The sequence below is a fragment of the Drosophila guanche genome, unplaced genomic scaffold (genome assembly GCF_900245975.1).
Source record: "Drosophila guanche unplaced genomic scaffold, DGUA_6, whole genome shotgun sequence".
NCBI lineage: Eukaryota > Metazoa > Arthropoda > Insecta > Diptera > Drosophilidae > Drosophila > Drosophila guanche.
Window position 1 is genome coordinate 13191759 of NW_022995743.1, and position 65976 is coordinate 13257734.

The 65976-nt window shown below is 46.5% G+C and overlaps 13 protein-coding genes across 21 annotated transcripts; 6 read left to right on the forward strand and 7 right to left on the reverse strand.

The window, feature by feature from the left end:
* The first annotated feature begins 3092 nt into the window (after positions 1-3092).
* LOC117578755 (protein apterous) lies at positions 3093-19172 on the forward strand. Of its 3 annotated transcripts, none has more exons than XM_034264443.1 (8): positions 3093-4414; positions 7509-7717; positions 7780-7996; positions 8271-8410; positions 17011-17184; positions 17241-17497; positions 17758-17954; positions 18067-19172. In XM_034264443.1, exons 1-8 carry the CDS (start codon positions 4376-4378, stop codon positions 18238-18240), a joined length of 1407 nt encoding a protein of 468 aa, XP_034120334.1. In that variant the 5' UTR covers positions 3093-4375; the 3' UTR covers positions 18241-19172. The 3 variants fall into 3 exon arrangements, with proteins under 3 accessions (XP_034120334.1, XP_034120335.1, XP_034120332.1); XM_034264441.1 differs by having other exon boundaries at positions 3097-4414; positions 7506-7717; XM_034264444.1 differs by lacking the exons at positions 7509-7717; positions 7780-7996; positions 8271-8410.
* Positions 19173-19583: 411 nt separating this feature from the next.
* LOC117578748 lies at positions 19584-23729 on the reverse strand. Of its 3 annotated transcripts, XM_034264431.1 has the most exons (6): positions 23580-23703; positions 22530-22658; positions 21032-22308; positions 20870-20966; positions 20650-20804; positions 19584-20591 (listed from the first exon to the last, which is right to left on the reverse strand). In XM_034264431.1, exons 2-6 carry the CDS (start codon positions 22597-22599, stop codon positions 20280-20282), a joined length of 1911 nt encoding a protein of 636 aa, XP_034120322.1. In that variant the 5' UTR covers positions 22600-22658; positions 23580-23703; the 3' UTR covers positions 19584-20279. The 3 variants fall into 3 exon arrangements, with proteins under 3 accessions (XP_034120322.1, XP_034120323.1, XP_034120324.1); XM_034264432.1 differs by lacking the exon at positions 22530-22658 and having other exon boundaries at positions 19585-20591; positions 23580-23729; XM_034264433.1 differs by lacking the exons at positions 22530-22658; positions 23580-23703 and adding an exon at positions 23385-23529 and having other exon boundaries at positions 19585-20591.
* Positions 23730-23932: 203 nt separating this feature from the next.
* LOC117578754 (U3 small nucleolar RNA-interacting protein 2) lies at positions 23933-25873 on the reverse strand. The gene is made up of 5 exons (XM_034264440.1): positions 25668-25873; positions 24784-25616; positions 24530-24727; positions 24336-24472; positions 23933-24275 (listed from the first exon to the last, which is right to left on the reverse strand). The coding sequence occupies exons 1-5, from the start codon at positions 25719-25721 to the stop codon at positions 24037-24039; spliced, it is 1461 nt and encodes a 486-aa protein (XP_034120331.1). The 5' UTR covers positions 25722-25873; the 3' UTR covers positions 23933-24036.
* A 413-nt stretch (positions 25874-26286) lies between these two features.
* On the reverse strand, positions 26287-36483 carry LOC117578746. 4 transcript variants are annotated; one of them, XM_034264429.1, is made up of 12 exons: positions 36337-36483; positions 35607-35878; positions 34403-34528; positions 34105-34320; positions 33706-34029; positions 32899-33643; positions 30649-30874; positions 30453-30573; positions 30292-30361; positions 27873-30227; positions 27336-27809; positions 26287-27272 (listed from the first exon to the last, which is right to left on the reverse strand). In XM_034264429.1, the coding sequence occupies exons 2-12, from the start codon at positions 35787-35789 to the stop codon at positions 26491-26493; spliced, it is 5622 nt and encodes a 1873-aa protein (XP_034120320.1). In that variant the 5' UTR covers positions 35790-35878; positions 36337-36483; the 3' UTR covers positions 26287-26490. The 4 variants fall into 4 exon arrangements, with proteins under 4 accessions (XP_034120320.1, XP_034120319.1, XP_034120318.1 ...); XM_034264428.1 differs by having other exon boundaries at positions 30649-30889; XM_034264427.1 differs by having other exon boundaries at positions 30649-31228.
* A 520-nt stretch (positions 36484-37003) lies between these two features.
* On the forward strand, positions 37004-38659 carry LOC117578753 (WASH complex subunit 1). Its single transcript, XM_034264439.1, has one exon. The coding sequence runs from the start codon at positions 37019-37021 to the stop codon at positions 38486-38488; it is 1470 nt and encodes a 489-aa protein (XP_034120330.1). The 5' UTR covers positions 37004-37018; the 3' UTR covers positions 38489-38659.
* Positions 38660-39004: 345 nt separating this feature from the next.
* On the forward strand, positions 39005-39570 carry LOC117578757 (protein LTO1 homolog). Its single transcript, XM_034264447.1, has one exon. It carries the CDS (start codon positions 39122-39124, stop codon positions 39536-39538), a length of 417 nt encoding a protein of 138 aa, XP_034120338.1. The 5' UTR covers positions 39005-39121; the 3' UTR covers positions 39539-39570.
* LOC117578752 (methyltransferase-like protein 25) lies at positions 39508-42214 on the forward strand. Its single transcript, XM_034264438.1, has 3 exons — positions 39508-39921; positions 39981-40178; positions 40826-42214. The coding sequence occupies exons 1-3, from the start codon at positions 39544-39546 to the stop codon at positions 41741-41743; spliced, it is 1494 nt and encodes a 497-aa protein (XP_034120329.1). The 5' UTR covers positions 39508-39543; the 3' UTR covers positions 41744-42214.
* On the reverse strand, positions 40186-40650 carry LOC117578758 (small nuclear ribonucleoprotein F). The gene has a single exon (XM_034264448.1). The coding sequence runs from the start codon at positions 40540-40542 to the stop codon at positions 40276-40278; it is 267 nt and encodes an 88-aa protein (XP_034120339.1). The 5' UTR covers positions 40543-40650; the 3' UTR covers positions 40186-40275.
* Positions 42153-44583, forward strand: LOC117578749 (cytochrome P450 6g1). The gene is made up of 4 exons (XM_034264435.1): positions 42153-42271; positions 42659-43130; positions 43189-43989; positions 44064-44583. The coding sequence occupies exons 2-4, from the start codon at positions 42666-42668 to the stop codon at positions 44370-44372; spliced, it is 1575 nt and encodes a 524-aa protein (XP_034120326.1). The 5' UTR covers positions 42153-42271; positions 42659-42665; the 3' UTR covers positions 44373-44583.
* A 142-nt stretch (positions 44584-44725) lies between these two features.
* LOC117578750 (probable cytochrome P450 6g2) lies at positions 44726-46696 on the reverse strand. Its single transcript, XM_034264436.1, has 2 exons — positions 45391-46696; positions 44726-45332 (listed from the first exon to the last, which is right to left on the reverse strand). The coding sequence occupies exons 1-2, from the start codon at positions 46660-46662 to the stop codon at positions 45045-45047; spliced, it is 1560 nt and encodes a 519-aa protein (XP_034120327.1). The 5' UTR covers positions 46663-46696; the 3' UTR covers positions 44726-45044.
* A 254-nt stretch (positions 46697-46950) lies between these two features.
* Positions 46951-48612, forward strand: LOC117578751 (probable cytochrome P450 6t3). The gene is made up of 2 exons (XM_034264437.1): positions 46951-48204; positions 48269-48612. Exons 1-2 carry the CDS (start codon positions 46978-46980, stop codon positions 48548-48550), a joined length of 1509 nt encoding a protein of 502 aa, XP_034120328.1. The 5' UTR covers positions 46951-46977; the 3' UTR covers positions 48551-48612.
* A 76-nt stretch (positions 48613-48688) lies between these two features.
* Positions 48689-55356, reverse strand: LOC117578747 (proteasome-associated protein ECM29 homolog). The gene is made up of 9 exons (XM_034264430.1): positions 55276-55356; positions 55012-55142; positions 54010-54890; positions 53454-53930; positions 52919-53385; positions 52496-52858; positions 51792-52433; positions 50481-51727; positions 48689-50413 (listed from the first exon to the last, which is right to left on the reverse strand). Exons 1-9 carry the CDS (start codon positions 55301-55303, stop codon positions 48971-48973), a joined length of 5679 nt encoding a protein of 1892 aa, XP_034120321.1. The 5' UTR covers positions 55304-55356; the 3' UTR covers positions 48689-48970.
* Positions 55357-56843: 1487 nt separating this feature from the next.
* LOC117578756 (40S ribosomal protein S11) lies at positions 56844-58178 on the reverse strand. Of its 2 annotated transcripts, none has more exons than XM_034264445.1 (4): positions 58130-58178; positions 57533-57658; positions 57263-57468; positions 56844-57050 (listed from the first exon to the last, which is right to left on the reverse strand). In XM_034264445.1, exons 1-4 carry the CDS (start codon positions 58139-58141, stop codon positions 56927-56929), a joined length of 468 nt encoding a protein of 155 aa, XP_034120336.1. In that variant the 5' UTR covers positions 58142-58178; the 3' UTR covers positions 56844-56926. The 2 variants fall into 2 exon arrangements, with proteins under 2 accessions (XP_034120336.1, XP_034120337.1); XM_034264446.1 differs by lacking the exon at positions 57533-57658 and adding an exon at positions 57786-57908 and having other exon boundaries at positions 58130-58156.
* Between the last annotated feature and the right edge of the window lie 7798 nt (positions 58179-65976).

A 65976-nucleotide genomic window follows, 5' to 3' on the forward strand; every position in this document is an offset into this window, starting at 1 on the left:
GTGTGTGTCTGTGTGGGAGGAAGGCGATGGGAGAGGATGGTTGTGGGTTCATCCAGCTGCCACACCCAATACAAAACGGGCCAGGAAGCTGCTGCTACTGAATGCCAGAATGCCAGAAGCTCGTTCGCCAAAAAGAAATAAAAGCTTGACATGAGAACACTCGACTGTTTGATATCCTGTTTTTGGTCGGACTAAAAGAGACTTTAAAGATTAAGCTTTAAAAATTCAAAAAGTTCAAATTATATCGAAAACTCATAAGAAAGTTCGATTTTTAATTGTTAGATATATCCAATATAGAGTTGATCTCTTCTCTGAATACCCTGCAACTCAGGGGGTGTGGGGCAATAAAAAATGCAGACTTCATGTACAGCAGCAGCGCGGCACAGAAAATATTGAAGAGCGTGTCCCGGGGCCAGCCAGTCAGCAATGGCGACGGCGGAGGAGAGGATGAATGCCGGAATGGATGGGGATGTGGATGTGGATGGATGTGCATGTGGATGTGCAAGGCGAAGGGCCGGACGGGGCAACGTCGCCGACAACACCACCTTTGTATCTTTCCGCAGACTTTCAACACTTTTAAGCTGCAAGAAAAATGTAAAAAGCAACTGCGAGTAAGAGTACGAGTACTAGTACGAGTATCTGAAAGAAAAGGAAACCTGAGGGAGAGGGAGAGCCAGCAGCAAAAGGATTTCAGCACATTGTTTTTGTAGGATGTGTTTGTTGTTGTACTCGACAATTGCCGGAATGGATGTACCTGAACCAGAGCGCGGCAGGGGCGATCTGAAAGTTCCCCAAATACATTTGTACATATGTATTTGTTTATGTAAATATGTACATATATGCATAGACATATTTGATTGCTCAGTACTTGGATACCAAATACCTACAGCGAAATTTAGAACAATTTCCATACACAATATCACTCTCGAGTTACAGTTTATACATATAAAATATGTATAAAAATCTTAATTTGAATATTTGCATACATGTTCATAAATATTCCGCAAAAAACAGAGTGAAACGTTCATATTGTGGCTGCGAAACTTCCATTTAAATTGAAAGATTATTTTGTGTTCCCTTTCAGATCTTGCTCTCAATCTACAATGTTACCTGCATATCAAAGAAATGTTCTTCTTTAGATTATTTCCTAATAGTACCTAAATAAATATCGATGAAAATGGAGTGGAGTTTTCATCTGTGGCTTCTAATTTTAACTTTCAAACGTAAATATGTACTTCCATACATATTTACATACATACATACATACATCCATACATATGTCATACACACGAGCCAGGTGCTCCCTTCCCTTGTCAAATCATTCCACCATGCCGCGAGGCATCTTCAGCACACATCCACAATACACATCAAGCACTCTACTTTTGAATTTTTATTCTGAAATGCGAAACTCAATGACATCCATCGAGAACGATGCCAGAAGAAGCCGAGGCGCAGCATCCACATCCATCCCCCCAGCGACAACTCAAGCTTTCGATCCAGCGGTGCCATTGTAGCATAAAAATCACATTGTCAACTTGAAAGCATCTATCGACTCGTTTAATTGATCCTTCTTCCTTTTGTTTCTTTCTCGAAAAGACAGCGACGGGGACAGTGACGTTCCCAGGCCAGATGCATGTATTCTATTTCACATAGAAATATGAAATATGAAGAGCACACTCGGCTCCATACACACAATTAGTGTATAATTTAATCATTTTAACGTTGTTTGTGATAGAAAAGTTCCATTCATCACACAGAGTAAATCGCTTACCCACAGCCAAAACAAAGTTTACAAAAATTAAAAGAGCCAATGCACATGCCTCCTCCCCAAACCCTTCCAATCGACCCTCGACTCTTTGGAGCTGTTTTTCGTTAGCCTTTAAGGCAACGACAATGAAGAAGAGTCAGCAAGAAACGACTTTAAGGCCGAAAAGAAAAATAAATAAACAAGTACAAACAATAAAAAAATCAAAAGCAAAAGCGCTCACAAAAAATCTAAATAAATAAGACCTGCTCGATTTTCTTAAAACTTTTTGCAGCGTTTACAGCGATGGCAGGGGGAGAAATAGGAAGGTGGGGGACCGCTACCCAAACGCACACACACACAGCCCCAACAACAACAACAGCAGAAGAAACAGCAGCTTATACAAACATACATACATAAATATAAAATATTTGTATGCATGAGTGTGTGTGTTTGGATGTAGCAGGCGAAGGAACATCTTTTGCGAGCGCAAAATTGCTGTCATGGGTCCCCGATCCCGGTCCAAGTCGAGGTCCAACCAAGTGATGCCGCTGCCGATGCCTTCAGCCTTTAGCATGCCACTGGCACCGACACACGGTGGGGTGTTTTCTATCCCAAAACCATAAAACTTACATGTTTAATTTTTGTAATTTTATTTTACTACACTTCCATTGACTTACAGTTTATTGTTACAATGATGAACTATGAAACATGATATAAATATGGAGATCGGTTCATTAACCTAACGTAAAATTATTGTAGCAATGAATGAGCAAATACAATATTTTCGAATTATTCGATATATTCGCTAAAAACAGTCCACTGTGCAACATCGCCACCGCCACCGTTGTTGCTTCTGCTTCAGCTTCTGCTGACTGCTGTTGCATTATTCATGTTTGGCAGCCAGCCATCGTGCCCCAAACACCGTCGCAGGCCCACTGCGCAGAGTGTGGGGGGCACGTTGACAACACACCACGCCCTCTCAGGCAGCGGCAAATCACAAATCAGCTGAGAGCGCCGCCATTTGCTGCAGAGAGAGCCGCTTCCGGCGAAGAATGAGTGCAAGCGAGCAGGCACTACTCGCACACAGGCCACCACACAAGCGCAAACTCACACACACACACACAGAGTCATGGGGAGGTTTTTGAAAAGCAGTTTTCCTGCTGTTTGAGTGTTCTGAACAAACATTCCCAGTTACGCAGCTCCGTTGACTGGTTGTATTTTTTATTCGCGCGAGTTAGCTGAGCGGTGCGGGTTCAGTGTTTAGTGTTCAGTGTTCAGTGTTCAGTGTGCTCGAGTCGAGTCTGATTCGATTCCGAGTCGAGTTTTATTTCGTCGCTCCGCGTAAGCGGCACCACACAGTGAAACTGTTCCGGCCGCGGAACGCGATTTTGTTTTTGATTTGAATTAATTTTGCGTCGAGTTTGCTTTGGGCCCAGCTGCACGAGACGGAGCCATCGGAATAGAGCCGCCGGGGCCGTACACTCAACTGGCAGACAGCTTCTTGTTTTCTTATCAATCTACAACAACAACAGCAGCAGCAGCAACAGAAACAGAAACACAAAAAGAGAAACAAAAGACAGAAAAAGAAGCTAACAAAAACTAACACTCGATCGGGGATTGCCCGGCAGTAAAGAGCAAAGCAGAGAAGCCGAACGAGCGCATCCGCCTCTCTAATGCCTTATCAGTAGCACGGATCTAGAACTGCCGTAGGAACACACAGGAGAAGGTCCGACCCCGGCCCCGACCCCAGCACAGACCCAAACCCCGAACCAGGCAAAAACCGACCACTACCACTCAATTTGGATTTGGAGTGCCATTCTCGCGCTGTCTCGTAAATTAATGTCATAAATTAATTTGGACCTCTGCCCGTCGTTGACATTGCAACCGGTGTCGCAGACGCAAACGCAAACGCAGCCGCAGTCCCCCGACTACGACTCCGGCCCGGTGTCGGCATCTCGTTGTCACTGTCACCGGCCCAACATCTACATTTCGGTTACGCCTGTGCGGTCAGGAACGCGTCCGTTTGGAAGCCATCGTCTGTCTCCCAATGATCCTACCTGCCGCAAAGTCAAGTGTGAGTGTGTTGCGCGTTGTGCGTGCTCGTGTGTGACCCTAATGTTCCTTAAATTACCTTGATGCTGAAAGAAAAAAAATAGATAAATTAAATAATAAAAATAAAATACGTATTTAATGTTATAAATTCGTCATAGTATATGCATACTCCTTGCTGACGACACGCTGATACGCCAGCGGCTTGCTCACAGATTTCAAGAATATGCTGAAAAGGTGTTTGTAGAATGTTCAACCTATGAGGGAAGGGAACAACGTTCAAAGTGTTCTTGGACTGCCAAACCAAACCGATCGCAAATCAAGTTCTATTTTTTGGCAACAACAATCGCCCACGCATTTGCGACAAGTGTCCAGTGTTCTATCAAGTTCATATCAATAAATACGCTCAGAGGATTACCACAGAGGACCAACATAGCACCGATACTTCCTCCGCCGGATAGCCACCGCTTCGACAGAGGGCAGAAGCCAGCGGAATACGAATATACAGGAGCAGCAACATACCACGCCAGACAGAAATCATCCTTGGAAATAGACCTCGTGTCATTCCAAAAGACGCACATGGGCGTCTGCACCGAGGAGCGCCCTGTGATGCATTGGGTAAGTTCACAGCTCAGTTCTCGGACTGCTGCAGGTTCAATGCGGTTCGGCGATAAGCCTGACAAATTTACGAAGCATTCCGCCTCAACTCATCTAAAGTTGGTTGGAAGCATTTACATCAGTCAGGGCTTGGGAGCGCTGATTAATTTTTGATTTATCTCGAATCGATCCCGGGTTACTAGGAGTTATCAATGCCAGACCAGACCGAAAGCTAGCCCGGCAGAGCCAGACGGCTGCAGAGACAACGGAAAACAGACAACAGCAAAGGCCACAGCTACAGCCGTTCTATGGCGATAACAAACCCCTTGTGCATTTCGCTTTAAAACATATGTATGTACACATGTACATACATTCATACATGCTTATGTACATATTTCACAGAATTCTCGATCTATGGGTAGTGTTGTGTTGCGAGATATGGGAGATCAGATCCGATGAGCTTTGGCTCGTAGGGTACACTTTGTTCGTCCAGCGTATGTTGCGATGCACTTTTCACGGTAACGAAGGGTTCACTTTTTTGGAATCTATTGATAATAAATAGATGTGCATACATATGTAGTTACATATAGTTATGGCATATATGGTACTAGTTTTCATTTCCATGTGCTCATATTTATCTCTTCTGATTATTTCAAAACGAACCCAAAGCTAACAATACTCGTTTTACATGGATTCCTTAATAGATTCCTTAGGCGAGTATATAGTTATTATTATAGGTGCATACTCTTTGGCCATAGTTATACATATGATACACATACTATGTTTAGCAATGTTTTATATAGTTTTCTGAAGAGGTAGTAGTTTTCATAGAGACATACACGCAAGGCGGACATCGATCTATTGACTTGATTGTGGATTATGGCTGCTTTCGGAAATGCTTCCATGTTGCATTATTCTTGTCAAAATCAAAATACCATCAGCATAAGAAACGAGAGAATATTAATTGTGACGCTTTCTCTCGGACTCTGATTTTATTTTTAGAGCGACGCATTGTCAATTTGATGATTTTGTGATTCATACGCGTTGACAGACTAGTCTTAAATTGGTTGGAATCTAACTGATATCGCCAGTTTAGAAATTAAACATTTCTTTTGATTGGTTACGTTTAATATCAGCTCAAGACTATACACGAATCGGTGCCCAGTCACATCCTCCAAACAGCTAAGAAATCAAATAGTTGTTATCTAACTAGTTTTTTGCTTAAAACTATATATGTTTTACCTTAACATATCTCAGGTGAATTAATATAAAAGTAAATTCCTGCCATATGGACACAATAATAGTTTCTGATCATATTTAAACACTGAAATATTATTGAGAGTTGCATTTATGTGGACTAAAATAGAGACATTCATACATACAATAGACCTGCAAGCAACCTGCAAGACCTCTTCCATATGCACATTTTGGTATACTTTTACCAACTTCAAGACATACTTTTTTGAAGGCCAATTTAATAATTTAATAATTATAAAGACACAGAAAGCTCCACTGCCTCCAAAAAAAGACCACAAGATAAACACTGGGCTCTAATCATGATTATAAATATAAACGACTCAGATTCTCCCACGATTTACATCAGAATGGAAACTGTCTTCTATGCCCGCAATAAAGAAAACAAAACAGAATCGAAGCCTCCGGCTGTTTAATATTATCACCTTGATATCGAAGATTCACAGCAGATCAGTAAAGCTTAAGGACATTTCTGGACAAAGTTTCCCTACAAAGCGTCACAAATATTGAAAAATCGGATTGAACTGGTGGAGAAATATCCATAACATACTGATTCTAGAAAGGAATATACATATACTCATTGGGAAGGAAGTGCTCACCCCCAAAGTACAAAGATTACCGTCCAAAAACTTTTATTCAAAATACTCAATTGAAATTAAATCATAGTCATAGTCAGTGCAGAATATTATGTTTTAAATTATGTTTCCACCAAGGTTGGATGCTGAGTAACAAATAATACAGAAAATAGATGGAATGGCAAACGCATCTTCCTAAAGGATCGAAAGATTTTTGTTACCTGTAAGGGAGTATTGCACATGTGTACAACTTTATAGCATGACCGTACAAGTGATAGTTTATTTTTGGGCAGTGATTATTTATCTTTATTACGTAATAGTTTGGGTTCCGAACATACGAGTCGGATTGGCAAAAAAATTTGAGCCAAAATGGCAATACGAAATGAGCACAACGAATGTGAGTTTTGGCATGGGCATCGTGTTCCCCTAAAGGTAACAACGTGTTCCTAAGCGAATACACAACAAAATGTTTGTACATTTTGAAAACAAATAAAAAATCGAGAGGGAAACGCGTCGGGGGTAAATGTGAGAGGCTTATGCTGAGAGACTGCAGGGAAACCTGTCATCCTTCTAACTCTCACTGCGGTGACACCAGCAGAGAGCAGCAGAGGGGCAGTGAAATAGGGGCGTACGGTCGCATCTATTTTCAACTAATTAATCAAAAATAAGTAAACTGGAGCATCGATGAGTCGTGGCGGGACCAGGCGAGTCGAGGCGATAAGAGGTGCGATGGGGCGGGACGTGAGCACAACAGAGTTTGCCTGTATGAAATCTTTTACTTTTACGCCAGAGTGCGACATGATGTCTGATGTCTGATGTCTGGCCTCCGCTCGCGCTCGGTACTTGAGAAATGTTGTATGTTTTTCAATGAAAGCACTGCTGCCATCACACTTTGTCGTCCTCAACGTTAGCTCAGGGAAGGGGTGGGAAGAGATGGCATGGAATGGGATGGGATGGGAAGGGATGGGATGGGATGTGAGCTGCTTTGTGACTTGGGCTTCCTCCCAAATGTGCCGCAACGTTTTCTGCGAATAAAGCGGAGAGTCTTTCTTTTTAATTGAAACGATCGTTGGCTTTGGCTTTGGCTTTGCCGCAGTTCCCATTGAAAATTAAATGCTTCATTTATAAGCCAGCACATCCTTTAATAATTATTTAGTATTTTAGAGCTTTGCATGTGCCATTCCATTCCCTGTGCTCCGTTCTGAATACGTTCTTTTTCCACTGTGCAGCAAACCCATTAACATGTGCATAAATGTGTGTTTTTATTTTCCTGCAAATTACAGCAGCAGAGCGCAAGATTTCTTGGGCCCGGCGCAAGGGAGAAAAGTCCAACACCACCTGTAGCACATCAGGGGAGCAATCAATGTGGCAGTGCTGCAGGTGCAAATAACAATCACCCATTGTTTCGCACATGCTCCTCATCCTCGTGTCCAGATATTTGTGATCACAGTACAAAGCCGTTTGGCAATGCATACGGCACTGAGTCATTTAGAAGGTAAGTTTCATTCAGCCATGGCCAAACCGTCCACACGTAGACTCTATAAACCTCTTTGCCAGCTATGAAACCGCCGATCGCGCTACCTTCGAGGACTCCACGGCCAAATTCTCGATTAGTCGCAGTCGCACGGACTGCACTGAGGTCAGCGATGAGACCACATCGGGCATTTCATTCAAAACGGAACCTTTCGGACCGCCAAGCAGTCCGGAGTCCACCAACGATAGCAAAAACACGCGCAATCTTGATGATTGCGCCGGCTGTGGGCGTCAAATACAGGTAAGATAACGGTGCCCCCTCCTTCAACTAAGCAAAGATACTGGACACTATATAGTCAAAATGTACGCCAATCTTCAATTTTATTTCAAAACTTGCTAATTATGCATTAATTCAGACAAACTGCACCACTATTCGGGAAACACTTGAGGATAAATATCCATTTGTAGTTTTAATTTATACCCGCCCATAACAACGCAACAAGAATGCATCATTTTATTCAAAATATGTCATTTATGGAATGTGCCTCTCTCTCTCTCTCTCTCTCTCTCTGTAGGATCGTTTCTACCTCTCCGCTGTGGAAAAACGCTGGCACGCCAGCTGCTTGCAGTGCTACGCCTGTCGGCAGCCGCTGGAACGGGAATCCTCATGTTACTCACGTGATGGCAACATTTATTGCAAAAACGATTATTATAGGTAAGTCGCTGGGCCAAAGCCCCATCCAACACCACATGCAGTGGCCGTTCAGTCCATTCAGAGAGTAGTGCTGGCTGGGCACAATTACTACGGGAGCAGCAGAAGCTCCTGGGAATCGAATCGCGGCTTGGAGCTGGTACTGGGACTGGGACTGGGGCTGGGGCTGGGCTAGGGCATGGGTCTGATGAATCAGATAACGCCCCGACTGCATGCCAAGACATTGACTAGAAAATGATTTCCAAACACGCGAATGAAGTATTTATGCATGCAGCTTTTCCAAAAGCCGCCAAGCCCGTCATTGTTTTGCTCCACTGTGCGAAGGCTGAGCGAGTGCCAACCCGAATGCGAACGCGAACGCGAACGTGAATTCGAATGCGAATGCGACTGCGAGAAGAAGCAGACCGCATCGGAGATCCGATACCAGCGGACCGACCGGGCTAGCGACTGGCTCCGCTCCTCCGCCTGACCTGGCTGGATGGATGGGTCTGCGTGTGTTCTGCTGCTTGCATTCCGCCGCATTCTCAAGAACGCTCGCTAACCTCGCTGCAGCGCACGCTAGCCTAATACCAAGACCACGACGAAGACGATGAAGACGAAGACGACGGCAACGGCGACGACAAAGACGTCTACGGTGGACGTGGATCGAGGTTGGTTGTGTTGACAATCTTCGCTTGGGTGGGTTCCGGTGTCCCCCTCCTTCGCACTGGGTGAAAAAGGAAGCTGCAGTTGTTCGGCGATTTCACGCGCCGCAACCATCACGCGAGAACGGTGCATGAGCAGCAACAAAATGAAACAGAAACAGGTTATAATTATTCCAAAAATCCACCTTTGTGCACTTTCATACATATTTATGTACATATATGTACGAGTTGTAAAAAGATTCTTCAATTGTGTGTTTTGTCAGACTGAGAGAGGCAGAGAGGAGACAACACCTGCTTGCCGCAGCGTAAATCAAAAAGTTGATCATTGACGCCGCCGCGGAGATGAGCAGTGAAAATGTTCAACTTTGCCTTCTCTCCTTCACAGGCGCACCATAAATCGAATGCAAGTCACGCTCGTCACTCGTATTTCCTCTCAAATGATTCTTGTGACATTTATTACCGCTCCATATTTCAAAATACCCAGCATGGCATGGTAGTCGGATTGGGAGGCACTGGCGGAGTCAGTGTCAGCGTCAGTGTCTGCAAGTGCGGCTGGTCTGGTCCCCACGGCAACGGGCACCGATGCTGCCGGGTCTGGGTCTGCTGGGCCTGGGTCTGGCTCTGGATCTAGGGTCGGGTCGGGTCCGCTGTGCTCATGTCCGGGTATTCGGATCTATGTCGGTATCGGTGTCTGGATGTCTCTGTATCTGTATCTGTATCTGTGTCTGAGTCTGCGGCCTGATCCCCCATTGCAATCAGCGTAACCGAACCGCCGCCTCGCTCCGCTGACACGCACACAGACACGGCACACATACCGATGCGGGTCGGATCTGTCAGCTTGTGTTTCGTGAATGCCGGGAGTGGGAGGATGGGGATGCGCTTGGCGGTCGCCATGTCATGTCGTACACAATCCATTCCGCCGTAATGTTTCATTTCGTTTCATTCCGGCGGCTTTTGCCGCCACTGCCGCTGCCACAGACTCACTCTGCCGTCGCTTCTGCTGCTGCTGCTGCTAGTCATTATCAATCAAATCGAATACCGCGCTCGTGGCCCCTCCCTTGCAATCTACGAGTGCACACTCGCCTCTTGATTTATACTTCAGATGTCAAATATGACAACGGCGGCTGCCTGATGGCGGGGGGAGTGCAGAGTGTATGAGCAGGGCGACAGAAGCGAATTTATGACCTATGCACCGTTAACTCTACGTAAATCTTGTGGGTGTTTGTGCTTCGGGTCGCGAGCCTGACGGGCTGTGAATCGAAACTCCAACGAAAACGAGATCCAACGCATCCAATAAAATAAATTCATGTTTTGTCAAATTGAAAAGCAAATATATTCCACCAAAAACATGGCGGCTGGAGGGGGAGAAAATAAAATATCCGGCACAAGCGCACATGTGTGCTTCCTTTCATAAAGATATACATAGGTACATAAGTATGTACCTCATATAAATTACATCTAGGGAACATCAATTGCCTTTTAACAAGTTGTTTACCTCATCGATTTGGCGCCTCTGAGTGTTTTTTAATTAGAGTTGATGAGATTTGTCCTTTGAAAATGACTTAGAATTCATTCCCATAAGGTCTTTGTCCCTATATATATTTACAGAAAAATATACAAAGCACATGGAGAACCGTGCATGGGGCAGACATTTCCATCCATCAATTTTGTGTTGTCCTCAAGGCAGTATATTTTCAATAGAATTAGTTGGCTTATGTTTTGTCAGTACTTGTAGTAAATTTAAAATCATTTAAAGTTTCAATGACTAAAAACATTCAGTCCATATTAATGTGTGTGTTCCTAACTATCCCGAGCCCATGCTCTGCTAATTAACTGAAACCTATCAATTTCACAAATTGAATTCCGATATGTAGATAAAAGAAGCAAGTAGACTTATATAAGGTTTAAATGTACATGTACGGATGTACATACATATACATACATATATACTTAATGTATCTAATGTATCTGCCTGTAAGTATGTACATATGTACATATGTAGATAGCTGTTAAATGTGAATGTGAATGGAAATTGAGCAGTGTCATCTTTCCACACCACATCACCTTATGCAAACTGAGAACTATCAGAAACTATCCTGAGCTGACTGCAAATAAATCTAAGCGTAGCTTGAAATATTGATTCATTTATCCGAATCGAAACAATGCAATCGTTAGTAATCGTTTGCACATTTATATCACATTGCAGATTTGCGAATTAACTTGGATTTTTCAATTCAATTCACGCCTCTCATACACGGTGCCAATTTTCGGAAAGGCCCCGGGTGTGGAGTTGCAAAAACATCCGATAAGCTGGAAACATATGTATGTTAACCAGCTAGCTACTGGTTGCTTAGAGTCTCCTTCAGCGACTACGCCAGATCATAGCAGCATAGAAAAGATACATATACATACTCGTACATGCAGACAAGTAACTAATGTTTTTTTATCTCACTAATCTCGTCATCAAAACACATGTTTGCGGTACCACTGGTACCGCCTCCTCCGCCGTCAGCACAGCAACTGCCGGCACTGGGACGGGGACGGGGATGGGATGGGATGGGATCGGATATAGTGACTGGGCTGGGCCTGAGAGCCGTTCATAATTCTGTTGCTTATGTTTTAAGCTCTTGAGCAAAGCAAATAATTGGATTGTTGTGCATTATACGACACCGTTGGCTTCTGATGCCGATGCTATTGCAGTTTCAACATTCCCTTTGCCGTTGCCGTTTCTGTTGCCTTGAATCTGTGCCCATGGTGGGTTTCACCATTGTCCCCGACGAGAGCCCCTTTCAGTGGTGACATTTTACAATCGGACAATGTACCTGTTTCGCTTGGCAGTTCTGGTTTTTCCGCCAGTCAGGAGAAGCGAGGCGAAGGAGTGCAAAATGTATGCTGTCACCTCATTTCTGCATATTTTTGGCCCTGGCTGTGGCTGCTGCGAGTGTCTATCGTGATAATGTTGTGCTGATGGTACAACGGATAAGACCAAGCGAGCAAGTGAGTGGAGGCTGTGATCAAGGCGACAGTATCAGATTGGGTCGCTTAGCTCAGGCAGGACCGGGAGGCTTCTTGGGCAGCCATAGGCAGTATTTCGGACCGGGTGTACACTGAACAGTGTCATAATTTTCATTTTATGTGGCCCCTCGGAGCACCGTACCCGGTCGGGGGAAGAGGAAAAACACTGGAATTGGCTTTGTTATCACTGAAAACGCTTTGCTCCAGTGCAATCTCATAGGAAAGGGAAATGTCTTAATCAGCGACCAGGGATGCGCCCTGCTCCGTCCACCCCACTGGTGCCAGTGGCTGGAGTTGACGGTGACGGCGGTGACGGCGGTGACGCTGACCACAAAAGTAGGCAAGTGGAAGAAAGAGTTTTGGCATAAAATGTTTACAGTTTTAAAAGTCAGCGAAGCGCAACCATTTAATTGTGGCCAGCGAGCAAGAGACTCGGCCACCGAATTTATGGCCCCTCTGAAATCGCGGGTTATGCAATAAAATAATTTCTTCTCCCCAGCTCTAGCTGCCAACTAGCCAGCCAGCCAGGCAGCTGGAGCTCCAAGCTAGAATCATAGAAAGTATAACGAATACATTAAACGAATAGCGTACCAGGGAAGCCTCAGAAAACAAAAGCATCTGCGTGATGGAAACTAAAATATAAAAAATAAAACACAAACACTCTAGACCAGAACCGGGCTGAGCAAAAGCAGCATTCAAGGGATTGTATTCAATCTCACGTTGGGTTTTTATGTTCTAGTCGCCGCCCCCAACGGTAGGCATCGCATCGGCCCTGCCCCAGTGTCTGTCTGTGTCTGTGACTGTGTCTGTGGCCTCATCAAAGAGTTGAGCAAAAGTTTAATTTGATGGTGGTGGAAAGAGCATGCACCCAGTTCAGGCCAAAAGAAAAGGCTGAGAAAAAGCGCAGTATTTATTTTTTATGAGCACTTGTCAGCGACCTCATGTAGCGCCACTCTGTCGTTTGGCAACCATAAAATAGTCACCGTGGGCAAACATGTGCAACTGTCCGATCGGATATGCCCTTAACGGTGAAGCTTGACAGCCTCATGGTATAAAGATATTCTTATATATAATCTCTTTATAAATAACATTTATATATGTAAGTGTATATGTTGATATACATAATCTGTAGATCATTAGCATTCATTCAGGTACTGTGCATCCATATGTATTTATGTAATTGGTAGATAGTAGTTTATTCCAGAATTTTGAAGTGAAATCTATATTTCGCCCACTGTGCAGTCGACTGATTCTGGAAGGTGCCTCTGCGCTCCTTCATGTCTGATCGGAGATCGCTCGCTCTGCTGCACAATGCTCTAAGTCTCAGTTACCGCCTGGACACTCGGTGTAAGGGGGTTTAGAAGAAGAGCAGATACAAACGTATATGTATTTATGTGTGTGTGTACAGGGGCAGCGCGATAATTAAAATGTTTAATAGGCATCTTAAAAAATCATTTTACGCCGAATTTATGCGATGGACAGCCAGACCCCAACAGACAAACCTTTGAGCAGTGACGGTGAGGGAGAGCAGCGGTCCGTTCCAGCGTCAGCCAACTAACAATGGGGCGCTAGTCTAATCTACTTGCCTATAAAATTATAGACAGAATGCCATTGAGCATGGGCTTGCGTTTCTTGGAAGCCGGAAAAGTCCTATTAAAGAACGCTTAGAAATGCAAATTCAAATGTAAATGTAAATGTTAATGAAACTATTAGGAGCGGCGTTGGAGTTGGGCCAAGTTGAGAGAGTTGAGACTTTGGGTTGAGTCTGGGCAAGGGGGGTTGTTGGTAATCGGTAGTGGCAACAGTATCACCATGTGGCATAAGCGGCAGTCGCGGCAGTACGCACAGTCGAATAGACAGCAATCCAAACTAATTTTCCAGCGCATTTAACACGTAAAAAACACAAATCTTCACCAGAAAACTCATCGATCGACTCATATCGACTGATGTGGTGTGGTGTGGAGTGGTGTGTAGTTGTAGTTGTAGTCACAACAAAAAACAAACCAAACCCCAAAATAAAAATAAAAATGCAAATACTTGTAATTATTGTATACGTTTAGGCAGACGCCGGACGAGGGCCTAGAATCGAATTATCACCATGGGACGTCATCGTCAGCAAAGCACCGAGGGAGAGGTAGAGGTAGAGGCAGGAGCAGGAGCAGCTTCGATGCGCTCTCACGAAACCCGCCAGCGAATATTTTCACAAATTCCGTGAACGGGGAAGGTTTGGTCGGGTTGATGTTGATGTTGCTCCTGAAGCTGGGTGGTGGCGTCTGGGAAATCCGCTGCGGCCTAGTTGTTTCTTTTATTGTTGTTTCGGTATACTCGAACATACACTCGTACACGTGTAATCGGAAGAGCCAAGCCCAGCGGGTGGCACTTGAGACTTCATCGCGCAATCCCGATCCCTCTGCGCGTTACAAATGCTCTCACGTTACAAAACGTGGCCAGGGGACGAGACGTGGACGGGGACAGGGACGGGAAGGAGGGCGTCCGTATCCCGGCCTTCTCTCAGCGTCCAGTCGGACCACACGTCGGTTTACACTTCGGTGTGCACAGCGCTCCTCTATGTGTGTGTATATGGATTTCCGCCCTCCAAACAGAGCTCGCCAGATCCGTCTCTTTAGGGTTTCAGCCAGCCCATCCATCGCTATCATGGGGTCGAGCCGTCAGGGCATCGAGTGGCCGCGAGTGGCACTGTGAGTGCAACGCTGCGCCACTTGGCCACGATTCCATTCAGCTGTTATCATGGCAGCCTCCAGTAGCCCATCTCCACCCTCCCTGCCTGGTTTAATCTATTTGTGTAATCAAAGGAAAGACTTGACTTTTTACTGTTTGCCGTGAAACAACATTAAATATGAGCCCCAGCAGCCAGCCAGCCAGCCAGCCAGCCAGCCAGCCAGCCAGAGCCTGGGTACGTGGCTATCGTGTTGTATCAGCGCTGATGATCAGCAGTTTCCTCACACGCACACATGGCCATGCTAGTACGAGGCAACACAAGTGGGGCTACGCCTTCTTTACACTGTTTTCTGGGCAGAGCAGAGCAGAGCGAAACAAGTGCAGTGTCGCCAGGATACGAATGATGCGATGCGATAACCGAGACATCGGTTATCTTAGAGGTTGGGACAGATGCAGTTGCAGAGGCAGATGCAGGGCCAGGTCTGGAAGGGGTTTGATGGGCGCCGTGTGGTGTGTATTGTGTACAGTAGTATAGTATTTTTGCCAGAAGCTGCAACGACTTGTCCGCATCAGAAAGCTGTCTTTGGATTTGAGGATCTGGCTATGGCCTTAGTTTTGCCTACTAGCTGGAATGGATGCTTTGAAAACTGGAACTGAGAACGATAGCGGGACCAGAGTGTTGTCCGCATCCAGAATGTGGCTGTGTGTGTGAGAGAGAGTATCAGATTTCGAGCCCTCGAAAACATAATCATATATTAGGCGTTGTCACTTTGACATTTCGCCTGCTCTTTTACATGGCAATAATCATAATTCATTTTTCTCTCTCGCTCCCGCTCCCGCTCCCGTTCCCGTTCCTCAGCCGGCCGGTCTCGGCTTTAGGGCGCAGGAGGGGCGTGTCAGGACGGTGGAGCCCATGAAATAAAGTGCTGTGGAATGAACTCTGCTGAAGCTGAAGCTGTGCGAGTAGTCTGAAACAGTTTTATGAGTTGGTAGCCGGGACTCCGTCCCCTTAGTCGGACGTAGCTGCCTGCATCCATGTTTAATATTATTTATGGGGCTCGCGTCTCCCGCAGCAGCACAAGGTACATATAGATGTACATACCTTTGTATGTATGCATGTACATACAAAAATACGTATGCATATGCGGCCTGGAATGAAGAACGAACGAACCCAAGTGAAAGATCGGGTGAGAGTCGCCGTCGACGCGACTCGTGTAGCGACAAGATGTGCGACAAGGCGAAATGACAAAAATCTCGGCGTCACATCCCAAATAATATTCAAGAAAATGAAAACACAGATGGAGGAGATGGGTGAGAACTGGAACGGGAACGGGAACGGGAACTGTAACGGGAGCGAGGGTCTGTCTTGAAGTACGCTCCGCGAGTGTATGAATATGATGAATTTATATGGAATTGTTTGTGGTGTCTACCCTGGGCTGCCTGCCTGGCTGGCTGTTTATTTTTGCCAGGAGCCATCTAGCACTCCAAAATGTGAGAATGAGTATGTTGAGCGAAGTTGAAACTAAAGTGAAATGCGCCAATTATTTTGATTAATGTCAAAGAAATCGCGTGTCTTGCGCATTTGATGTTGCATTTCCTTCCCCTTTTTCCATTCCATTCCGTTCCTTTCCTTTCTCCACTGCTCACAGGAAAACGCTGCCATGCCACAGTCGTCATCCGTAGTGCGGGCTCCACTCGTCAATTTTGGCACGAAACCAGAAACTCCCCAATGATTATGGTGTGGCTGGTAATCTTTGATCTGTCATTTGCGAAAGTGAAAACAGTAGCCGCCAGGCCACAGATCGAAGCCCAAAACGAAAACGTATACGAATAAGAAGACGAAGACGACAACGACCGCGCAGGCGTACACGATGACGATGTGGATGTCGATGTCGATGTCGATGATGAGTAGGCGTTTGAATTTGAGGGCCACTCATTGTTGGAACCCCTGGTCTGATCTGTCTGGGTGCCCCTGTTCGTGATTACTGGGACAGCAGACGGTAGCTGCGCAGCTTCCTGCCAAACATATTATTAGTTATGAAATTATAATTCTGTTGGGGAAGCCGACACAAATATACTTAGCATACATCTGTACATACATTTGTATATACTTATTTATGATTTTTATAAATATCATGCCGAATAATTGTATCCAGTTGCGGGGGTGTGCAGAGGGAGTACACAACAGTGGCCTGGGCTTGCCAATTCCTTTAGAATATTGTTGATTAATTCTAACAACTGTATGAACACATTATTTACTTACAGTTTTTTCGGTACTCGTCGTTGCTCCCGCTGTCTGGCTTCCATCAGCTCCAATGAGCTAGTGATGCGCGCACGGAACCTGGTCTTTCATGTGAATTGCTTCTGCTGCACGGTCTGTCACACGCCCCTGACCAAGGGCGACCAGTACGGCATCATCGATGCACTCATATACTGCAGGTAAGCCGCGCCAGTCTCAAATCTCCAGACGCCAATAACGCTTCTTTGTCCATCAGAACCCACTACAGCATAGCGAGGGAGGGAGACGCCGCCTCGTCCAGCATGAGTGCCACGTATCCATACAGCTCGCAGTTTGGGTCGCCGCACAATGACTCGTCGAGCCCACACTCGGATCCAAGTCGGAGTATTGTTCCTACGGGCATCTTTGTGCCCACATCACATGTCATCACCGGGTTGCCGCAGCCGGCGCGGCAGAAGGGCAGGCCGCGCAAGCGCAAGCCCAAGGACATCGAGGCGTTCACCGCGAATATAGGTATGTTGGCTATGTTGGGCCATAGGCTGTAAATTCCGAACTGTTTCGAGGTACGAGTGGGGCCATAAAAGCAGCAGCATGCAGCATGCAGCGTGCAACATGCCAGCTTGGCCAGGCCCGGTCCGGTCTTTATGGCCACTGGAGCTTGGATATTGGCGCCATTGAGGCATTAGCAATGGCAGAAGCAGCTTTTATGGGTCTTCGTCATAAAACTCGGAAGGAGCTGTAAAAGTCTACAAGAGTTTCTGGATTGATTGCAGATCTCAACACAGAATACGTGGACTTTGGCCGAGGATCGCACATGGGCTCCTCGTCGCGCACCAAGCGCATGCGCACCTCGTTCAAGCACCACCAGCTGCGCACCATGAAGTCCTACTTCGCCATCAATCACAATCCAGATGCCAAGGATCTGAAGCAGTTGTCGCAGAAAACGGGTTTACCAAAGAGAGTGCTACAGGTGAGTGTTTACCCAGTCCCAAACCAAACCAAACCCCAACCCCAACCCCAGCTCCACCTGATGACAGTTTCACATTTGCAACGCTTCCCATTCCCAATTTCCATTCCCATAGGTCTGGTTTCAAAATGCTCGGGCCAAGTGGCGCCGCATGATGATGAAGCAGGATGGCAGTGGCATGCTCGAGAAAGGAGACGGCACTCTGGACCTGGACAGCATCTCGGTTCATAGTCCAACATCGTTCATAATGGGCGGACCCAACAGTACGCCGCCCCACAACATGGACTAACATCTGCTCAGGGAAAATGGGAACGATGCTGCCTACAACATGGAGCTCGTGCGCCTCCGCCAAAGCTGCCCCTGTGCTGGTTCCGTCCGGGAACAAAGCCTATTGGTGGACCTGTTGAGTGGCAGTGACAATTAGATCGTGTGGGACCCGAATACCACATTCAAAACATATACTACCCCTAGAGAATGTTGTTAGACAAGCTAGCTAGCTGCCTGCCCGCCTAGCCTGCCTAGCTGTTGAAAAGCGCATAACTTATGTATTTTTGTAGTCGCTTCTAGCTCGTTGCCAGCACTAAATAAAAAAATATTGACTGGGTTTCAGACGACAGCTCAGCTCCATGACTGCTCCAAGGCTTTCGGTAGTAGGTATTTTAGCGCTGCAGGAGGTCATCCCCGATGCCCTATCTCCGACGCCCTGTCCCTGATCCCCTGTCCTTGATCCCAGTGTTGTTTCTATTTCTATCGTTCATTTGTAAATATGTACTGAAACCTTTTAGCAGATGTACTGGCCTGGCTTAGACACCGGATATTGTTAATATATGAATATTATTTATAGCGTACACGTACACTTCATCACATATGTATATAAAATGCATATATCTATATTACATATTTATATGTATTTAATATTTATTGCCCAAATTTAATAGTTAGAGATGAATTTAGTTTAGCGAGAAGCGGTCTATAAAATATAGTACATACATATATGTATCGTACGAGTAGAATAACAGTACTCCACTTGCTTCAAACACTCCGACAGATGGAGATTTAAGCGCGATGAAAACGAAACTGACATCAAGTTATGAGCAATGACATACGATTATATGTATGTATGTATAACCGAAGCAAAGTGAGCAAAACGAGATTTGTACTTACAAATAGTTTAACCATAAGTCGTACCATAGAAGCCAAATAAAAATTATTAAAACAATCGAACATTTGCTTTCTTTTAATCATCCTTAATACTGGTTCAGCACTGTAGAGGAAAATGTGTTGAATGGGAGACTACTGAACCTATAAATAGATTTTAATTGTATTGGCCGGTAATTGTCAGGCACATACAATTTTTAACTTGTGTTTACTATTATTTATTTATGCATGTGCATATGTATGTACCTGTCGCCCGTACTTGAGAAGAACCTGGAGAAGATGTGAGGCCACCTGAATCCGTACCCGAATTTCGGAATGGCTTGATCATGAAATCGCCCGTTTCGTTGCCATACTGCAACTTGGAGTTACCATTAAGTATTTTACCTTAACTGCTGATACCCATTCTAAGACACAATTTTCAAAGACAGAAATTAAATCACCTTAATAAGAATACAATTTGTTACCACATGTGAAAAAATAATTTATTACAAAATATTAAAAATTAATTGAGAGTGAGATTGAGTGCTTTTTTATTTGCAGCTTCACAACTTCACAACTAGAATAATCAATCTCAGTTCATGCAGCTGTTAATATGCCAACAAATATATATATTTATGTGTGTATAATTTAGATTCGTTACTTTTCAAAAATGAATATAAAAGATCGATTTCTCTAATACAAGGGATTTGTTAGCGTTTTATGTTTGTTTTTGTACCTATTTCTTGTGTAATTACGCAAGAATAAATGTCTTTTATAACTGTCATGAACAATTTCAAGTAGTTTAGAGTGCGTATAGCTAAGTTGCTTAACGAGCGCAGATAAGGCAAATTTGATGAACAATTCAAGGCGCTATCAAGCCCATCAATGTCGCTATCGATGCTGGAGCTTGTGGTTCACTCTATCGACCCACTAGAAAATAAGGCGGGCCGGGCCGTTGGTGGCTCGCTCTACATTTGTGACACAAGAATAATCATGCAGTTCAGCTCCACCGTGTGCATTTTAGTTGGGACTAGTTAAGGATTAATTCAACTAGGAATTTCTAAGCATATGTAGTATGTTCTTGTTATGTTTTTGTGTACGAGTATGAGTGTGGTTTACATTTGTGAGTGTGTTAAGTTTAAATAGATTTATACCTAGAGAGCATGTATTGCCGATTGCAATGAGCACTATTTAGCTGCTGTTCTTCACGCCCAAAAAGGCAGAACTCTCCCCGATTCCTTCCCCCTGCTGCCCTGGGGCGTCTTCACAGGCAGTTGGACTCTTAGTCCCAGCGGTCATGGCCTCACGGCGTTGACGTTTCATCTCCAGCAATTGCTTCCTCTGGGCTTCACGTCGCAATGCTGCCAACGAATTCGCAGCAGCTGATTTCGAACCATTTGCTATTTTAGTCGATCCGGACGTTTTCGATTTCAAATTTCCCGCCTTTGTAGTTTTTATTGTTTTAGTGGACACCGTCTCCACCGCAGAAGGTTCAGGTTTGGCCTGGAAGTGACAACACAAATTGTTATTGCAAATTATATGTTAAATTTTAAGTACTCACCTTCCAATCATTCGCTTTAAGCTGGTCTATATCGGCGAATATGGAATCAACCTGCTCCACCTGTAAATACACCATGTCCCAGAATCCCTGCAAATCGTCGCTTGTTGTGGGAAACGCGTCCTCTGGTGAGGGATTCAAATTGTTGTGACAGAGGCCTGAAAAGCAGAGTTTATCGAAATAAATTGCACCCTAATAGGAAAGAAAGCTGCTAGTCACGAACCCTCAAATTGCTTCATTTTTTTCGAGGCCAAAAGACGCGCCTTCCCAGACGCAGAGCGCAGCAGTCCAAAGGTGTCCTCTGTGATAGCGGGATTATTCTGCGGAAAGTTAAGGTTCAGATTGTTAATAAACAAAGAACTGTAATAAACATCAGGTCTCTCACAGCCAAGGCATCTGTGTACTTTTCTGCAAGGGCGGCCAGCGCAAGCAGACGATCCTGTTCGCCTTTAAGTATTTTAAGAAAATGATTTCCATCCTTTTCCTTTGATGGGGATGTTATAATTGATGTGTTCACAATATACTGCTCCGAATCCAATTGTGGAATTTGTACGGCCTCGTGGTCAACAACATCTATTGCAGCTGGTGCCGACAGTGGTTCCCCAGTGGCCAGATTTACCTCTAAAGAGGCAATGGACCGGGGCACATTTCGCTTTGGCGACACCGTGGGTAACTGGGCACGGAACTCATGACTTAGGTGCCTGAATACAGGCAAGTCCACGTCGCCGTTTTTCTCTGGCGAAGACTCCTCTAACTGTCGCGTCGTTGCAGTCTGGGAGCAGTTATTGTGCAGCTTTTTCCGAAACTCTCCGTAATCCTTGCTGGGAGAGAGCTGTTTAAATTTGCGAGCCAATTCAGAGTTTTGCGAGGACTCCACTTCGAGCTGATGCTTTGACGCCCACGCCGAGGATGGCGAATTGGACCGGCCATGCTTCTTAGGGCTGTAGAAGCCCTGAGTCAAAGCACTTGCCCCGTACAGGCGCTCCACACGCTGCTTTATGAAGCTGCTGGTTGGGCCATTTCTGCCGCTGCCGCTGCCGCTGCCGCCGCCGCTTCCATTGGCACTACCATTGCATTGGCCGATAGCTGAATCCACTCCATTCTCCGGACTGCGCCCCTTGTTATTGTTGCTCTCATCGACCAGGCTGTACTTGCTGGGCGTGCAGGGATGTTTGATGACAGGCATGCTATTGAGAACTGGGGCCGCCAGGGAATTGTTGCGCTTGCAATATTGCAGACTGCTGGTGGAGGGGCGGATCGGCGAAACCTCACGCGACTTGTTGATGTCTTGGCGAATCTTAGAGTCGTAGGTGGTCAGATTTGAATATCCGTTGACGCTGCAAGCCAAGTTCAGGTAACTAGGCTTTTTCTCAGCTGCAGCGATGGCGGTGGCGGTGGAGTTGATGACAATGGAAGAGGCTCCAGCGCAATCATCGATGTCAACATCGACGCCTGCAGCGTTCGGCTCATAGGCGGACTCTGCGCCAACAGGTGACAGCACCATACGCACCAAGCCCGTCCCGGGATCTACAAAGGCGGTTGTGATGTGCTGTAACTGCTGCGGCGATCGCAGAATGCAGCGCTCGCGTAAGTTGGCGGTAAACTCGCGTGTTATGTCCTTCACAGAGAGCGGCGTTGGGAAGTTTAGGCTGCCACTGGTATCTGCAATGTGCAATAGAAAGAGGATGCAGAGTTAGTCTTGTTGGCCGGTCAAGTCGCGAACGAACGCAAGCAAAGAACAAAAGGTACAGCAAAGAGCAGGCAGATGAAGCTGAAACGCAAAACAAAAGGAAAACCAATAAATAAACTTGAGGCAGCATTCAGATTGAGGTTAGATTGAGGCTCAGCAGCTACCCATTTGCCATATGCCATATACCATATACCTGATATATCGGAAGAGTCCGCGTCTACATCGAGTGAACAGCTGCCAATGGAGTCCAAGCTGCGATCCATGGGAACTTTGGCTTTGTGTTATGGAATCTGGGCTCTGGGTTCTGGGAGCTTTCACAATTCTAAAATTTGTGGGGAATAATATAACAGATTGTTGACTTCCGGAAGCCAGACGAAACAAACGCTCGCTATCTTGCTCACAACCAAATTAACGCCCATTTCTGTTTTACTGTGCATTTGGAACAGCACTGCGCCCGAAGAGAAATGCAATTATTTGTGTAATCGTTAAAGCAAAGCACAAACACTTGGTTGTTGGTTGGCCGAGACACAGCACAGGCACAGCGAACGAGGGCGGTGGCAATTATTTGCCATTTATGCAAAGCGGAAACTCGACTGACTACTGATTATTGCGATCGCTCTTTTTGGGCACCGCACCAGACTGCTGCGACAAATGACCAAACTGTGAATTGTGACTGTGTTGAGTCTGAGTCTAGAGGGCAACAATATGGAGCTGAAGATCAATGGAAATGACTCTTGGTTTAGCTGCTCTCCACTTTCATGACATACACATGTATGTATGTACATAAGTATGAATGTATGTACATATGCATGCACATAATGTTGCTGCCGAGATCGACAGCTTAGAAGATGGGAGCGGAGAAGAACGGCACTGCCATCTACATTTCCAGTTCCGCTTTGGTAACTTTTTGCCGTTGCTTCGACACTCCGTTCCGTAGTCTTGTTGTTGGAACTAATAATTGGCACCGAAAATCAACTCGGCCACAAACCGACACAGACGCAAACGGAGTAATATACATACACACAGCAGACACGGCAGACATACTCACACAACTATTTATAATCCGGCACAACGGAGAAGACGGGAAAGGCGAACGCAACAGAAAACATGACGATACGATGATGATGTCGCCTGGTATTTGGAGTTTGCAAACCAACCCAAGGCGACAGAAACAAAAATGAAACAGACGGAGCACTCACACGCAATAAGTTCTATTTTAGTCTCTAATGTTTATCATAATGACCTTAGAAAGCCAACAGTGGAAGCTCCTGGTGTCTTGTGTAGAAGGGCCACTCAATTCCCTCCAGTTTAATTTATTGGAAAAATATGGAAAATTGCGAATGAAAACACTTTAATGCAGTCAGTGTGACCGCGGATTTATCGATCAATTATACCGCACGGCCCTCAAAAATATACCAAAATATACCTTATCATTTTCAACAAATACCGATTAAAACCATATTCCTCGATTTTAATTTTCCACTATATTTTTATTCGATTCTCCAGATTGACAAGTTTTAAAAAATTGAATAAAAACGAATAAAACGATTTAGCTACGATCGACAAAAAATCGGTACCTTTGTGCCATACTGGAAATAATTTGTCGGTCACATCAATAGCCGAATTTGCATTTTATTTTCAGGCCGATTTTTGATATACTCGTATAGACTATACAACTTTACTTAAACTTAGAAAGTAACCTACTTGCCGGCCGCACTTTGTAACACTATATCCACTACAACTACATTATTCTTGGCCTCTTTGTGCCGCCACCAACGACCCAGTCGATGCTCCTGCCCGACGCCCACATAGAGTTTAGTGCCTTCGGCATTAAAAATGAGGCCGTTAACGAAGCCAACTATGGGTATGCTTTGAATCTGTTGCAACTTGCGGGCATTAGGATTCGTTTGCCAGAGTTTCACAAAGCCATCACAGGAGCCTGAAATGGGATGGAGAATGTAAGACAAGGTGGAAATATAAGTTAAAGAGTGCGCCCAACCCGTTGCCACTAAATCCGTATTGACCACCACAGCAATGGCTGTTATCCAGTTGGCGACTCCGTTTTCTCCCACACCATGGGCCAGCTGTGTGGTACAAATGGGTTTCTTCTTTAGGGCGCTCCACAAGCTGATTGCACTGCGAATGTTGGGAAATTTAAATAGTCTGCCAGTCCCGAGACTTTCTCTTACATACCCGTCCATTCCACCGGACACAAAGTGCTCATCGTTCATTAGTTTTACACATTCAATGCTGTCTCTGTGTCCATTGTATATCAGCTGCGATTCTTCTGTAATTTTCCATATTCGCAGGGAACAATCCGAACCGCCTGCGGTAATCGCCCGCTCTCGACTCAGCGCATCGATGCTGGTGACTGCAGTTTGATGACCAAATCTGCAGATGAAATGGTTTAAAATATGTTTTTGTGTTTTTCGCTGTTCGTCACCTACAAACTCTCCACATAGGCCATCTCGTCCAGTGACCAAATCTTTACTGAGCGATCCTTTGCTGCCGAGTACAAGTCGTGTGTTCCTTTACGGAAGACCAGGCCTGCTACGCTATCTCTGTGACCCTTAAGTGTCTTTACATGCTTCATCGTTTGTGGGCACCAGATTTGAATATGCGGTCCGCCTTCAGCCAGGGCCATGTACTTCATGTCCGTGGACAGACAGATGGCTATGACATGGGAGCGTCTCTTCTTGCCAGTCTCGGGCTCTTCTCGGTGTGGTGAAACATCACATTTGTCCTCGACCTTTCCACTCTGCGTGGACCATTTCAGGACAAACTGAGATTTGGCTCCCGCATAGAGGAATTTGCCGTCTGGACTGATCGCCAGGGCACAGATTGGCGTGTGGTGGAGCTTGTGCTTGAGAACACTTGTCGCTTCATTGGTTTTCAGGCTGCCAGCGATGTTCCGTCGCAGCTTCCCCACACTATCCAAGTAGTCAGTCTGTAGCCGCTGCTCGACACTCTGGCCCAGCTCCCGATCTTCGGCACGTTCCGACTCCTGCTTCTCAATCTCCGACAGATACTGCTTGGCGAGGCGCAGACGTTTGTCCTGTGCAGTCTCCTCCTCGCCCTCGTCGGAAGAGAACGCCAAAGCATTGTGGCCTCCGTCGCCGAGGTCACTGTTGTACTCCTCGTCTTCACTTGCGATTTCCTCATCCTTTTCTTTGGGACGCCGTTGCTTCTTCGGCACTGGCCCTTCCGAACGAGCGTTCTGGAAACCTTTCCCCGCTTTTGCTGCTGTTTTGACGCCTTTACCTTTGGTGGCTGCGGGATTCTTTTTCGAACATTAAAAGGTACTTTACGTTGTAGGCTGCTTTTAGCTTACCTTCCGTTTTTTGTTGGCTTTGGCGCCTGCTTTTAAAAAAAATGACGATGACATCTTGATAATATACCAGTGCAAGGGCTTTAATTCAATATATTTCTTTTATAATAAAAAAATTTGTTTAAGCGCCGCACCACCACGTGCATACTATAAGGCGGTAGGGATTTTCTAGTACATAGCAACAGCTGCTTAGAAGGTTGCCATTTATGTGAGCAGGCAACTCTGTTTTGGGCGCGCATTCGAATATGTCTCACTTCAAGCATGTACTTTTCACGAATTTTATTCTCAACTGCATTAAATTGAAAAGCAAGTTAATTTTATTTGTGATTAATATACTTTATTTCGAATATTTATGGATACAATTTAAGTATGGATAACAATAACTATGCGATTCAAAAGTATTCAAGTAATTTGGTTAATTCAGTTTTTCTGTTTATTCTTTTCTTTCAAATTAGCATTTACAAATAATTAGCAGTCACAGAAAAGCATGTGGATGTGGTGGATCTTGTAGGGTATTCTAAATCGTTTTGCTGTGTTGTAAAATGATCACAAAGTATTTTATTCAGTTTTTAGATTGTAATTGTTGTTTTTTTTTATTACATTTTCCTAAGGTTTAGCTTCCGTAATGAACGATGAAGACGAATGTGTGTTGGCTAGAGGCTCCCGATGGGAGGCGCGCTCGGCCCCTAGTGCGTAATGGGTACCTACAAAGAACAAATAACGCTCCGCGATGGAGAACGTTTGAATAATTATCTTGCTAAAACTAAGTAACGTGTAAAAATAATTGCAAAAAAATTAAATAGGAATATCTGTGTTCTCGGCCGAGTTACATGATCGAGCAGAGACCCGAGGTTTCGGTGCCATTTTGGACCTTTTTCGTTCGTTTGAGCGTCACATTCCGTAACGCTGGCTTCAGTTCAACCACCGGCTCCGGATCGGCATCCACAGCAGGAGGAGGTGTTGCTGGTTTCTGGGCAACGACGACAACCCCCGCCGAGACTGTTGCCGTACTCGGTGCCATTGTGGTGGCTATTGTGTTGGTGCTGCGACTGTTGCTGCTGCTGCTGCTGTTGCCGTAGCTGCTGCCAATGACTGAGATGGAGCTGATATTGGCTGGAGCACTGGTGGCAATCTTGGGCACGAATGTGTTACCGCCACAGAGAACTGGAATGGTGGAAATGGTTTGAATTGCGTTCACTTGCTGCGAGGTCTCCGCAGAACTGCAGTTTCCGGAGCCGCCAATGACACTGATTGCCGAGACTTGCGTATCCGCTCCCGATCCCATCGTTGCTGCTGTTGCTGCCGGCGTCGATGAAGCGTTGGAGGCACTATTATGACTATTACTACTTGAATTCTTAGTGATATTTATTTTGATTCTATTAACTAAGCTAGCCAAAGGTAATGCCGGTGCCGGTCCCGCTGCGCTCAGGTTATGCATTGACTCTTGCGGCTCTCCATTCAGTTCTGTTTCCGCGCTGGCCACCGTCGCCACCGTGTCCGCGGCCTCCAGCTCATCATCGTTGGCAGGAAGTGAGAGCGAGGCCACTGAAGCTGGTCGCTCCACGGTGGCCGGCGATGGGGAGGACCCAATCGTTTGGGTTTGTGTTTCTGCCATGATGCCAAAAGTTTGAGCTTTTTGAGCCTTAATAGCTGTTTGCGGGACACACTTACCGCTGCTGTTAATGGATATCTCATCCTCGGGTAATGGCAGCAGTGGCACTACCGTTCCCACATCTTCGAAGCCATCATCTTCGTCCTCCTCGTACTCGTCCTTGGGCTCCTCTTTGATCTTTACATTTAGCAGGGCCAAGCGCGTCTCCTCATCCATCTCCTTCTCCACATACGTGTCCAGATCGGTGAAGGGAATGTTCGGCTCTTGGATCTCCACATCGGACTCGTTGGCTGACTCATTCTGTGGCTGCTGGCTGCTCTTCTGCTTCTCCCCATCCTCCTCGCAGCCAGAGCTCTGATCCATCTTGTCCTTGTCCTCGGCCTCGACGCCCATTTCGGCACGCGTCACATTAGCCGGGACATACTCATCTTCATCGTCGTCCACGATTTCCGTGACGCTGGGCTCCTCGTTGGGCAACACAATGACATCATCATCGTCATCATCGAACATGTTCTGCGACGGCTTGCCGGTGTCTATTCGCAAAAGGAAGGAAATCATGTAGAAAATCACAGGGCAAAGCTTATGCAGCAACTTACCATCTGCCTTATCCTCATCCTCCAGCTTAAGTATCGTGTCCATTGCATTGTCGTCGGTGTTGTTCATGTCCACATCATTGGCGTCTGTCTGCTCTGCCTTAGCTGGTGCTGGAGGGTTCAACGAGGCCTTGTAGTCCTCGTAGCACAATGGATGGTAGATCTTATCCTCGACCCGAATGGCACTGCGCAAGTGCCATTCCTCCAGCTCCTCGTTGTAGAACTGCTCGAACTTCTCGTGGCACATGTCGCAAGAGCGGTCCACATCATCGTTACCGGCTGCGCAGGTGGGTACTGGCGAGTCCAGCGATCGTTGCTGGGAGAGATCATCGATTGCATCGGGTCCGCCCGACTGGCCCTGTGTCTCCAGGAAGTTTTTCTCACGCTCTTCCGCATCCTCAATCTCTTCGTACTGCCGCCAGTCGTTCAGGTCATAGTACCAGCGCCTGGAGATCGCCTTGCGGGTCGAGTCACGCTCCCGTCGGTTCTGACGGAAGTGCCAGTCAAGGTGCTGGCTATACTTGATGGTCTGCTCGGGCGGGAAACGCACACCGCAGCTGCTGCACTGCATTCCCAGGTAGAGCGTGGCCACCACGGCCGACTGTCTGGTCTTGATAGTGTCTGGTCTCTGCAGATTGATGCGTTTGATAGGCTCCGTGGGCGGCGAGGTGTACACCGGTGCGGCGGCTGTTTTTTGAGCTTCCACTGGAGCTGAGGCTGCAGGAGCTTCTTTGGTGGAGGCTGAGTCGGCACCTGATATGGCCGGAATAGAGGAGGTGGCGGCGCCACCAATTATTCCAGACGAGACTAGCTTTTGGAACAAATCATTGATATTCAGATTGCCAAGAGCAGCGGAGGCCGCTGGCAGGGAGACGGCTGGTGCTGCAGCCTTTGGCTGCTCCAACACGGGCAGGGGCTGGACAATCATCGGTGGAGGCTGGGGTGGCTCAGCGGGGGCTTCTGTCTTGATGTAGACCATATCGGCCACGTGCGTCTTGCCGGCCACAACGCCTTTTGGCAACGTCCCGAAGCGAATGAAGCAGCTGCGTCCGCCATTCAGCTTCATGCCCTTTGGCAGGCCGCCATATTCAATCTTCTGGAGCTGGCCATCGAGGAGAGCGTACTGGAAGCTGTCCACAAACTGAATGGAATGCTGTTCGGCTCCTAGCTGGAAGGTCTGCTGTCTGGCATCCAGGAAGAGAGGCACAATGGTGTGCGCATCCACGATCATGTTTATTTTGCCAACGACCAGGTCGCGACGCACCCTGCCTATGTCCACATTGGGAGGAGGACCCTCCGCCTTGAGCACGTGCAGGTTGTTGCCAATGGGCAGAGAGACTGGCGGTCCTCCAAAGTAAATCTCATACCAATGATCGTCGATGTAGAGCTCGCGGGAGGGGAAGCCGAAGCGAATGCGATGCAGGGCGCCATCCAGCTGGATTGGCTTGTAGTCGTCGTTGAAGCTCAGCGGCAGTGGGTCGTTGTGATCGATCAGGATCACGCGCTGGCCATGCTGGAAGCCAATTTCGTGCGGCTCGTCGCCATCCATAAAGATGATGGCCACCTGGTTGTAGAACCGAATCTCTTTCGATCCGCCATCAATGGTAATGCTGCGCACCACATCCGCCATGGGGTTGTCCAGTGAGTTAATGGCCTTTGTCATTGTTACGGGTGGCACTGGTGGCAGACCCAACATCGAGGGTGGCTGCGGGGGTGGCGGTACGACCGTTTGAGGCATCACAATCGCTGGCGGCTGTTGCCAGGGCATTCCACGGAACCCGGCAGGCACAACAGGCACCGAACCACCTGCTCTCTTGTTGTTGTTATTGTTGTTGTTGTTATTGACATTGGCAAGCTGCCAGGCAGCTCTTTGAGCTGCCGCAGGATCCACCTGTTCACCCCATTTACTGGGCTTTCGTCTCTTGTTCTCTCGCTTCGACTTCTCCCGTTTGTTTTGCGGCGGCTTCCCGGGTGACGTCGATCCGTGCGTTGCCTGATCCTCGTATCTGGGAGAACCATCGCTGCGTGGGGAGCCAGTGGCATGATTCTCGTTGCTCTTTAGCTTCGGTATCCGCTTGCGTAGAACAGCATCTCGGGCTGCATTGCGCTCCACTTCGGCACCATCGGGACGGCGCCGGGACTCCTTGCTGTTCAGCTTGCTATTCTCGTTAATGGCCACAACCTTCTGTACGAGGTCCTTGTACTGGTTCTCGTTCATGTTGTGGTTCTCGAACATCTCATGAGCCTGGCTGAGAATCGTGCGCATCTTCTCGTCGTGCGCCTCCTGCGAATCATCGTTGGCCTTCAGCTCGGCCAGCTGCTTGATTCGCTGCACCACAGACTGATCTCTGGCTTTGTCTATCGGAATGGAGAGATGTTTCATTAGTTCATCCCGTTGCTGATTCGGGTTATGTCTACTTACCGGCCTTGCCGGATGGCTTCTGATGACGGGCAGATTTTGCTAGCTTGGCACGCAGCTCACTGAATGTTGGCTACAACACACCACAAAAAAGAAATGTATATGTTAAATAGCTATACAACACCGAAAGTAGCTGTAGCACCGTTTCGGTGGGGAAACCCTACCTTTTCCACGTCGCAATTGTCCATTGAGTCATCTTCGACGACGATGACTGCATTAACACTTCCAGGCTTTACCACAGCGGGTATCTCGCGCCGCAGATCAACATCCTCACTGCCAAAGAGACTGAGGGGAAAATGGGGTTATAGATGAGCTTTCATAATTAGCCTAGCACTCCAAATATATAATCAGATCACTCACGCGTCCAGTTTTGTTGACTTGCTGCGTTTCTGCTGCGGCGGCTGTCCCTCTTCGTCGATCTCTGGGGGCATCGAATCTGCGGGTCGCTTCTCCCCAGTGGCACCTTGGACCTGCAGCAACTTGCTGATGGATTGCTGCAGTGCCTCCGATACATTACCCTGATTGACTAGCGGTGCAGATGCTGCGGCTGATGTAGATGCAGATGTCGATGGGCTTAGCAGTAATGCTGTTGATAAATTCGCTGTAGATTTATCTAATTTATTAAACTGTTTTTGTATTTTGAACGACACTTTTGCGGGCAATTTTGAAGAAGACGTAGTACTAGTAGATGATGGCGATGATGCGTTGGAGGCGCTACTAGCAATTTTTGTTGTGCTGCTGATGCTGTTGCTGTTGGATTTGGATGTGAATGGGGTAGTCGTGTTGGTGTTGCTGGTGCTGGCTCTGCTGCTCTGGTCGACTGGTTTGCTTTTGGTTATGCAGAACGATGGAGGAGGCGGCGTCTGGGGCCGCCTCAAGTCAATGTCCATACTGGATGCCACCATAATGGGTGGACTTGGAGCTGCAGGAGCTGGATGGCCTGGTTCGAGTATTTGAAATGTATCTAGAAAATTGATTTTGCTTTTGGGCACACGTTTTGTTCTTACGGAAAGGGGAAAATGAGATGGAAGCAAGGGAAACGACCAAAGTAAAAGGAGTAATAAAAGCAGAAAATGTGCTAAGCAACTTAATTTTGGCGGAGCACCAAATGTGAGCAAATCATAATGAAATCATACAGAAAAGAAAGGACAGGCACGGGCCATGAATCATCATCGTCAGGCACAACAGCCAGGCTAGTGTTGAATTAGTGAGAAATTAAATAAAATTATACAAAACTCAAAACGAAATGAATGTGATAAATCATAACTGAAGAGTTCCCACGGGGCAGGGGCTCCGTTTGTGGAATCAATGAGGCGAAATGAGGGGTTAGACTATCAAAAAAAAAGAGGATTAAAGGATTAAAATGGTAAAAATACTAGGGGTAAAAGTGCCGTTCTACAAATACAAAAATAAGATAGATGTACATACAAATAGAAATACAAAATACAACTAACTGGTGAGTGGTTGGGCTGGCTGGCTCGAATATACAATACATATAGGGGAAGCCAGCTCAACTACAAAATTACTCTTCAAACAATTATAGGTATCAAATAAATATATAAGTCTCGCTTGTCTGGTTGATACTCCAATATTTATAAATTTGTATGTTTTAAGTTTCGCGTTTGTTTACACGGTTGGTGTTGACAACAAATTAAAACTGCAGTCTTTATTTATTTTAGTTTCTCTTTCATCTAATCAATCAATTTTTTATCAATAGGCGGTTTAAGTACAAAAATTACTTGACAGTTATCATTCATATTTTCTTTTTTTTGTTTGTTTGCTTTTTTTCGCTCGTTTCAATTTAGTTTTGTGCTTTGTTTGGTTTGGCATTTACAGACTGTAAATAAACTACAAATCACACCAAAGGCGGCACTGGCTACATTTTGCATCAATTAAAACAACTGGGAATGCAAAAGGTTTTTAAACACATTTTATTTACACTTTAGTTACGATTTGATTTTCAAAAGGTTTGGTTTTGCTTGGATTCTTTTTCGATAGCACTCTTAATTATTAAAAACCAAAAATTCCATAAATATTAAATGATCATTTGGTGGGCAGGCTGCGTTCTATTCCCCCCAAACAATGGACCAGAAAGCAACGAGGGAACCAAAACATTTCGGTTGTATTCGTAAAGTGGAAGGTTTTTACAAAGTGTAAGAATGTTTTAGAATGGGTTCTAACGATCCTCTATTGAGAATGAAGAGCACACGAACGAAGACATGACCAAAGAAAGTTTATCTCGTTTAACAATTGCCATTTGCTTGGTTGATTTTTGTACTCTACTTTACTTTACTCCTATTGAATATTATTTTTTTTTAACAATTGTAAACCTTGACAAACTTTCTGTCTTTAGGATGAATATCACAATTAATCACAGCGTTTATTGAGGGAGGGAGAGGAGGAGGTAGGTAGAGCAAAGAGACGTTACGATGGGTCAACAACACACGCCCACAAGAGCCCGCCCTTCCACCTGCCTAAGCCAGAGAGTGCCGCCGATTTGGTTTGTAATTTCAGCTTTCTCAACTACTTTGCCTGTACGGCCATGAGCTTCGAGTTCGACTTGGTTTTTGGCTAACAAATGTGAGATTAGAATTAAAAGTTGGTTCTTACGTTTCTCTAAATCATTCGTGGTGACTGTCACTTTTGCCGCTACCGCTACCGCCGCCGGTGCTAATGCTGTTGATGATGATGGTGGTGCTGATGCCACTTGAGATGCGGCTGCTGGAGTGGTTGATTTCTGTTCAGGAGATTTTCGACCACCACTGCGCAGGTCCACGTCCATGAAGATCGGCGAACGGCTGCGGGATCGAGCCGAAGACAACTTTCCTCGCATGGACGATGACGATTTGTGAGACGCATTGCGCTTTGACTTTGATGGCGAGGAGGTTGGAGAGGTGCTTTTACGCTTCGAATTTGACGGTGATCCATTGCGGTCATATCGCTCGGAATGCTCCTTTGAGGGTTGTTTAGATGAGCGTTTGCCAGGCGATAGTGTGGAGCTGCTGACACCGCCACCGCCGCTTTTGTGTCGTATATCGGAACCCGAAGAGGATGTTGAGCTCTTCGACTCGCTGCGTTTGCGATTCGATGAGCTGTTTGGATGAGAGCTGTTGCCATTGTTGCTCTTGGTGGAACGACTGTTGCTGTTGCGTGACGGTGACTTGCTGCGCGATCGACTAGATTTCTGTGAAGATGAGGATTTGCCCTCCAGACGGGGATCGGAAGAGCGTGAGGAAGCTACCTCCTGATGAGATGACTGTGATTGCATCTGTCGTGCCAAACGGGGGTCACGATGTCGCACAGAGTTTAGTAGAGCCGGATTGACCGGATTAACCCTTGGTTTTGAGGCAAATGGCTGCGTGGGGAAAAATTATGTTAGTGGCACTTGATATTAAAACTCTATGCCTCCGGGATTACCTGTTGTGCAGCTGGCGTATTTGGTATCGCAGGAATCCCAGGGGTTCTAGAATTTCGGATAGTTGGATCCATAATGGGTGGACGATGAGCAGCAACAGCAGCAGGTGGTGCTGGCATAGCGACAACGGGTGCGACAGCAATGGCATCCGTCGCCTGGTTCAGCTGACGCTCTTGCTCCTCTAAATGCTTTTTGGTTTGCTCCAGCTCAAGCTCCAGTTTGCGCTTCTTGAGCTCCAGAAGCTCGCGGGTCTTGGCCTGAAGGATCTCCTCCATGTCGCTGGACAGTGTGGCCACTGTAGCAGCTGGCATCCCAGGGACCATACCCTGTTATGAGTCCCCAGAAACAACAACGTTAGCCAATTGATTTCTGTGATGACAGACTATTAGCAGACTGCTTACCGGTTTTAGAAAGTCCGGATTAACATGAATGGCGGGATTAACATGTATTTTGTTAGTGGGATTCTTGGCCGTAATGGGCCAGTTATTATCTAGACGCTTCACCTTCACGTCTAGGGCATACATCTTGGAGGGCGGGAAAACCTCGTTCCAGGTCTGTCGCAGGGCGTACATTCGTTCGCGCACCTTCTCCAACAACTGGGACTGGGAATGCTGAACCTATAGGTGGAAGAGAGTAATGAAAAAACGTGGTTAGCTTCGGGAAAGTCTGACATATTTAATATCGAGAGATGTGACTTACCGATTCAAACGCGTTGAGGAATATGTTGACTATACATTGCGCAAACAACTGTACGTAGCTGCTTTTCACATTCTTAATTATCGAATCAATTAAATATAGTATGGGCAATTTAAACTCGGGCGGCACCTGTTTGAAGTTTGGTAAAATAGGTAAGAATATAGAACAATAAGTTTCTACGGAACGTCGCTAGCAGTCAGACAGAGGGGCAGAGACAGAGAGAGAGAAAGAGAGCGAAAAATAGGGGACAGACAGACGACCATCAATTAGACTATCTTCCATCGGCGACATCATCAGCGATTCTGATACCATCAAGATATAACTGCAACAGGCAACAGGGATACTTCTAGGCATCCGAGCAGCTGATGAAGTTTTAATGAATCTTTGTGTAATTTGTATACCAATGTGATGAACATTAGTTCGAGCAAATGAATTTGTTAGACTGTTTGTTTGTCCTTTTCCACTGGTGTTTCAGGTGAGAGATATTTATGATTCATAACAAGAGTTTACTTTCGGATTAGATACAAACATAAGCTAAGTTGCTACTGGGTCGGCTTTACTTTTACCAAAAAGTGCGAGATCTTTATTTCGCAATAACAAAAATTGCTGCATTTTTCTTTCATGGTTATTTAGAAGCAGTCAACGTTTTTGTATAAAATAAAAGACAACTTGATAACGATTGTTTAAGTATTTTCTGTTTTTATTGCATTTTTCAGTTTACTTGTGTTTTTTCTTTTTTCTTTCTTTTTTTTTTAGCTTTAAACTCTGCGTTCTAAAGTGGAAAAAAAAAAGTAAAATTGAAGAGGAAATCAAACTTCTTACCTTTGTAGAGGATAAAATCAGTCTCGGCTTAAAACCCAAATTATGTCATAAATATTTAGATATAGAACCTAACTAGAATTATAAGGGATCTGAAATGACTATTTCCAAACGAAACCAACGAAAACCCTGGGAAAAACGATCACATTTGTAAGAATATAAAGGGAGGCTGATGTCTTTCGTTGGTTTCCTTTGAAAATTGCCAAACAGATCAAGAGGGTTTATAAAGAGTAACCAAATTTCCTATCACATATCGAAATGGAGATTCACTGTTGTCGTCCCAGACAGCTGTCGAGGACGATGATGACGACGACGACGGGGGCTTACTAGTCACTGTTTTGTGTGATTTGGGTGTCTTGGTTGAAATAAATATGCTTTTTATGTTAACCTGGCTGATGTAGTATTCCACCACGCGGACTATGACGTGCGCATAGTTGATGTTCTCCTCGGCCAGCATTGTGAGCATGTTGATAAGCGGTTTGCTATTGCAGTTCAAATCCTGTAGACTCGACAAATACTCCTCACCAATACGTCGCTCATCATCCCGGTAGGATTGAAATAATTGATCCATCTTTGCCGTTCTTCCCTAGGCGCCAATCCTCGATCTGGCTATTGATCAAATTAATGCTTAGAAGAAACACGCAGTTGCTAATGATAACGCTACAAGGGAGAAAGACAAAGTTTAGTTAGTACCTGCTAAGCAACCGTATTGAACTTGCTAAGCTACAAAAAGATTAGGGATGGGAATAGAGTTTCTTGGCGCAGAGGCAAGGTAAACAATCACGCGCGTCTGAAAACAAACCACAAGCACACCCACATATACATATGCTATGAAAATTCAATATGGCGCCCATCAGACACATTTCTTTGATGGCTGCAATTTGTAAATTGCATTCTGCAAGCGCAGGTCGATTATTTTAAAATGCAAACTTTGTTTCACTTTATAGTCTGCATGTTCAGCACAACAGCTTCCAACAGTTTTGTACACAGCCTCAATGTTTATGTATCTTTTGCAAAATTTTCTTAGACAAAGCCACGTTTATGTTACCAACACATGCACACGCGTTTTTCAGTTTTTAAACCAGCATTCAATTATTAAAGCGATTTTATACACATACCTTTTGTTGTTAATGCATTTGTACAATCAGTTAAAGACACTTTCAAGAATTGAAAATAATATTAAATAACTTTTAAATAACAAAAATTAGCGTTGAAAATTTTCACGTAACAAACTACGATGTTGGTGTTAGGGATGAGTGTGACAGCGCATTTTTCGATAAAATACATGTCTGACCTCAGAAATACACCTAAAAATACCTTCTCAGTATCCTAATATACCGAACATATATCGGAGAAAACTGGGTTATATGATTTTGTATATTCGGTTTAATATTACAAGCTAGCCTCGACTCTCCGTACCTGACATGTAATTTTATCCCATTGATGTATGCATTGTCCTCAAGATTGGCTAATTTAAACGACTCCCTTTTATTGGACTGTTTCTAAAATTATGTTTCGGATTGTTGGTGTTAGGTATATAAAATACGATATATCGATATACTTGTAGGTGATATTTTTTCGGACTGACTGGCAATAATGTTAAAATGGACAAATGGATAAATTTAACCGATTTAAGTGATTTAGAAAAAATTGGACAATGTTTTGTTGTTTTTTCGTTCCCGCTGGAAAAAAATAAAATACAATGCTCACCTTCTGACAGCTATGACGATATTTTTAAACGATAGTTATTGAAGTGCAATTGGCAATGCAATTAATTATGCATAGTATTATTAACTGGAAATGGAAGCCAACACCTACATTCGCAGCGCCTACCAAGTTGCGATAATACCGACAGATCTGCATCATGAGGCGACCATAATCAAAGCAGCCCAGTCACTGGACTGTCTACATAAAACAATAAATTCTATTTTCGAGCGGATTGATGCCCGCCTCGAGAGAAATGGTGCCAAGGTCCAGGACATAAACAGACGTGTGAAGCGGGCCCAGGGGAAAATAGATGCACTGGTCGGGTCCAAACGAGCGATTAAAATTTTCGCTCCGGCCCGATTTCCTGCCGGCGAAGTTTTCGCCAACATAGCCTCAACCTTTCCACAGGTGGCCGGCCAACTAATGGAAGGGAACCAGGAAAATCCAGACTGTCTACAGAAAGAGATGGCGTCAGTGGCCGATGAAGATCCGACTTCCTTTCATGTGCGTGCCGAGCAGGAACACGAAGCGCCGTTGGTCGCCGAGAGGAAGCTGACTAATCGGACTTCTGGCTTAGGTGGTCTACCCTTGAATGGTGTTAGATCCGTGCCTTCGCTGATGCGTTTCAACACCAACGAGTTCGCCTATGGCGATGATCTGAACGCCTGGAAGCGTTCTCTTCCCCCGCAGCGGACAAGACGTGCAGCCAGCCAGAATAAGATCACGACGGAGAACCTTCTAGCCCCGGCTCCTCATTCACTGGCACATGGCACCACAAAGTTGGCGACTCCCGCCGGGGACTTGCGATACAATCCAGCTGCTTTGGCTGCTCCAGCCATCGATGTGCCCCTGGACTTGCCCGACCTTCCTGGCATAGCCAACGACTTGCAGTACGAGCCTGTCGAAGAGAAGACGCCCATTGCTCCGTCCCAGCAGTTTGGAGAGCTGCCAGATTTACCCGGATTGGAGGTGGTAGAACAGGAGATCACAGTGCAGGCTTTGGCAGCTCAAACGCACATTCCAGCGCCAGTGAAGAATAAATTAAAAGGATCAATTGGATCAGTTCCCGTTTCGGGCACACCACCACCACCGCCACCTCCTCCACCCCCTCCACCGACGCCACAGGCTCCTAAAACAGAGTCCCCGCAACCAACCTTTTCCACCAAAGGTCCTATTAAACCCCTCTCTCCTTCTCGAGAAACGCCCCTGAATATGCCACCGCCTCCACCACGCCAGGCTGATCCACGATCGGAGCTTATGGCTGCCATACGAAATGCTGGTGGAGCACTGGGCGGACGGCTTCACTCGGCTGCGGCAGCACCACTCGACGTGGTCGACACCACAAGACCCAAAACTGGAACCCCTGCAACGGGTGATCTTATGGCGGATCTCCACAACAAGCTCCTGCTCAGACGCAAAGGAATCTCGGGCAGTCAGAATCCCGGACACCCAACCGCTGGAAATCCGCTCATGCAGCAGCTGTCTAAGGTTATACCGCAGAGAAAATCCCCTCAATCCAGCGACGGAGAGAACTCGGAAGAGGACGTGGATGCGTGGACGTAATTAAATTAGACACACAAATATACTTTAGCACCATGTGCCTTCGACGGGTTTAAACACTAGCATAATGTTTACCCCTTTTGCAAATCGAATGTTTGGAAAACAAATATGCAAAATTAGCAAAGTTACAAAATTTTATTAAAAATACAAACTAAATGCCCTTCAAGGATATAATATGGAGCACTCTTTGAGTTCGGGTATAGAGAGTATTAGGTATAACCTCTAGATAATTTAGTTAAGGGCCAATAATTTTGGCCATTTATACGCTAAAGTGCCACTACCACGGGGTTTCGTTGCTCAACACTTAAAAATACCATTTGCCTGATCTTACTTTTCGGATTCTACATATATGTTCTTTTAAAAATTACTAGCCAATTACTAACCTCAGACAATTTATTGAATCGGATACAATTATAGTTTCAGGAATGAGCGTCCTAAATTAAATAGTTGGTAATGTTTTTAAATTGACTCATATATGATTCAGTATATTTTTGAGGGTCAGGCGGTGTAAGATAAATATAACAACAAATAAATTAAATATATATAATGCTCCGGAGCATTATTAATTTCGGAACCATTATTTAAGCGTGTTGCCAACTGCAGAGGGCGACAGATTTGATCACATTTAACCCTATAATGTCAGCTCCGTCGCGAGATATTAACGATTTGTTTGATGATATAGTGCTAACCGAGGAGAAACACGCTCGCACTGGCTACGACGAAGGCTTAAGAGACGGCAATTCGCAGGGGAACGAGGAGGGTTACAAATTGGGCTACTCCCAAGGAGTGCAATTGGGCGAAGAACTTGGCAAAATACTGGGAGAGGTTGTGGCTCAGCAGCAATTTCCGCATACGGAGAGAGTACGACGAACGCTTGACCAGCTGCGGTCCCTCATTGAAGGATTTCCACGCAAGAACGATCCGGAAGCGGACATTATCGGAACCGTAGAAACCATACGCAATACACATCGTCGCCTACGTGCCCTATTGGGTACCAAAGGAACAGCTTCTCCTGAGCCATCTCCTGCCAATCGCAAAGACTATAGTTTCTAGGCGTAATGGCCAAAGGCGTGACTCAGCTGGAAAAACGCCTCGATGCCCTGTTGTTATACATCCAGCCCCATTGGGATTTCCTCAATTGTCATATGGTTAACTACCTGACCGATCAGCACTGGAGCCGATTTATTCCAGAGGCAATGCGAAAGGAGATCAATAGCAAGAAAGACCTAGAACTGGCCATCGAGAATCTTTTCTGGCAAAAGAAGCGTTCCACCACTGAATTTCCTGAATGGGCACGTTTCTTAACGAAGGGAGAGCACGAACGTTTGTCTGAACATCCAGAACTACTAACAACAGTGGACCAACTGATAGAGGAGCAGGAAAATGCGACCCAGCTCAACATCAGGGAATTCATGAGTGCCAAAAAATGTCATGAGGTATGAACAATTGAACACTTTTTTGCTAAATCTAGTCCCTCATGTGATCCCCTTCACAGGTTGAGCTTGCAGCCGCTCTGGTCGACAATCTGATACAGAGCACTGGACATCAGCAGGATTTTTGCATTGTGGACGCGGGAGATGGCAAGGGGTATCTGTCCTCGCGGATGGCGCTCCAATATGGGCATCGTGTGCTCGGCATCGACGCCAACGCTGCCAACACGGAAAACGCCTTGAACCGTAATCGGAAACTTCAGGTAACACTCGACTACAAAATAAATACTTATTTATTTCATTAGTTTTATACACTTAATATAAGTAGAGTTTCCAAGTAGCATTCCTTTATCCGCGTTCTTAGTCGCGCATTTCACCCTCCTCGTCGTCATCCTCCATGCCCTTTATGTAGAGTACATTGTTGCAGCGTATCAGCACCTCTCCCAGATTGCCGGTGACAGAACCCTCGATGACTTCCTCTGTGTTGGCCAATTGCATATTCATGTAGCCGTCCACGGAGACCAAGAAGCCTTTGTATTCCTGTCCCCATTTGAGTTTCACCAGCACGGGTTTTCCAGTGAGACCATTAAGAAATGGTTTGGGGTTGATTGGCATACCAGCAGACATTGTGTTTGTTTTATTATTATTAAACGATTTAAGAGTGAAAACAAGGAAATATGGTAAAAATGCCGGGCTTTTCGCGTGGAAAAAGTGTGAAGCAGAAATAGGGATGGTATCATTATCTGCACCCCAAAAAAATACCAAAATATACCGGTATTTGTCAATATACCGATACATCATTTGTTTACTATTTTTGGGACAGCTGCAAAGGCAGGGCTATTTCACGCGTTCAACTGTGTTGTATAATTGAATATTTTGAATAAATTTGGTATTTTTCGTTTAATTTTAGCGCGCATGGAATGGACTCACAGAACGCGCCGAGCTTCAGAGCCAAGGAATCACACCCAAACGGCGAGGCAAAAAGTCTCCAACGAGGAATACAGCGAAGAGTGTGCCCGTTCTGGAAAACTACAAAACGACTGCCAGATTCATAAGCACCGAAATTGATTTTGGTAATTTGATTGCCGAGCACTTCCCGACAGTTCCTTTGGCGGGCAATTTAAGCATTTGCCTGACGGGACTGCACACCTGTGGTAATCTGGCTGCCACCTGCCTGCAGGTATTCCATGCCCAGCCCGACTGCCAAATACTGTGCAACATTGGCTGCTGCTACCACTTGCTGAAGGAGAGATACTCGCAGCAGGAGTTCTTCGGGAATAAGGCGTTGATGGACATGCAAACAGACTTTGGATTTCCGCTTAGTCAATATCTCCAGAAGCGTCAGATCCAATTGGGCCGCAACGCGAGGATGCTGGCCGCGCAGTCCATTGAACGCACCTTGGATGCCAAGGAACTTCCCAATGTAACGCTCTATTATCGCGCGCTGCTGGAGGTTCTAGTTTGCCGGTACGCCCCGCACCTGAAGAACCAACTGCAGGTTGGAAAAGTGCGCAAGTTTGAAAACTTCCAGGATTACATACAAAAATGTGCCAAGAAACTGGACGCCTCTTGGCTGGCAGCCATCGATGTTGCGGAGCTGCAGTCCCTTCTTCAGGAATACGCCCTGGATAAACACTTTTTGGACATGTTCTACCTCATACGCATGTCATTTGCTCCTTTATTGGAGAGCCTTATTCTGCTGGACCGCCTGCTTTACCTCAAGGAGCTGGGATACAATCACAGCTATCTGATTGATCTGTTCGATCCTGTTATATCGCCCCGACACTTTGCCATTGTGGCTCTCAAGACAAGCCACTCTCAAGCCTGATAATGACATTGACATTGATTAATGCATCAAAGTCGATTACCGGCTTTGCGTGGCATTCAATTAAAAAGAAGCATGCAATAATTTTTCCTTCCTCAACTCGCTTCACATTTGTGATGTATTTGAAATATACATTTTAAGTTAATTGTGGAAACTTCCTATTAGACTTCTCTTTTAAATGTTCCCTTTTTACATTTTTCTTAATTTTGTTGTTGTACCCCCATATCTGGACTTATTATTATTACTATTATCAATCAATTAAGAAACTTGGCCTATCTAGCAAGTGATACTAGCCATTTGCACAGACATACACACGTGTCTGTGTTTGTTTTTCAGCAAATTTATTTATTTATTTACATATGTACATGAACTGTAATCTGTAATCGTACTGTGTACATGTGTAATCGCTATCTCGCAATCATCTATAAATATGGCAGCACAATTCGAATTCGCGTTAGTCTTAATTGTCGGCGTTAAAAGCGAGGACTTACAAAAACTTGACTGAAACAACACGGCTTGTAACTACATAAGGTGAGTTGAGAAATGGGAAATGGTTGGGGAGAACAATATGCACCAACTTGGTACGAGGTGTTCAATAAAGTTTAAAATTTAACAACAAAAATTCGAGTGGCAGTAAAAATGGTTGTAGAAAGTCCTCCTGGATGCTTGCAACAACTTAGCCCTAAGATTTATAGTTTTCCATGCATTGAAAATCACTCGTGAAAGATAAGATTCAATTAAATGAAATCGCTGTAAACAAGTCTAGCAAAACACTTGACGGTGGAGCTCAGCAGCCACATAGCAGCAAGTGCGACCTAAGGTAGACTAGAGTACTGACCTACTGGTATCATAAGAGCTGGTACTTAAGTGCCGACTTTCGAATAAGCGATAAACACTATGGCATAATGAAATTTTCAGCAATAAGATGGCGTTGACCGAGGCTCTCTTCCTGATTGTGGGTGCTTTGAGTGCCGTTTACATATGGTTCCAGCGGAGCCACAGCTACTGGCGGCGCAAGGGCATTCCCTACATACCGCCCACACCCATCATCGGCAACACAAAGGCCGCTTTCAAGCTGGATACCTCCTTCGGGCTGCACCTGTCGGATATTTACAATGATCCCAAGATGCAGGACGAGGCTGTGGTGGGCGTGTATGCAATCAATAAGCCCGGCCTGATCATACGCGACCCGGAGTTGGTGAAGTCTGTCCTGGTCAAGGACTTCAATCGGTTTCACAATCGATACGGCCGCTGTGATCCCCACGGCGATCCTCTGGGCTCAAACAATCTATTCTTTGTGAGGGACACACACTGGAAAGACATCCGCAATAAGCTGACGCCAGTTTTCACCAGTGGAAAGGTCAAGCAAATGTATACCCTGATGCTAGAGGTACGAGTATACAAGGCACGAGTCAGAGTTAGTTCGAATCTCACTCTTTTCCCTGCAGATTGCTCACGATCTGGAGGAACATCTGAAGAGGCATGGCCAGAGCAATCCCGGAAAATACATCACTGAAATCAAGGAAGTCTGTGCGCAGTTCTCCACTGACAGCATAGCCACAATAGCCTTTGGCGTTCGGGCCAACAGTCTGCAGAACCCAAATGCAGACTTTCGCAACCATGGACGCAAACTGTTCACCTTCAACCTCGCCCGCGCGAAGGACTTTTTTGTGGCCTTCTTCTTGCCGAAGCTGGTGTCGCTGCTGCGTATTCGGTTCTTCACCAAGGAATTTTCCCACTTCATGCGAAGCACGATTGAGCATGTCATGGAGGAGCGGGAGCGCACCGGGATCGTTCGTAATGATCTAATCGATGTCCTGGTTGGGCTACGCAAGGAAGCGGTCGCGGAGCCCACCAAGCCACACTATGCCCACAACTTTGATTTCCTGGTAGCACAGGCCGGTGTATTCTTCACTGCCGGCTTCGAAACCTCTTCGTCCACCATGTCCTTCGCCCTGTATGAGCTGGCCAAGCATCCGCAGCTGCAGAGCCGCTTACGCCAGGAGATCAACGACTCTCTGGTGGAGGGTGGCGGTACTCTCTCCTACGAGAAGATCCAATCTCTCGAGTACTTGTCCATGGTGGTGGACGAAGTGTTGCGCATGTATCCAGTGCTGCCGTTCCTTGATCGCGAGTACAACAGCATCCAGGGCCAGCCAGACCTCTCCCTGAAGCCCCACTATGACTTCACGTACGAGCAAGGCACCCCGGTCTTCATACCAGTCTATGGATTGCAGCACGATCCGAAGGTAACGTTAAGAATGAATGAAGACCAAAAGCCAGCTTAGATCTCAATGGTTGGCCTCTCTTTTCTTTCATGCAGTACTGGCCCAATCCCGAGCAGTTCGATCCGGAGCGCTTTTCGCCGGAGAACCGAAAATCCATTGTGACCATGGCCTATCAACCGTTCGGATCCGGTCCACACAACTGCATTGGCAGCCGCATTGGTCTGCTGCAAACGAAGCTGGGACTGGTCCACATACTCAAAAATCATTCGGTTAAAGTGTGCGCAGACACCATGAAGGAAATGAAATTCGATCCGAAGGGATTCGTTCTGCAGTCCCAGTCAGGAATCCACCTGGAGATAGTCAACGATCGCCTCTATGAGGAGAGTGCAGCTAAGGCTCAGTGAATCGCACTCCAACTACAAATTGTTGGGTACAAAATAATGAAAGATAGAGAGAGAGTGTGCCAGTCGCTATGCGATGATCAGAGAGGTTAATGTTGTTATATTGATTGTACAATAGTTCGAGCCAGAATTGGCAGCCGCGTGATAAAATCGATCTTTAGTTGTCTGTTGTAGAAAAACAAAATTGTTATTATAATATAGTTATCAAATTGCATTTAATCTCTCACTTTGTGTGGTTGTGCGTTGAGCTTGAAAACCTGGAAAACTGCGCCACCAATAAATAAATATAATCTAAATTTAGCTGAATGCTCTTTTAAGTGTTTCCAAAACGCCATAACGTTAATGGGGGATTAGGCGAGTATTAGGGAGCGGCGATTGAGCCTAAGAGCAGCGAATAAATGAATGAAAAATGCCTAAAGAGAGGGAGGATAGATTGATATCTCGTGGGGGCCAGAGAGTGCACAGATACTATGTAGACTCGGTAATCCGCGTGTGCTTCTTATTGCTCCGATAGACACGCAATTTTCCAATCAAAATGCACCCCAAGATGTGACAGTCTCGGCTTCCCAGTTCAATTTTATATGACAGAACACGCGAATCTCGGACTTAGTTCACATCCAGTTGCTGTTGGCTGCATTGCTCCGAGACAAAAAGCTGGGTGAGTCATCTTTTGTATCAGATGCCTAAAGGATTGCGCACGAGCCTCAAGTGTATGCCGCCGTGGGCCTGCAGTATTATTGCCTTGGGATCCAGCCTCATGCGCCGCGGAGTGCGCTCCGAGGTGGTTACCTGGTGATTGCGCAGCAGATTCACCAGCCCCACCTTTGCCTGGAGCAGTCCAAAGCGCTCTCCGATGCAGCCATGCGGACCCAGGCCAAAGGGCATGTAGGTGTAGGGCGTGTGAAGTTTTCGGTTAGCGGGCGAGAAGCGTTCCGGCTGAAACTTTCGGGGCTGTGGAAAGTACTAGACGTAGAAAAAGATGAGCTATATAGCCAGCAATAGAGAATGATTCTGTGCCCACCTGGGGATCCATGTGCAGGGCATAGCAGGGTATGTAGATGGGCATTCCCTTGGGCACACGGAACTTGTGATACGGCAACAGGGAGTAGTCCTCGTCCTCGGCCGTGCACTCTCGGTCCAGGAACGGCAGCGGAGGATACATGCGCAGAACCTCCAGCAGTATCATCTGCATATACTCAAGGGAATCGATTAGCTGAAGGGTCACCTGTCCACCGCTGGCCATCAGAGCCTCCTTAATCTCATGCCTCAGACGCTGCTGAATGTCGGCATCCTTGGCCAGCTCGTACATGGCAAAGGCCATTGTGGAGGAGGAGGACTCAAAGCCGGCGGTAAAAAAGAGCACAGCCTGTGCCACTAGGATGTCGCCCTCGAACACAAACTGGTCCTGATCCCCAGCAGCCTTTGCCTGTTGTGTGCTGCGTCGGAACTCAATGAGGATGTCGATGAGATCGTTTCGCGTCTTCTGGGACCGTTCGCGCTCGGCCATCACATAGTTGATGGTGTTGCGCAGAAACCGCGTAGCCTCAGCGGGGACCACCTTGAAGCCAAAGAGCGGCACCAGGTGCGGCAGGAAGAAGACCAGCGTAAACTCCGCCGCTCGCTTCAGGCTAAACTCGAAGACGGATCGGCCGTGCCTGCGAAATTCGCCGTTGGGCTGAGTAAAGCTATTGGCCTGGACCCCGTAGGCCACCGTGGCAATCACGTCCGTGGTGAAGAGGGCGCACAGCTCCTTGGCTTCCAGGTCGAAGCAGCGGGTCCGTTCGTTGTGCAGCGGCTGCTCCCGCAGATAGGCGTCCAGATTGGAGCCCACCTCCGCGATGAGCGGAAACATGTTCTTCAGCTTGTTGCTGGTGAAGAAGGGCGACAGCTTGAAGCGCACCTCCTTCCAGGCAGGATTTTTCAGGAAGAATATGTTTTGCGATCCCAGTGGATCGCCCTTAAAGTCCGAGTTTGAGTATCTGTTGGAAAACTTGCCAAAGTCCTTAATCATGATGCGCTTGATCAGGTCGGGATCGCGCACCAGCAGCGCCGGCCGGTGGAACACGTGTATGCCCACAAAGGGCTCGTTGACAGCAGCCGGATGATTGTACAGCTGCCCCATAAAGTCCGCCGGACTGTCCCTCATGCTCAGCAGTCCCGCCAGGTTGCCCACTATCCAGTGGGGTCGCAGCTCTCGTACTCCTCGACGCCGCCAATAGGCATAATGCTGCTGGAGCAGGAAGCAGAGAGTGGCCAAAACTATGACCACCAGCAGGAGCAGTCCAAGAACCATGTTTGCCCCAAGAGATTCCTACGGCTACTGAGGGTTTCCCAGCGAGCTCATCTCGTGTTTAAGCAGCTTTGGGAGCTGCTTGGGTATACCAAACATCAAGGGTTCATCAAGATGGTCCCGGGATTTATGAATTAATTTAGTCTATGAATGGGCAAGGCGAGGCTTTTGTAATGCGAATTCTATTCTCTGTCAAAGTTATGTCAAGTTTTTGTTGGAGAAGATCAAGGTGATCTTTAATCTATACCAATCATCGATCGCTTGATGGATATATTTTAGAAAATTGTATAATTTGTTCATTAATAGAGTATCATCATCATGGTTCCATTGTGGCTGCTGATGCTCGCGATTCTTTCCATCTACCTCTGGCTGCGGCAAAGGTATAGCTACTTTGAGCGCCATAACATCGTCCACCTGCCCGTCGCCGCCTGGACACCGCTGGGACACCTCAGGAAGTTGCTGCTGCTGCGCATCTCGTTCGGCGATCTCTTCCACAATATCTATGCTGATCCGCGCGGTGGTCAGGCCAAGGTAGTGGGTTTTTTCCTATTCCAGACCCCAGCCTTAATGGTGCGGGATCCGGAGGTGATTCGCCTCGTGCTCATCAAGCACTTCAACAGCTTTCTCAACCGCTATGAGGCGGCAGATGCTGCTGGTGATCCGATGGGATCGCTGACACTGCCGCTGGCCAAGTACCACAACTGGCGGGAGAGTCGTCAGTCCATGGCGCAGCTGTTCACCAGCGGACGGATGCGGGAGTCAATGTACCCCCTGATGATGAGAGTGGTGACAGACCTGGAGCAATATCTGCTCAGGAAGCTCGGAGACCGGTCAGAGCGGATGCTACCGCTCAGTAAAATGTGTCAGCTATACACCACCGATGTGACGGGAAACCTCTTCTACAGCATGGATGTGGGCGGACTGCGCCGCGGCAAGTCCCAGCTGCTGAAGAAGACCAAGGAGTTGTTCGACCCCGATCCTCGGAAGGTCTTGGATTTCATGAGCATCTTCTTCTTGCCCCAGTGGACGAAGCTGCTGCGGGCAAAGGTTTTCAGCAAAGAGTACGCACAGTTCATGCGCAGCCTAGTGGGGCATCCTCGGAAGCGGAGCAGGGGCGATCTGATCGATCAGCTGCTGCACCTGCAGAGCAGTCGACCCTCCGGCCACTACGCCCAGCATCCGGATTTCATAGCCTCCCAGGCGAGCATCATTCTGCTTGCTGGCTTCGAGACTTCCTCTGCTCTGCTCGGTTTCACCCTCTACGAGCTGGCCAAGCAACCCGATCTGCAGAAGCGTCTGAGGGAGGAGCTGGCAGATGCATTTTCACTGGCTCCCACCCTCACGTACGAGACGCTGGTCACCCTGCCGTTCCTTCGGATGGTCTGCCTGGAGTCACTTCGCCTATATCCAGCCGCTGCGTTCATCAACAGGGAGTGCACCAGCTCAGATCCCAAGGGATTCTCACTGCAGCCACACGTGGACTTTGTGATTCCAAACGGAATGCCTGCGTACATCTCCATCCTGGGATTGCATCGCGATGAAAAGGTAAGACCGAAGGCGAAGACTCAGGGAAGCACCGCTCATACCGCTCCCTCCACTTCCATTACAGTACTGGCCGAATCCGAATCGCTTTGATCCCGAAAGATTTGGTACAGATCGGAGCAAGGACATCGTGCCCATGACCTATATACCGTTTGGAGCTGGCCCCCATGGATGCATCGGCAGTCGTCTGGGGTCTTTGCAGCTTAAACTGGGCCTAGCCCACATATTGAGGCTGTGCCGGGTGGAGGTCTGTGAGCAAACGGTGCCGCAGATACGCTTCAATCCGAAAACGTTTATGCTGGAGTCCAAGGATGAGATCTATTTACGATTTTACAGGGACAAGCTATAAATGAACAGTAAACTGTCACCGCCTGGCTGTGATACTTGGGTATGGGGAAGTGGGAAAGTATTATTTTGTGAAAATTTTATTCTTGAATTGAATTCGAATTTTAATTGTTTTGTTTTATTTTATTTTGATGAAACACCTTTTGTTTTGTGGGGTTATTTATGTGGCGACAGACACACACGCAATGTGGATTAGCATTCACTCGAGAGCGAATTATATTTTCTTTACATTTTAAATACTTTACACAGACACACATAGTATAGTATAAGATAAATATCTCTCCAAAAGGAGAATCTCTTTTAAATTCAGCCAAGGTTTTTTTTTGCAGACTTAACCCCAAGCTACGCGGAGCTGGCATATATCTGTATCTCTTTCACCCTTTCCCGATCTAATCGGTATCGATCGATGGATCGATTCTTAGCTCTAATTGACACCGTCCAGCTGGCTGAGCTTATCCTCAATATCTTTGATACGGCAACGGATTTCGGGGGCCGAGTCGCGCTGGAACTTGGTTAGATTCAATTCGAAGCTCTGCTTGATAAGGGCCAGCGGCTGCTGATCCTTTGCCATACTGAGGCGCTTGATGAGCATGAGAACAATGTTAAGGGCCTCCTTCTTGAGGCCCGTGTGAGGGACACCAGCGGCCAGCGAGACTGCGGCCAGGACATCGCTGCAAATCTTGCCAACAATGGCCTCACGCGTCTGCAGAACTGGCGTCTCTGTCTTGAGCTTCTTCTCTTGATTGATCTGCGACAGATCGGGTAGCTTGGCCGACTCATCAAAGATGTACAGCCGTTCGATGTATTTGGTGAGGGCGGCCAGCAGACTCACCTGGACCGGACGCGTGCTCTCGCTTAGGATGCTGGTACAGTTTGCGGCGAAGAAGAGCTGATATCTGTGCTGGGTCTCGATCGAGTGGCGTGGCCACGACTTGCCCAGCGTCTCCCAGACAACCTCCTTCAGTTTGTTCAGAGTCTGCGCGCGCTTGTTGCGTTCATCAGCCGTTAGATCCTTGCTTGTGCTTGGCTCGTCCTCATCATCCGACTGCGGGTCGCGCAGCTCCTTCTTCTCCAGCAGATTCCAGATCATGTCGTAAACTTCCTCGAAGCGATCTGCCTCCAACTGATCCAAGATGTCTCCGAGAGCAGCCAGGGCCAATGTGCGGTAAACTGGCTCCCGTTTGCGAGCCTCGCGCATTGCCGCCTCAATAATGCTCGGGCAGATCTCGTTCTTCCGGTCCAGACCCTTACAGAGAGCTGCCAAGGCCTGCAGCAGTCGCTCCTTGCCCTCGAACGTGCGTCCCTGCAGCCCACTCAACAGCAGTCGAATGAGACGGACTCGCTCCGGCTCCTCGAGGGTGCTGCACAGACGTGTGGCAATTGTCTGGATGGCATTGGCCGCCTGGGCCTTGCGTGACCAGCTGGCATCGGTGAGCGAGGACTCCAGTTTGGGAATGATCACGTTCAAATTGAGACGAATTCCCGCATCGCCGGGACTCGTGTCGTTCCACAGATCCTTCCACAGCTCCACATTGGCTTTCGTCTCCTCCGTGGCCTCCTCGTGCATGGCAAAGAAGATCAGCGGCAGCATGCTGTCCATGTAGTCCTTGAGCAGCTCGTGGTGACGCTTGTTGATCGACTGTATGGTCAGGGCAATGGAGCGGTTGCTCGGCTGCTCCAAGTACAGCTCATCCAATTTGGCAAACAAGTTCTTGATCGACTGCTCCTTGGCCAGACCCAGCAGATGTCCAATAGCGCTGGCATTATACTTGCGTACAGTCACATTGCGATCCTTGATTCCAACAAAGCAGGCGCGCAGGTATTTGCCCACCACTGGCGTCATCTCCTTGCCCAAGCGGATGCTGATCTGAAATGGAGAATTGCAATCGATGAGCTTGGGGAAACAATGAATCAAGCGACTAAGGCACACTCACCAGGCAGACAAAGTGGGCACATCCAATCTTGGTGCCCAGATTCACGCTGGACTTCATCAGCTCGAGCACTTCGGGTGTCATCCGCTCCAGCACGGGGTAATCGACGTAGCGCACGCACTTGCTGATCGTCTCCATGGTGTGGTGAGATTTGGCCGCCTCGGCGCGCAACGTATCCACCACCTCCTGGGCCTCATTATCAGCGCCTAGGCGTGTGGACACATAGGATAGCTTTGTGTTTTCAAGTTCGCCGGTGGCGCGGAGCAGGCAGGGAATCAGGGTAACCAGGTGTGGGGCGATGAGGGCGCCGGAGGAGTCGATCATGTCTGATATGGTTTTAATGCTCACTTTGCGTATCTCGACTACTTTGTGGCCCACTCCCGTCTCCAGAAGGTAGGGCAGAATAGAGGCAGCGACTGCTGTGCCCGACTTGCCATGGTCCGAGGAGGCTGCGATCACACAGAGCTTGCCCAGGAAAGAAGCCGTGCCATGGGCAGTGACCCGGGTGCCCTCGTGTATGTCATCCATGACACGGAAGAGCTGAAACCACAGCTCCTTTAACTCCGGCTCGGGCGCCTCGTCCACCTGCATGGCGTCGGGTGTCACCCGGCTTGGACTTCCAGTGGGCCGAACCAGCTCTTCCGACCGAAGCTTTAGCCCATTGGGACGCTTCAAAAGATCCCTAACGGCCAGACAGCAGGCGATACGCACTCTCCACTCCTTGCTGGTGAGGTTGTCCAACAGCTCGCGCAGAATATCCCAGTAATACTTCTCGGTCACCTCCTTGGAGTCGTTGACAATGGTGTCCCATATGGAAATCATCGAGTTCTGTATCTTCGGCGTTGGATCGTACTTATAGCGATAGAGACGGGGTATAATTTTGCCCAAATATGGCTGCATCTTCTGTTTGGATTCGGCGGAGAGGGTCTTCAGTCCGAAAGCAGCTCCCAGCTTACTGGTCCACGCTGCATTGTGGTTCGCCAGCTGCATGAACTGATAGATCATGTCCGGCTGGTTGAGATCCGAGGCCAGGGAGCACAGCTCCTTATATGTGGTTATGTTTCCACCGGTCGGGGTCTTGCCCAGCATACCTTCCGCAAAGAGTTCGGTGTCGGCAGTGACCTGATTCACCTTCCGCTTGCCGCCAATGAGCTGATCCAGCAGCGAGTTGGCCAAGTCGGTTTGACTGCTAGCATCCGAGAGGGTGTACACGAGTCCCAGGCCACGGGAAGCCACATCCTGCACAAATTCTGCAAATAATAAGCAATAATTAGTTCAACACTCTTATAGTATGCAAAATGTTCTTTCCCGTACCACTATCGTCGGATAGTAGCTCGGTGAATGCGAATTGTAGGAGCTCCTTCTTGCGGAGCACAGCGGGCCGTTTGCTGCAGTGCTTGACCACGGCCAGCAGCCATACCGAAATGGCCTGGCGCGAGTGTGGATTGGGTTCAGTGACCAGCCGAATCAGGGAGTTGAGGAACTCCTCAAATGTAGCATCGTTGCAGTGGACATTGACAAAGTCCTCGGCTGGCTGCCCCTTGTTGACATCATATCCGCAAAGGGTGTTGACAATCGCCTCCGATATGGCAATATTGAGGGCTGCATCCTTTTGGACCTTGGCGAGGGTGAGGAACTTTTCTAGGTTGCGCTTGGTGAAGTGCTCGCCATCGCCAATTGCCAGATAGCCCAAGCACTTGGCCGCCTCCTCGCGATTCTTTTGGCGGGACGAGGAGCTGCGCAGCAGTTGGAAAACTACACCGAAGATGAGTAGCTTGGTCGAGGCCTCAATGTTCTGGAGCTCGGTCATTTCCTCATCGTCGTCGCCACCTTTGCTGCTGACGGCCGCTTGTATCTCGACTTTGACATTTGGAATCTGGACTGCCTTGCCGATCATGGACAAGCACTTAACGGCGGCCGAAACCAGCAGCCATTGCGACTCGCACAGGTTCTTGGCTGGAGCAAAAAATGGAATAATTACAATTTTATAATTCAGTTTCCATCAAGCGATTACTTACAAATGATCTTTACGGCCTCGATAAACTGCGGCCATGTGGAATAATCCTTTGGCGTGTTCGACTGCTTGAGCATGGCAATCTTTCGATTGAATGCGTGTCCCAACACCAGCAGCCAGCCATGCTTGTGCTCCAGAGTTTTCTGCGTGAGGCTGACCATGCACTCAGCGACCTCTTCATCGAACTGATCATCGTCCAGCCCAGAGGCCCACAGAATGGCATACACCTGGGATACATGGATGCGCATTGTTTCGGACACATCTTTCAGGGAGTTGCTCAGAGGTTCCAGCAGATGCAAGTTCTTTGCCGCAAACAGGTCAGGGGCGGCAGTCAACAGGTCGTACAGACAGATAAGATTCGATTCACCTGGAACAATTGAGGAGAAGTTGTAGCAGAGTATAAAAAAGATTCCATTCGATTACTCACTCCTTTTGGCCTCCACGCCACGCTGTACAAACTGCACATATTGATTGATGGCATTCCCTTCCTCGTCAACGTAATTGATGTTGATGTATTCGCGCAATTCCGGGGTGTACTTCTCATCGCCCGGAGCAGACACCACCCCAGCCGAGTACCACAAACACAGACGCAGATAGTCGAGCAGCTCTTCGTATACTTCCAGGCTATAGGGAAGCTTGGTACGACCCACCACCACACACGAGCTGTTCTTCTTTAGCCGCTTGTTGGCCATTTCATGGACATGCGACATCATTACCTGGAAACTTGGCAACACCACACGGCGCTGTTCCAGCGAGAGATGGTTAAAGTCGCTGATGGTCTCACTGTTGCTGTGGTTTCCCGCCTTCTCAATGGAGGAGATCAGGCTGTAGTTGACATGATCCTTCTTCGAGGTGCCGTACAGATACGTGGTCACATTCTCGCGCAGAGAATTGCTGATCGTTGAAAGAGAAATACATCAATAAGATACATGGATCGGTAATGAATTAAAGCATGTAGTTACCGTTCGCCTGCGATGAGCAGCAGCAGGTATCTGGCAGGCGCAAAATACTCCGGATAGCAGCTGGTTAGGAACACGCTAGTCACATTCTGGACAATCTGTACCTTCGACTCGGCGTTGTCTAGCAGCATGGCCAGAAGCAGATGGTGCTGTCCGTCCAGCTTCACCTCAGATGGATCATCCACATCCATTGCCTCGGAGGTCTCCTTCGTTTTCCATGCGAATGCCGGAGCCATGGAGACTAAAGCGTCGCGTATGGAGGAATGTAAGTCTGGGGCACTGTTTGCCAGGTTATTGAAGTAGCCCAGCACCAGCTTTAGGTCCTGATTGACGTCATTAGGGAAACTGCGGGCATGTTGAGCCAGCGCTGAGTAGGCCGCATTCTGCACATCATTGGGCTCGGCTGTGTCGCGTCCAATGACTTTGGTGATGCCAGTGAGGATTACCCTGGAAACCTTGGAGACCAAATCACGGGGTCCGCTGCGGACGGAACAAAGGGGAAGCGTAACATGAGCGCACAGGAATTTGAGTTAATACAATTTCTATATCTATTGCTTACTCTTTTAGAACCAGTTCCACAAACTGCAGTGCCAAAACCTTGCATTTTTGATTCGTGTTTGTGCCAAACAGTCCCTCAAAGATTACCTGCAGGCCCTTGGTGACATTGATGCTCTTACCACGGCACCTGATCAGATACTGCAGCAGCTTCTGACGGACACGGGCGCAGCAGGGACGCGTCTGACGGTCTGGTAACTTGCTCTGATTACCTATAAAGAGCGTGTAGAGGGGAGCCGTGACGGCTGGATTGCTGAAGTCCAGCATGGTGCACAGCTTGCTCAGCTCAGCTATGGCCGGAGTGGCCACACTGAAGCGAGTGTCTGCTGAAGCCACCACGAGGGGCACAAAGACTTGGAGATCGGTGAAAATGCCGGCGCACAGGAACCGAACGATGCCCTTCTTAACCTTCTCCAGCTCCTCGGCCCGCCAGTTGTTTGCAATAACCCGCTTAAAGTTGTAAACACTGAGACCTGCAGGGACATCATGCTCCTGGGTGATGCCATAGGGAAGGAGCAGTACGTCTTGAAGGAGTGAAAGGAAATTCGTGCTTATCGAATGCTTTCCCTGCAGATTCAGCAGGGCCGCCCGCTGTGCGGGATCATCCGGTATCTTCATCTCGCTCAGTATCGGCAACAGCAGTGTGAAGAGTTTGTCCTGGTAGGTTTCCAGCTTGTCCTCGCTACCGACAACTTTGGCTGCCAACGCGGCTTGCTGCTCCAGCGAAAGGCGCGGGAACCCCATCGCGATGAATATGATGCCAAAGTTCTTGAGAAATGTTGTGCTATTATGGGCTGCATACTGGTCCAAAAGAGCCTCAACGGGGATCTGCACTAGCGCCCGAGAGGCGAGCCGGCGCTTGATGTGAGTGAGCACCTCCACAACCTGCAAGTTGGGGAAGTGCAATGTATCAGTCAAAAATGACTTTAATTTTTTGCAGCGTCATTCTACTACACGGCGATGACGACCGGCACCAATGGGTGATCCGTTTTGGCCATTTACTTGCCTTTGTGCGGACTTCATTGTGGGGGGAGTTGATCTTAAGTATAACTGGAGTCAGAAACTTTCCCACCGTGGCCTCCAACTTCTCATCGCTGTCTGTATTGCCCAGACGCAACAATACGCGCTCTAGGAGCTCTGAAAAATTGAATGCAAGTTGTATTTTTAATAAGCCAAAAGCTTCGTTTCCAGCCGGCTTATGCCTCGATCCAGGCCGACCCGAACCGGGCCTCATATATTCAGCTAGCTACCCTTTTCAATTTTATTTTACCAATTTCCGCACTAGGTCCAGTTTCCATTTTCTTGTTTTTCTTTTTGTATTCAGTTCAGCGAACAGTGTTGCCAAATTCACCGTGGACAGCTGCTTTTTCGTATATCGAAATTGGTTCAATTCGATGTTAAGTGTTAATTAATGCCGCCACTCAACTGTCTTTTTGAACATTTTCAAAAACTCTTTTTTATTGTACAATTAATTTGTACATATGCATACACATATATATTTAGTCATGTATTCCTGAAAGATGTCTAGCTCTGATTTCCATTTCCTGCTCGAAAATTCTGTGTAATTCTCATGATGCACAGGCACTTATCAGAATCTCCATGAACTGCATTATTTCGATGATGTTTCCTTTGTCTACTTATAAGAATCAATCCTACACTGAGCTACATCCGCGTAATCAATTCTTGGTACCCATTCTTGGGATAATTCTGCAAAAATGTCACGGATTTATTGACTATAAAAACTGCAGCAAATGTTCAGAGCCATCAGTGAGCTTTCAAACAATTCACAAGATGCATTACTCCTCGTTGATCTTTGCTGTGACTATAGCAGTGCTGGTGAGATGAATAACACATCAAGCCTGTGAGTTTCCTTATTCAAGCAATTTGTTTTCTAGGGCCATGTCAGTGCTGCTCCAAGGAAAAATTACACTGAGATAGTCTGTGAATTTCTGGAAAATCTTGAGGTCGATCGACAAATTATGCTAGAGTCCCTAGTGGAGAAAGCAGCAAATCTTGGACAGGAAACCATTCGGCAGCTGCCAGCGAACTCGGGCTTTGAAAAATGTGTGGGTCGGGAGCTATCCGTCTGGTACCTCACTCAAACAGCAGAGTGGATGATTTCCTTTTTGAAAAAGATCAGGTGCTCCTACAAGCGACAGATCCTCTGCAAAAGGAACTACCAAAACCAGCCCAATTTCCGGAACGCGTACAACGCGTGGCAGTCCGCAAGTAACGATATAATCTCAGATTTTCATATGGAGTTGGCCCAAAATGTTGAAGGGCTGTCTCCAAGAATATCGTCGCGTCATATGTTTGAGTTGCTGGATTTAATTAACTCCTACATAAATCGCAATGGAGTAAATCCTCACGATATGTTCGATCATTTTTTTAATTCCGCCAAATCCAAGTACGGTTGCACCTTTGAGCTGACCTTACTCTAAACCTATTTTAATAAGAAACATTATATTCAGATTGCAAGATGTTTTTATTTAAATAAATCGACACCGTTTAAAACTATTAACTGATGCAATCTGTCTTGAGTGTTCGGTCATTTTGAGTTCTGAAAAAAGAAAAAATTTCATGAGTAAGGAATTGGGATAATTTCAAATTAATGTAATATTTAATTGGAAAATTTCAGTATTTTTACATGTTGTTAAAAGAGTCAAGGTTCTTCAGCAATTTGTTTTATGAAGACCGTCATGATTTTATCATCAGAATATCAATTAAATACACATATAAATCCTATATATAGCAGTTTTATACACACCTTTGAGTTAAGTGGTTGCCCGCAACTTCTGAAAATGCTGTGGAAGCTAAGAGGACTGGACAGTGGAATAATAGCGATTAAAGTTAAATTGTTGTTTTATTCAAAATGAATAATTGCTACAAATATTATCTTTTCCGCTGGTGTTTGTCCTCGTTTAAAACTTCTTGAAGCTCTTCTTGGCGCCCTGACCCTTGTTCACTTTCAGAACATTGAAACGCACAGTCTTTGAGAGAGGACGGCACTCGCCAATGGTGACAATGTCGCCGTGCTCAACATCTCTGCAATGATACAAATTAACAATTTCCATTAGAAGATATTTCCACCAGTTCGTTGCGCCTCGGGTTAGTTTCGTGATTCGTTCAGTATTTTTACATTTAGTAAAAAGAGTCAAGTTTCTTCAGCAATTTGTTTTATGAAGACCGTCATGATTTTATCATCAGAGAAGGGAACGTTAGTTCGTTGCGTCTTAGGTCGAGATTCGCAATATTACCTGAAAGCAGGCGAGCAGTGGACGCTCATGTTGCGGTGACGCTTCTCGAAACGACTGTATTTGCGCACAAAGTGCAAATAGTCACGACGAATGACAATGGTACGCTGCATTTTCGCCTTGCGGACAACACCAATCAGGATGCGACCACGAATACGAACATCGCCAGTCCAGGGGCACTTCTTGTCAATGTAGGTACCATCGATGGCCTGCGATGGAGAAGATAAACATATTAGATTGGGAGCACTTTATCATCGAGTGGGGACTCGTCACCTCACGGGGGGTCTTGAAGCCCAGGCCGACATCACGATAACGGCGGAGGATCTTCTTCTTGGTGACGCCAGGCTTCACCTTGCGGTTCAGGTTGACACCAAATTGTTTTTGGAAGGCGCGCTCGTTCTGGTTAGTTTAGGTGGGAGCGTATCGAGGGAAGGTGGCAGGCAGGAGCGTTCAGCGTGCGGGATTTAAACGGAAACAAAACGAAAGGGGCGCAACATTAGTCAAAGTTTGTCTTTGAACCTCTTACCTCGGCCGGAGCCTTAAACCCCAAGCCAATTTGGCGGTAGAAACGGGGTCGCTTCTTGAGATTGATGCTCTTGCGACGAACTGTGGCCACCGCATGTTGTTTGCGGAATGCACGTTCAGTTTGCTGGAATACATTTCGTGTACATTTTGTCAGATACCATGCGCTAAAGTTGGGTTAGGTTGAACTTGGACCACTGTTTCTTCCTCCGCATCACTTTATGGCCCACCATCCAACGTCCATTCACGCACAACTCACTTACTCTCACATTTGAACTATCCCTTTGTCTTACATCCGTCCATAAACCGCGTTAATTCATTAAATTTTAACACATTCAGAAATCTTACCTGATCAGCCATGTTGTTGAAGCAAAAGAAAGGAAGTTCGGAGCAGTGTGGCCGCACGTGGTCGAAAATACCCCCACACCCTCCTAAAAATACCAAAATATACCTACTTATTTACTAAATATGCCGGAAATATACCGAACTATCGGGATCCCCCGATAGAATCGATGGTTTTTTGACAGTCGATGTCAATGGCAGTCGATGTATGCATGGAAGTATATCTATTTTTTTTTAAATAATGATTCTCGAGAAGATATATTATATCTAATATATTTAATTTATCTACTTAATTTATTTATCTTATCCTGATATTTTCTCCCCAAATTTGACCATTGTTGGACTATTGTTGATAACATATGTTGAAATATCAATATCGGAAATATTTTTTATATTTGATCCGATAATATGAATATCAGTATGCTTAAAAAATATATTTTGTACTGCTGTTTGCAATACAATGCCTTCGGTAGAAGTTTCCTATCGTATTGGCCGAATCGACAGTCGATATATTTTGCCTGCTGCAGGTGTGACCAGAGGTTAAAACATTCCGTACGGTTACACTACTGACGAAGCCGTTTTGTTTTGTTTACTTTTTGAAAATATGTCGAAAGTGAATAAAAAGTTGATAAAACAATGAAAGCAAAATGTATCCATACAGGAGATTACTTTTAGTGGGACTGGCGGCTCTTGCATTTGCGTACTAGGAGGACATCATCATCAAAATCATCATTACTTCCCTCTATAACAACTATTTTGAGTTGAGTGAGCTCCTATATCTCTCATCTGTCTCTACAAGTGGCAAAAAAACCCATAGTTTGACATATTCGGCTAATAAAACAGCTTAGCAAGCCTTTAATTCAAAATATAGCTAGCTGCGCGCGCTCTTGATGGTCAGGGAAATCCTCTCCTGTATCTAAACGGAAAGGAAACTGAACTCTGAACACTGTCAGTGGGTAGGTAAATTACACAAAGTAGTTCTATATTCTACATGAGGCCAGGAATAAAACCAAGTGTAGAGGGCGCTTTTGAGCAGTCGCAGGGCTGCTTTCGTAGGTCGTTGACTATTTGAATATGTTATTTTCCTCGGTCTTTAGTTTCACTTCACTTGAATTAGCATATCGCTGATTCAACTTTGCGTCTTAGCAACTTTGTCCCAGCCATTGACCTTCATCTTGGCTGACGTTGCTAAAGCCAAGCCAGATATTTCTCTAGAGCCACTTGAGAAGAAATGTCTTTGTGGCAGCGTTTGATATTTTTATTTTTGTCAAGCACATCATACATACATAGCCTGTGCTTTTTCTGCTCCCCCCTCACATACTTCTGAGGCAACGCCGTGCATTAAAAAATGACAACACACTAACTTTTAAAGGAAATGCCTGAGCGCTAATTCTCCACATAGCTGTGGGGACTGCAGAAAAATATGTCAGATTAAAAATAATGACAACGTAAAACGAGTGCAAGTGCACGTCCTTGAAATGACTGCCAGTTCCTCTCCCTTTTTTCTTCTTCTTTTCTGGTCTCTCTCTCTCTCTCTCTCTCTCTTTCTGGTCTGACCAACCAAGGCGAAAGCTGCTGCAGCTGCTGTAAATCCGTTTAGGGCTAAAACGTCACTACTGCCTGCATTTTCATTGCCATTGTTAAATGTCTGCAGCATAAACTAACGGTAAACGCTGCCTTGGGCTCTGACGTTGGGGCTGGCGGGGCCGTTAGGCGTGGCATGCGTGTGCCGGTGAAGGTTTTCTGCATCGTCCTCCCTTCTTTCCTCGGCAAGGTGAAATCGCCGAGCCGAGCCGAGCCCGATGATGGCAATGAAATCCTTTTACTATCCTGCTCTGTTCTCCGCCCAAGGTCTCTCCACCTATCCACAAATAACGGAAACGGTAAGAATGTGGATTGTATGGATGAGGCGCGGGCACAGTAGCTTTAAGGTTAGTTTATCCATACATATTCCATTCCTTATTTCGACTCAGAGAACAGCAGAACACAACATCATTTGGTATTTATTGATTAAATAAGCCCCGGGACATCATAAACAGCAGTAACAAAGTTGATAACTTTCGCCCCCTACTCCTCTGAATTTCTCTCTGTTATTATGATTTCATGCTTATTGCCATTATTGGTGTTGTTTTGTGCTGTGGAAAATGGAAAAAGTTGTATGGCCCCCAAAAGTTTCCACTGCTCGCAGCCATTTAAATGCAATGCTTTAATATTGTAAAACACTTTAAAGTCAGAAACTTTTCACTTTCGCCCTCAAATTAAGAAAATAATTTCCATGCTGCCGAAAGCCAAGCAAGAAACAAAGAGCCCTCCCCTGGTAGATAGCGACATCAAGTCCGCAGCTTAACGGTACATTAGGTAAACAGTGTTGTCAGCACGGGCGAGGAGAAACATAAGTGTGTAAATGTGTATGTATGTCTGTATACTTGAAACTTGAAAGTGGGTTGAAAGCCATTAAAGGAGCAGAGCAGAGCAGGAGCATAACGGAAACCGCACTCCATCGAGGTGGGATGTGAGACTGTGGTACGCACTGTGGTGTGTGGTGGACGGAGCGTGTATTTGAAAAGTGACCGAGATAATTTTTGGCATGCTTTGTTTGGTTTTACTGTCTTCCTCCGTGGCGCCCCCAAACGAAACATTCTCTTGCCAGCTCTTCGTTCAGCTTTGATGAGCAGCAGCTGGGATGTGGTTTAGGTGCGTCCCTCCCTCTGAATCCGCTCTCTTGGTGGGTTGTTGTTTAACAAGTAAATTTATGCGCTGCGCGTGTGGGTGTGGCTGGGACAGAAGTTTGCCTACCCTACGTCTCCCTCTCACTCTCCTCGTAAAAAGCAAAAGGAAACAAATTATTACGATGCTGTATTTTTTGGGCAATGTTCCTTCGGACCTCAGCCTGGACCCACACCACCTGCCCACCTGCTGTGCACCCGAAAAGAAGGGTTGAACGCCGTAATTATGTTAATTTTACGTAAACGAAAAATTCCTTAAATATTTTGAAATAAAAGCCGGAGCCTTAATGATGGAAATGCTTGCCAGATCACAGCCCCAATAATGCTCTGACGCTTTCCGGGTAATTATTGGGAAAGCTGACAGATTGAACGGAAATTAGCTTAGGAAACGTAAAGTCAATTTCCGCCTTGTCAATTATCCAACAGCTTGGATGGGGGATGTACCTAAATGTTAAAGCTGTAAAATCATGGCATACCCGAGGGAAGGAAATTAGAAAAAATCCGTGACACACAGAAGAACTGTCGCTTCTCCTATTGACTCTATCTCTCCCAAAGTTCCCCCGGATTTCTTGCTAATTAGACGTGAACAACAGCACAACGGTACTTGACTACCGTCTAATCGGAGCACCATCCATCCACGTTGAAATCCTCAAAATCACAAAATCACACAACAAACAATTCGGGGGGGGGGGCCTGCCCGGGGGGGGGCTGTCCTCTGGCCACCTTACCACTCCGGCACACTAATTGAAAAACTTTAGGGCTATCCCCCAGCTAAGAGTCAGGAACACGTGCCACCTACTGATTCGGCCGTGGGAGGCACTGCATCAGACCATTCGGCCCATGTCTGGGTCGCTTGGTCTTTTTAAGGTACCAACATGTCTCCCCGCCATCTCTGGTTCCACCTCAAACAACACAACTCCCACCCGCTCCTGTTCGTGCTCTGGCGTTCGCATAAAAGGACGCAAAAATGTTCGAAACTAAAGAGCAACAACGATATCCGCCGAGCTGGCAATAAAAGCTTGTTCCAGGCACAGCACAGAACTTGGGCGCTTCAAGAGAATTTCACCAACAGTTTTCGGGCAGTTATGTTATCAGTCTGGGAAGGAAATATTTATCAATTGAATTGCAATTGTTTCATCGACAATGCTGCACCTTTGCTCTTCGGATTCAATTGGAGTTGTAGAGTTGGCTTAGGCTCTCCCAGGTACAAGTCTTTGTAGAGCATTAAATGCTCGACTTGGTGTGGCATTCACGTATATTTTTTTTGGGTTGGTTTTGTGCTTGGTATCCGTTACCGTTGGGTCTTGGGCGCTAAGTGGCCTGGAGCTTCTGGTCTATCTCCATCTTCCTGTCATCCTGCACCTCGCCGCGGGAATTGTGAGGCGTGGATTTATTGGCCGTGCCCGCTGGCAGACCGTAAAAACGAAATTCGCGTTAATTTCTTAAATTGAAGCGTATTCCAGGCAGAAGGAAGTAGTAGAAGACGAAGATTGTATTTCCTTTCATTGTTGGGCGCCGTCTTCTACAGGCCCCATAGGATTCGGAGGAGGAAGGGAAGCGAATCGAAGCAACGGAAATAGGCCCGAAACCGACGCTTAACATGATTAAATACATATACGTACATATGTATATACCCGATAGGCTATGTGGAAATGGAGTTTACTGTATATTGCGTGTCCGTTCTATTATATTCCTGCTCTATTATATCTCTGGTTCTGGACAGATTCAGCATTGTCCCATTGTTCATCGTAAATTTATGCCAGACATTGTCATGATATATACGAAAATTTGGGTGTAAATTACCATTAAGTGGATTTCGCTATTCCTCCCACATACAGTCACTGAAAATATTAATTTAGATTTTAAAAAAGCGATTGAAAGGCGAGTAAGTTGAATCATTAATGCATATAAAAAATAGACATGTGTATGTATGAACATTTCATCCCAGAATTAATTGAATTTAAAGTTCAATGAAATATTAGTAGCCAATTATTCATTCCTTTCGCATGCTCTTCGAAACTGGGCCAACAAAGATTTGTGCCTCTGCATCCGCCACACACACATTCTCGTGCTCATCCTCATCCACTCATAGCCATTTCTAGAGCTAGAACCAGAGCCAGAACCACATTCATGGGACAATAGTGGCTCATGTTTATGGTTATCGCTGTTGCTGTGTTCATCGATTGCTCCCAAAGAGAGAGGAGTGGAGTGGAGTGCAGTGGAACTTTGTATTGTAATCATCGACAAGGATTTACGACTGGCATTTATGGGAAAACTTTTGGCCAAGGACTGAGTCGTCCCCGCTGCCGCTACCGCTCCCACTCCCGTTCCCGGACTCCTCGTATGAGTAATGCCCGATTTGTAATTGCCGCCATACATCAATTGTTAGCTGCCAATTTGGCAATCGGTAGAAAAGAGAGCGTGCGAGGGCCATTAACACATAATCATCACCACGAACTGGACAACTGGACCACAGGAGACCAACATACGAGGCAGTCTGGCCGTCACCTGCATTAAATCTGCGGCCAGGCAAAAGCAAGGCCAGCCATGTGTGTGTCCTTCGCATCAAGGATGTGCTCGCAAACGTATACGTATACGTAAAGCCATAGCCATGTCCGGGCTTGGGTAGCATCGTGCAATCGCAAATAATCATCCACTTAACGTCGTCCAACTTTATGCCGGAGATGGTACCCAGCTCCTCCTCCACTTGGAGTCAGCTTAGAGTGCCCAGGACACAGGCATGGCATGGTCATAGTCATAATAATGTTTATTATGGTTGCTGGCGATCGGGCACATGCTAACGGTTTGTTTACTCACAAAGGATACAAATGTACCTCCACCGCACACACACACACACACACACACACACAATGCCCTTGGAGATGTGGAGGAGTGGAGCCTGCCTCTCTGGCCGTGACAAGTGAAATGGGTAGAACATGAGGTTCCGAGTGCTTCTGGGCCAGTTATTTTGTTGGGGATGTATTTTTAGAGTCGAGCCGCTCGTTTCTACTGTTTCAAAAACATCAAAAGTGACTCCACAGAAAACTCGTGTGTTCTCGTCCGCTCTTCAGCGCTGCAAACCCTTCAAGGGAGACAGTCCCTAAATACGTGGCACAGTGGTGGGGCGGTCAGAAAAGGAAGTGCAGTCATTTCTGGCGCATCCTGGCTTGTCCAACAGTGCACATCCTGCCATCCTGCCATCCTGCTTTACCAGCCGGCCAGAAATGGTATATTTCGCTGCCGGACTCCGACCAATAAAGGCGCACCAGGATGTGGAACCCGAACCAGGAGCAGAGCACTCTCCCAATTCTATTTACTCTATCTATTTCTACAAATATAAATGCAACTTTGCGGGAGAATAACTATGGCTGAACTAGACCGGCTAATGCTTTTAACTGGTTCAGATTTGGATCAATAGATTTTTGGGTTGAGCAGAGATTCCGGGGAGCTGGGAAAACTGCAAAACCGAATGACCAACAAATCAAATAGCGGAAAACTTTTATTTTGCGAAAGTTTTCCCCAATGCATCCGGCCCTGGTCCGCCTTCGCGGCCATCTTTTGCCATTTTGGCTGTCTTGGCTCGGCCCCATAAATAAGCTGGCAAATTGCACGCCTCGGTGCCTCATCCGAATCTGACTGCCCACAGGCTGAGGGGACTGGACGAGGGATGTGCCAGCAAAATTGATGGCTTTGTAGCTGTTGCGGTACATTTGCAGGACCTTTGGTGCTTCCTGTTTGCTGGTTACTCGCTGCGAGTTTCCTTGAACTCTGAGCAGAAAATCGTATTTATGCTTTAATTATTTCATTAACGCCCCATTGGGTCTACGCCTTCCTTGGCCATCCCAAACCCCCTCAAATTATTCCAGCCTACTGCATTCAAGTGATTTTGATTCTTGGCCATTATGATGGCCAAACAGGCGTATCTCAATCTCAAGCCCCCCTCTCGCTGTGCAATCGCTTAGAAATGGAATTTAAGGATCTTCGAATGGGTCTCATTAGGGGACAGATGGGACAGTTGTTGCTCCCAAATGTCCTTTAATTAAATGCCCGATAATCAACAATCAAATGGGTTGTGTTGGTCTCCAGTCGGGAATTCAAATAACGCAAAGGTAAATCAATTTAAAATCAATAGAATGAAACAAATATAATGAAAATGATTCATAGAGCTCCTGGCGAAGTGTAAGAATTAAAGCACTGTGTCGATTCTGGCACTAGAAACCCGTATTGTTGCGGCATGTTAAAGCTTTTCAATTGTTCAGTACGTACCGCACACTTATCCCCTGGCAACGTGGCGCACACAATTTCAGTCATTAAAAAGCTACCCACAAAAAACTGACATTTGCCAGCTAAGTGTGGTGGTGGTAGTGGTAGAGGGGGTGCTGAAGAACAGGTAAAAATAAGCTGAACATCAGGTGAAAGTAAATGAAACCCGAAGAATGTGGGGACAACCAGAGGGCGGCTGGCACCCGACATGAGAAGCTCATAAAGACTCAACAAGGTGAAATGTTTAGGTTAAAGTGAGCGCCCAAAGGCGGGGAAATGCTGAGGGGAATGGGAATGGGAATGGGAATGAGCTGCTTGCATGCCGTGGCATGCCCGCCTGCATTTAGCTAATCCACAAGTTTAGCACAACAAAGCCAAAAGGCACAGGAGGCACAGAAAGCTCAAGGTCCTTGCGATGGTGACTACGACTACACCGGAAAAAAAACCATAAAAATCATTATGCCATCCAGAACAGTCTCGAAATTCTTCATCACTCACATACACTCGATGGATAAGCTATATTCACACTGTCTCCAAAGTAGTATTAATATTTTTCAGTGTATCATAATGGTCGGAGAATGGGTGGTAGTGGGCAGGAGTGGATGGCCTCTGGAAGTGGATGTGGGAGGACTCTGCGACTACTTGACAGTCATGGCTGTGCTTTGTTTCTATGAGTCCCAGCCCATCCCCCACCATCATCAGCCGTTGCATGCTACTTGCGGGTATTCTTGGGCGTCTATCGTGGGGCGCATCTTAAATTTTATTTCATGAATTTATACTCGTTTCTTTTGGTTGGGTGAGGCTGAGCTCTGACCTGCTCGCATATGTAAATTGATGGCTTTGTTTGTCTTTCTGGCTGAGCTC

What these genes read in the sequence shown, in the direction of transcription:
- LOC117578757 (XM_034264447.1), top strand. Translation starts at nt 39,122, where the DNA reads ATGTCAGCTCCGTCGCGAGATATTAACGATTTGTTTGATGATATAGTG.
- LOC117578749 (XM_034264435.1), top strand. Translation starts at nt 42,666, where the DNA reads ATGGCGTTGACCGAGGCTCTCTTCCTGATTGTGGGTGCTTTGAGTGCC. An exon ending in TGTATACCCTGATGCTAGAG is followed by an intron (nt 43,131 to 43,188) that starts GTACGAGTATAC and finishes TTTTCCCTGCAG; the next exon opens with ATTGCTCACGATCTGGAGGA. An exon ending in GATTGCAGCACGATCCGAAG is followed by an intron (nt 43,990 to 44,063) that starts GTAACGTTAAGA and finishes TCTTTCATGCAG; the next exon opens with TACTGGCCCAATCCCGAGCA.
- LOC117578748 (XM_034264431.1), bottom strand. Translation starts at nt 22,599, where the DNA reads ATGGATCGCAGCTTGGACTCCATTGGCAGCTGTTCACTCGATGTAGAC. An exon ending in AGTACACAGATGCCTTGGCT is followed by an intron (nt 20,967 to 21,031) that starts GTGAGAGACCTG and finishes AACTTTCCGCAG; the next exon opens with AATAATCCCGCTATCACAGA. An exon ending in AAAAATGAAGCAATTTGAGG is followed by an intron (nt 20,805 to 20,869) that starts GTTCGTGACTAG and finishes TCTGCTTTTCAG; the next exon opens with GCCTCTGTCACAACAATTTG.
- LOC117578750 (XM_034264436.1), bottom strand. Translation starts at nt 46,662, where the DNA reads ATGGTTCTTGGACTGCTCCTGCTGGTGGTCATAGTTTTGGCCACTCTC. An exon ending in CCCTGCACATGGATCCCCAG is followed by an intron (nt 45,333 to 45,390) that starts GTGGGCACAGAA and finishes TTCTACGTCTAG; the next exon opens with TACTTTCCACAGCCCCGAAA.
- LOC117578756 (XM_034264445.1), bottom strand. An exon ending in GCTTCAAGACCCCCCGTGAG is followed by an intron (nt 57,469 to 57,532) that starts GTGACGAGTCCC and finishes TCTCCATCGCAG; the next exon opens with GCCATCGATGGTACCTACAT. An exon ending in CACTGCTCGCCTGCTTTCAG is followed by an intron (nt 57,051 to 57,262) that starts GTAATATTGCGA and finishes GTATCATTGCAG; the next exon opens with AGATGTTGAGCACGGCGACA.
- LOC117578753 (XM_034264439.1), top strand. Translation starts at nt 37,019, where the DNA reads ATGGAAGCCAACACCTACATTCGCAGCGCCTACCAAGTTGCGATAATA.
- LOC117578746 (XM_034264426.1), bottom strand. Translation starts at nt 35,789, where the DNA reads ATGGATCAATTATTTCAATCCTACCGGGATGATGAGCGACGTATTGGT. An exon ending in TGGAATACTACATCAGCCAG is followed by an intron (nt 34,529 to 35,606) that starts GTTAACATAAAA and finishes AACTTCAAACAG; the next exon opens with GTGCCGCCCGAGTTTAAATT. An exon ending in CACGAATGATTTAGAGAAAC is followed by an intron (nt 31,253 to 32,898) that starts GTAAGAACCAAC and finishes TCAATTTTCTAG; the next exon opens with ATACATTTCAAATACTCGAA.
- LOC117578747 (XM_034264430.1), bottom strand. Translation starts at nt 55,303, where the DNA reads ATGGAAACTGGACCTAGTGCGGAAATTG. An exon ending in ACAATGAAGTCCGCACAAAG is followed by an intron (nt 54,891 to 55,011) that starts GCAAGTAAATGG and finishes CCCAACTTGCAG; the next exon opens with GTTGTGGAGGTGCTCACTCA. An exon ending in GTGCCCACTTTGTCTGCCTG is followed by an intron (nt 50,414 to 50,480) that starts GTGAGTGTGCCT and finishes TCTCCATTTCAG; the next exon opens with ATCAGCATCCGCTTGGGCAA.
- LOC117578754 (XM_034264440.1), bottom strand. Translation starts at nt 25,721, where the DNA reads ATGTCATCGTCATTTTTTTTAAAAGCAGGCGCCAAAGCCAACAAAAAA. An exon ending in ATGGCCTATGTGGAGAGTTT is followed by an intron (nt 24,728 to 24,783) that starts GTAGGTGACGAA and finishes TTTCATCTGCAG; the next exon opens with ATTTGGTCATCAAACTGCAG. An exon ending in TACGGATTTAGTGGCAACGG is followed by an intron (nt 24,276 to 24,335) that starts GTTGGGCGCACT and finishes ATCCCATTTCAG; the next exon opens with GCTCCTGTGATGGCTTTGTG.
- LOC117578751 (XM_034264437.1), top strand. Translation starts at nt 46,978, where the DNA reads ATGGTTCCATTGTGGCTGCTGATGCTCGCGATTCTTTCCATCTACCTC. An exon ending in GATTGCATCGCGATGAAAAG is followed by an intron (nt 48,205 to 48,268) that starts GTAAGACCGAAG and finishes CTTCCATTACAG; the next exon opens with TACTGGCCGAATCCGAATCG.
- LOC117578758 (XM_034264448.1), bottom strand. Translation starts at nt 40,542, where the DNA reads ATGTCTGCTGGTATGCCAATCAACCCCAAACCATTTCTTAATGGTCTC.
- LOC117578752 (XM_034264438.1), top strand. Translation starts at nt 39,544, where the DNA reads ATGGCCAAAGGCGTGACTCAGCTGGAAAAACGCCTCGATGCCCTGTTG. An exon ending in GTGCCAAAAAATGTCATGAG is followed by an intron (nt 39,922 to 39,980) that starts GTATGAACAATT and finishes TCCCCTTCACAG; the next exon opens with GTTGAGCTTGCAGCCGCTCT. An exon ending in ACCGTAATCGGAAACTTCAG is followed by an intron (nt 40,179 to 40,825) that starts GTAACACTCGAC and finishes GTTTAATTTTAG; the next exon opens with CGCGCATGGAATGGACTCAC.
- LOC117578755 (XM_034264441.1), top strand. Translation starts at nt 4,376, where the DNA reads ATGGGCGTCTGCACCGAGGAGCGCCCTGTGATGCATTGG. An exon ending in AGCGCCCTGTGATGCATTGG is followed by an intron (nt 4,415 to 7,505) that starts GTAAGTTCACAG and finishes TGCAAATTACAG; the next exon opens with CAGCAGAGCGCAAGATTTCT. An exon ending in GATGCACTCATATACTGCAG is followed by an intron (nt 17,185 to 17,240) that starts GTAAGCCGCGCC and finishes TTTGTCCATCAG; the next exon opens with AACCCACTACAGCATAGCGA.